This window comes from Cibotium barometz, chromosome 3 (genome assembly GCF_041138505.1).
Source record: "Cibotium barometz isolate CiBa-2024 chromosome 3, ASM4113850v1, whole genome shotgun sequence".
NCBI lineage: Eukaryota > Viridiplantae > Streptophyta > Polypodiopsida > Cyatheales > Cibotiaceae > Cibotium > Cibotium barometz.
The window spans coordinates 3,262,923-3,335,011 of NC_141048.1; the positions used below are offsets into that span (position 1 = coordinate 3,262,923).

General features: G+C 41.2%; 2 protein-coding genes and 1 long non-coding RNA gene across 5 annotated transcripts; 1 reads left to right on the top strand and 2 right to left on the bottom strand.

The window, feature by feature from the left end:
* Window positions 1-7,774: 7,774 nt before the first annotated feature.
* On the bottom strand, window positions 7,775-12,497 carry LOC147639614 (CBL-interacting protein kinase 32-like). 3 transcript variants are annotated; one of them, XM_086772225.1, is made up of 14 exons: window positions 11,850-12,497; window positions 11,579-11,641; window positions 11,399-11,470; window positions 11,109-11,216; window positions 10,654-10,734; window positions 10,513-10,566; window positions 10,268-10,393; window positions 9,997-10,086; window positions 9,762-9,878; window positions 9,474-9,587; window positions 9,268-9,384; window positions 8,809-8,865; window positions 8,526-8,600; window positions 7,775-8,393 (listed from the first exon to the last, which is right to left on the bottom strand). In XM_086772225.1, exons 1-14 carry the CDS (start codon window positions 12,003-12,005, stop codon window positions 8,322-8,324), a joined length of 1,302 nt encoding a protein of 433 aa, XP_086628351.1. In that variant the 5' UTR covers window positions 12,006-12,497; the 3' UTR covers window positions 7,775-8,321. The 3 variants fall into 3 exon arrangements, with proteins under 3 accessions (XP_086628351.1, XP_086628369.1, XP_086628361.1); XM_086772243.1 differs by having other exon boundaries at window positions 11,840-11,978; XM_086772235.1 differs by lacking the exon at window positions 9,474-9,587.
* A 4,555-nt stretch (window positions 12,498-17,052) lies between these two features.
* LOC147639615 (uncharacterized) lies at window positions 17,053-17,578 on the bottom strand. The gene is made up of 3 exons (XR_015269479.1): window positions 17,515-17,578; window positions 17,271-17,316; window positions 17,053-17,101 (listed from the first exon to the last, which is right to left on the bottom strand). It is a non-coding gene; the product is annotated as an uncharacterized LOC147639615 (long non-coding RNA).
* Window positions 17,579-54,424: 36,846 nt separating this feature from the next.
* Window positions 54,425-60,478, top strand: LOC147639616 (uncharacterized). The gene is made up of 3 exons (XM_086772255.1): window positions 54,425-54,634; window positions 54,721-55,210; window positions 59,627-60,478. Exons 1-3 carry the CDS (start codon window positions 54,504-54,506, stop codon window positions 60,209-60,211), a joined length of 1,206 nt encoding a protein of 401 aa, XP_086628381.1. The 5' UTR covers window positions 54,425-54,503; the 3' UTR covers window positions 60,212-60,478.
* The last annotated feature ends 11,611 nt before the right edge of the window (window positions 60,479-72,089 follow it).

Here is a 72,089-nt window from a genome sequence, read left to right on the forward strand (position 1 = left end):
AGGAAAAGAGCCAATCATGTGATACCATGTATACAAAAATGTTGGGTGATTAAAGGTGGTCAAAAGATTCTCTAGAAGATACCTTTTTGTACTTTTCATTTCCAAAAAGTGGGGGGGGGGAATTTTTTGAAATTTCGGACGTCCATAACTTCTACATATGAGCTCAAAATTTGTCGGAGATTACAGATCCATAATCTACTCGTCGAGCTCTTTCCATAGATATGTCACATGATATAGTTTTGCTCACTCGATTTCAAATTCAATTTTGGCGGGAAACTTTGAAATTCAAACTTCTAGCCGTTTGAAGAACAAGAAGGTATCTAAAGTCAAAGAAACTTAACGTTTTAACAAAAAATCATTAAAATCATAATATGGCAGCTTAAAGGGCCCCTATAGACCACAACCTTCCCCTAATGCCTTCTACACGGTGGTCATCTTTTGCAACAGTACATTGTTGATGCATTTAGTAGCATGGAAGAATCTAGATTAGTATGGATACGCAATAACCAGAAAGCATTGCGTGGCAGAAGTATACCAGGGTCTTGCAAATATGGTTAATTTAAGTGATGGAGTTAATCGAGTCTCTGCAGGCGATATATGCATCAATTGCACCAAGATTCAATGGCTATTGTTAGAAAGATGGGTAAACCTAACCTATTTATCACCTTTACTTGCAATCCTAAGTGGGATGAAATAACCAATGCTTTATTGCCGAGTCATGAGAAGCATAAGGGACGACATGATGCACTTATTGGTGAAAAAATCAATGTTTGGAACGGTATTGGGATTTTTTTCTGTTATTGAATTTCAAAAAAGAGGCTTGCCACATGCACATATATTATTGATTTTGGAAAGTGGATGTACACCGATCGAGATCCCTCTCACTATGATATTTTGGTGTGTGCTAAACTTCGTGACAAGGTGATGTTTCCAGAGTCGCACTGCATAATTAGTCATTGCAATGTCCATGAACCATGTGGTGAACTGAATATGCGCTCTCCTTGCATGGTTAATCGGAGTTGCAAAACATCGGTATCCTCGAAATTTTTGCAAGAGTACTAGCGTTGATGACAATGGGTATCCAACTTACATGTGACGAGATGATGGTAGTTTCATCCAGGTACAAGATTATAGGGTGGATAGTCAATGGGTTGTTCCATATAACCCTTTTCTCTCTTTGAGGTACAAACATAAAGGCACAGGAACGGAATGTAATGGAAATGAAATGACAATACAAGTGCAAAGCAATGATAACCAAGAGTACTCACATGTAGGCCAAGAGAGCTTGATTGTTGATTGATTGTTCCAAGACTAGAAAGTACATTGCCTTTATAGAGTAGGCACACACACTCTAGGTGACATGTATATGGGATAAGTCCCATAGTGACACATGGCACACTAGGATATAAAGTAGTCTAGTACTACTCCAGAACTCAATAAAACACACTAGAAACACTCACTTTGGCTTCATGTTCCAACACCCCCCCATGAAGGCAAGGTGAGAGATTACTAGAATGGAGCCAAGAACATGACATGGCATGATGAATCTACTAATCTGTACATCCCAAATAGCTCAGAGGCTCAAAAGAGAAGCATGGCTACCTGACCCAACAAAACGGTCTAGGGAGTGCACCAACATCCTAGAACTCGGCCAGGCCTGATAACGAAATTCATCAATGCCAATAATAGGACCCCCATAGTACATCCCCCCCTGGCTTCATAACATGAAGTGGTAGGAAGCCACACACAAATAAAGTAAAAGAGAATAACATCATTTTAGGAGGACTATCCAAGGCTGAGAACCTTTATTGACTCAACACACATGATTTATTTGCATTCATTTTAGGGGGACTCCCAAGGCAGAGTACCTTCGACACACTCAAAAAACAAAGTCAAGATCATCCGGTGCATAGACCTCTTTATCAAGAGAGAGATCTTGGATGTGAGCAGTGAGAGCATGAATTGGAGTAGAGGTGTCTGCATCGTCTTCGTCTTCGTTGGATATAGTCCCAACCAAGTTGGCATGGTCTTTAGATTGTTGTTTGGCCAGCTTCTGGAAGCAACGATCTTCGGTGTGACCAAGCTTTCCACAGTAAGTGCACTTGAAAGGTTTGCAGTTACCTTTCCCTTTAGGAAACCTCCCTTTAGAAAATAGTGCATTGGCGTCAGGAGTATCAATATGCCTTCTTTCATGATCAAGAAGTATAGCAACCATGTCATGGTAGCTCATGCTTGCCACTCTTAATGCTGGTATAATCTCCCGATACTTAGGAATTTCTTCAATGCTCGTGAGGAGCACCGCGACTTGGTCTTCATCCCCAACTGGGGCCTTCAACGCAGCAAGTTGAGTGATGAGAGACTCCATATGATTCAGATGAGCGAGAAGAGAGTCCTCATGCTTCATCTGGAGTTTGAAGAATTCTTGACGGAGGAAGACCTTAGAATTGATTACCTTATTGCCAAAGAGACCTTCAAACTTCTCCCATAATTCTTGAGCAGTGGAATCAAAGTCAAGATGATGAATAACTTCATCACCCAAACCCAAACCAATGAGAGAAAGGGCTTTGTCGTTTAAATTCTCCCAATGTAGAATTTTCTTCTCATCCGATTGTGGCTTTTTATCCTTGCCACAAACAACATTCCACACCCCGTCTTTCATAAGGATAAGACGCAACTTTGTTTGCCATGTCGGAAAGTTCTTACCAGTGAATTTCTCAATAAAGGTACTCGATCTCAAAGACTCCATGGCAGACAGATCTGAAGTAGAATAATGTGCAGCAGTTGTATGCGCTAAAGAGCTTCTCCACGCTGCAGGGTGCACACAGGTATATCAGGAGCAAGGAAAATTGATATGGTGAGGAGGAGCTGATGCTGGAGCAGCAGAGTGGAAACTGGTGTGCGCAGAACTGAAACGAATAGGAGCAGCAGGAGATGGGGCCGTCAGCAAGATGCAGAGTGACGGGCAGCAGGAGCAATTTGTGGAGCAGAAATCGGGGCAGCAACTGGAGAGCATACTCTGTTGCACTTAGAGATAGAGAGAGAGGGCATGGCTTCTCTTTTTGGCCTCCCTCTCCTCAATCTCTAGGAGCAAAGAAGCAGTGGCTCTGATACCACATGAAGGCACATGAACGGAATGTAATGGAAATGAAATGACAATACAAGTGCAAAGCAATGATAACCAAGAGTACTCACATGTAGGCCAAGAGAGCTTGATTGTTGATTGATTGTTCCAATACTAGAAAGTACATTGCCTTTATAGAGTAGGCACACACACTCTAGGTGACATGTATATGGGATAAGTCCCATAGTGACACGTGGCACACTAGGATATAAAGTAGTCTAGTACTACTCCAGAACTCAATAAAACACACTAGAAACACTCACTTTGGCTTCATGTTCCAACACAAAGCCCATATTAACATAGAAGTATGCTCTACCATTACAGTTGTAAAATATTTGTATAAGTATGTATACAAAGGACATGATAGAGCTACTATAGAGTTGTAAGATAGAAATGGGGTTATTGATGAGGTTAGTCAATATCTGGATGCACGGTACGTTTCTGCTTCAGAGGCATGTTAGCGCATATATCAATATGATTTGCACGATGAAAAGCCCGATATACAAAGGTTACATGTTCATCTCCCAATGCACAATAATGTGCTTTTCAATGACCAGGATGACTTGCATGATGTGATTACTTGTGACAGAAACCAAAGAACATCTCTCATTGAATGGTTCAAAGCCAATCAATGGTATGCAGATGTAAATAGCATACTATATGCTGATTTTCCTTGCAAGTGGGTGTGGAATTCGGCTCTTTGCTCATGGACTAAAAGGAAAAGGAAAAATATGATTGGATGTATGTATAATGTTAATCCGAGTGTGCAGGTGAGCAATATTACTTACGGATGCTACTCACAGTGTGCAAAGGGTGCGAATATTTTGAGGGTTTGTGAACAGTGAATGAACATTTGTATCCATGTTTTAAAGTTGCATGTAAAGCCAGAGGGATGCTGGAGAGTGATGAGGAGTGGTGCATGTGTCTCTATGAAGCTGCAATTCAGAATACAGGATTTCAATTACGTCAATTGTTTGTCATTATAATGGTTTTTTACGAGCCTATATACCACTGGGCAGCTTTGGGACAAATTCTCCGCCGAACTTTCGGAAGATTTTTTACATTCATTGCTGCAAAGAGGGTGTGTCGATGTTGGTCTTTGTCATTCTATAGCAAAGAATCAGGCTTTGTTGCACATGCAAGATCTCTTACACCAATATGGAAAGCGGTTAGCTGATTTTGAAGGGTTGCCTACTCCAGATAGATCAAGTGTTGCCACTATCAACAATGGTTTGCTGATGGAAGAGATGATGTTTGATTCTGTTTAGTAGGTTGATTTGTCTGTTTTCATGGAAAGGAGTCTTAATAGTTGTCAATCAAGAGCATTTGATACTATCCTTAGAGATGTTTCTTTGAACCAGGGTAGTGTTTTTTTTTATGGACCTGGTGGATCAGGCAGAACTTATCTTTACAATGCATTGCTATCTCGATTGCGTGGAGAGAAACACGTTGCCTTGGCATGTGCATCGTCTAGAATAGCCGCATTATTACTCTCGAATGGTTGTACAGCTCACTCACATTTCAAAATTCCATTGGTACTCAATGCTTCTAGCACATGTGGAATTAATAGCCCATTGGCCGAGGTGTTGAAACTTGCAAGGTTAATCATTTGGGACGAGGCTCCAATGATGCATAGGAAGCACTGGACAGGACATTGAGGGACATTATGCAAAGTGATACAGTGTTTAGTAGAAAAGTTATGCAAAGTGATACAGTGTTTAGTAGAAAAGTTATGCTTTTTGGTGGTGACTTTAGACAAATCTTACCAGTTGTGCGCCAAAGGGATCGCGCAAAGACATTGTTGATGCAACATTATTCCCGGTCACATATTTGGAGATATGTGAGTGTTTCAAAGATCACCCAAAACATGCGGGTTAGACAGAGTGCTTACTGTGGTATATAACATGAATTTGTCAAATGGACATTACAAATTGGAGATGGCACTATAGGTCGGCCAAACAATGAAGGCAGAGTAGTAATTCCATCGCAAATGTTGATCCATGTGGCAACTCTGTTTTGAGTTTGGTAGAATGGGTATACAAAGATCTTCATAGAGTTGAGGATTATGCATGCTTCTTCAAAGACCATGCTATTCTTGCACCACGAAATTTAGAGGTTGATGAGATCAATGAACTAGCCTTGAGTTCGTTGCCTGGTCTTGAAAGAGAATACCTTAGTGCAGATTCTATTGTTTCTTGCAAAGAATGACGCAATACTGTATCCAATTGAGTACTTGAACAGTTTGAATTTAGGTGGTGTGGTTACCCTCCTCACCGCTTACTTCTAAAGCTTAATGCACCTATCATTTTGCTCCGCAATTTGGACCCTCGACAAGGACTGTGTAATGGTACTAGATTGATATGCAAGCAATTTAACTCAAAGGTGATAGAAGTAGAAATCATTACAAGTACACACATTAGAGACAGAGTCTTTATTCCCAGGATAACATTTGTGCCTACTATGCTTCAATTACCGTTTGACATGAGGAGGAGGCAATTTCCTGTCACGTTAGCTTTTGATAGGTCAATAAATAAGTCCCAAGGATAAACATTGAGTGTATTGGGACTTTATCTGGCCATGCAAGTTTTCACACATGGACAAATGTACGTCGCTATGTCACGTGTTAGATCATCCAATGCAGTGAAAGTGTGTGTAAAGCATATTGTGGAATATAAAAGTGGCACAACAGGTTCAAATGAACTCTTCACAACCAATGTTGTCTACAAGGAGGTTTTGCAACTGGCATGTCGAAGAATTTAAATGTAAATGGCAGTTTACAAATGTAAGAGAATACATTTAAACCTTTCTTTGTGCAATGAAGGAAGCATTTGATTGAAGAATGTTTCTGAAGGTGTGCAAGTGCAATCTTTGTTTGCTTTTGGATTGCTTTTATATACAGCATTCTTATACTATGTGTGTGTGTGTGTGTGTGTGTGTGTGTATGTATATATATATATAGAGAGAGAGAGAGAGAGAGTGTGTGTGTGTGTGTGTGTGTGTGTTATATTTGATATCAGGGATATATTTCGTAGGATGGATGTGGCAAGGAGATCATTTTCGTTCGTTTATGGTGATGTTGGATAAGATATTGAAGGTAAATGTTTTAGACGTTTGCTATAATTTAGGTATTATTATTTTTCAAGATTTATTTAATATTCATGGCTAAATTGTAGACCCTCCAGTTTGGGAAGGCCAAGCAACAGCTTCTCTAATTATCGAACTGTTAGAGAGCATTGGTGTTTTATGGTATATATACAAACTTTCTTTTTATGTAGCTTTTGTGTTTTGTTTGATAAATTTATATTTTTATTGAAACATTCATTTGCAATAGCGAATATCTTCACTTTTTAGAACCCAAATTATTGTTGGGCTTGTATAGTCGAGACAGTTACGAGGAGAGCTTTAGGCTCCTAGGAATTTACAATCTACGATTGTGGAAGGTTGCAAATCAACTTCATGTACACGTAATGTTTGTGGATTATGAAAAGCCTGATAAGTTGGATTTTCGGTGCATAAGCACTAGACAATACATAATTTTTCGATTTACTGTTTACAAGCCTGTTCAAATGTCGTTCGCCTCAAATATTGATCCACCAAATGAGTTTTGTAAGCTTTCATCCTTATCCAACTTTTTTCTGCGAGAGTTATATTTTCAATGCTAATATTTTTTATGGCATACATTTTGCCAGATGGAGGCGCGGGATATAGGCTACTAAGGAGAGAGAATCCAGTTGTCCGAAGATTGTTTTGAGGTTGTGTTCAGGTGTGTTAAGATACTCATCATTTTATGGGTTTGTAATGCTAAATGGTTCTATATAGATATATATGGCAATCACGATGTTTTTTTTTAGTAGTTTGGCAAGTTGAGGGCGATGTATACATAATATGTATGAGTGTGACCAGTATCTATGGATATTATGGGTGCGTGCCTATACACAGACGCATATTTACATGTGTGTATGTGACATGCACACATGCATTCACAGGCGCGCACACTTACACATATCTTCCAGTTGTGGCATGTATGGTTTCAATGGATTTCACGTACACGTACTCATACGTACATGCACATACATACGTACTTCTTTATGCGTGTTTGTGTGTAGCTCAATGTGCCTAGCTTCTAAAAGTAAAGGAAGAGTGATTTTACACATATTTCTTTTCCATGTACCTAAATGCAAATTGCTTCTTACCCATCGTCGGAGGTCGTGACACTAGTATAACTAATACATGAATGCATAGTTTAAGTACAATATCACTGCCGTTTTTTGAATTCAGTTACATGCATACCACCTCTCTCTTTTCCTTCTAATGGCTTATTTATGGCTTATTTGAGAGTAGAAAAGACATTTTTAAAAAAATTGCTCATTATGTACATACCTTCCATCTAGAAGGTGGCAACATACTTGAAAAAAAACATCAAAACCAAAAAAGTAAAATTGGCACAACAACAAGGCAAGAAAGTATGAGTAGAAAAAAGCATCATTGAACTAAAAATGTAAAATTTGGCACAACGATGAAGCAAGAAAGTTTTTGTGTACCATATTAATCTTGTCTTGTACACTCAATGAACTCCACATAATATAAATGAGGGGAATAATTGGCCAAATCATTCAAGAGAGCGAAGCAAAACAAAAAAAAAAAAGTGCAAACTTCATTCAAAACACAAGTGTATTAAGTGCATTTTTTTGATACAATTGCACTTATAGCACACTAGTAGGCATAAGAGCACTTTTGCTCGTTACATTGATTGACTCACGTAGACTACTTTTGATCCATTACATTGGACATGAAAGAAGACTACTTTTGTTCCATACATGGACACGGGTGTTTTTTTGTTGTTGTTACATTATAAAGTTTAAAAACATACATACATAATATGTGTGTGTGTCTGTAATTTACGCCTCTTGTTCTAATAAAGATTAAAAAATTGAAGTCAAAACCTGGAACTCCGAGTGCCAAGATGCCCTCTTTCCAAAAGCAAGCTCGTTTTTGTTGGGCTGATGTGAAAGCTTCGTAACTTATAGAACTCAGGTGCGTGTGAACGATCTCCTCGGAACTCGTAAGAACTTGGGTGCGTGTGGACGGTCTCCACGTAACATGCCGATGGAAGGCATCTTGGAATATTCGTATAGGGATCTTGGCGGAATCTTTTGAAGGAACCCTCTTGAACGTTGGCGGAAACGCTCTCCCTCGACGCCTAACAGCCCGTCAACTCCTCTTCAGATTTCCATACTATATCCTTCAATCCGATGGATAGCTTTTGTTGGAACTGCAAGCAAACGAGCAGTAATTACTGAATATATTGCTGTATAATGCGGGTTTGACGAGGATTATGATCGTCCATATGACAACGAAGAGAGAATTAAGTTGATAATGTAAGGTTATGGTAATAAGTACTCACATCCCGGTATTCCAAAGTATCACCACTTGCTTTGTGCATATCCACCATGAATAAAGACGGGCCCACTTCCATCACCTGTCTCGCAACAGAAAAAAGCAGCAGCTTCAGAGAGCTTGAAATTTTATTGCACAGATTATAGTCTACCATACACTAAATACGAGAAGAAGAAGAAGAAGACGACGACGACTCTTTGAACAGCATAGCAGCTCACACCCCCCATGAGAGAGTTTGCTCATGTTGATTAAACTTTAGCTACTTATATCTGTAAGTTACATATATGTACCTCAGTAGCAATTGACAGGAATCCTTTCCTGCCTGGCCTAGAGCTCTGCATCTTCATCTGCATCCCATGCGATTAAGATTAATTAAGCATTAAACACGTTCTCTACGTCTCAAGTCAACTCACAGTCTAGTAAGCGCATGCATTCATACACATAACAGGCATATGCATAGACATGTACACATGTACATGAGCACATGAACGTGAAACTAAACGCACACCGATGGCATGCTCATTCACATCGTCAATGCCAGAGGGCAAGAATATACATACACGAGTATGTACTGGTGCATGTCTATGTACATGTATTACATACATGTGCATTCTTATGTAAACTGAAGAAGAAAAAAGTGCAACCTTGTCTTTCTTCACAATGCAAAAGAGGAACACAAATATCACAGTTAAAAGTAATGATCTTGGGATATGAGAAAGGCCAGACAAGAGAGTCTCCCAGGCACACACCTTGTAATTTTTACTCCTTACACGATAACCGAGATGTCTAGCAAAACCCTCTATCATGGCCATAATCTCCTTTGCAGGGTGTGTCGAGGTAAACTTTGTCTCTTTCTTGCATGTATTCTGGATAAATTAAAACCATATAACAACTAGGGTTAGAAATCCTCCTGTGTGCAAAGTAAGGCACCTTAGAGTGCAAGGACAAGAAATACCTCCTTCTCTGTAAAGAGGCCAGACAAATCCAAGCCTTGAGACAGCATAGAAATGATCTCAAAGGCATTCATCAGAACAGGTCTACTATCCTGGATGGGTACATCTTGTACAACCTGACAAAAGAGCCATAATGTCGATGCCAACGCTGACAACCACCCAGTGAAAATTTACGTGCGTGCACACGCACACGCACGCATGCACGCGCGCACACACACACACACACACACACACACACACACACACACACAGAGAGAGAGCATCAGATGATGCATTCAAGTAAAGCTTACCTCTGAGTTGTCATGAATACTGCAAAGGCACATATCAAGATCCTCACACTTGTCAGTTTCAAATGGGTCACCAGCCTGAAACCACTCGTCATCGTAGATCCCCTGAACGGTCAAGCGCTGCCAAGAAAATAGACACAGCACATGCAAGCATACAACTTCAGATTGATGTGTGCCTTTTAATTTTGGCATATGGTATGCAGACAGCTTGTACAAAAACTAAAGAGATTTAACTTACTGTTTTGGCGTTAGGATCCAGCAACCTTCTGAGGAATTGCTGAGGTCCAATGGGGAAAGAAGAAGGGAACTCGAGATCTGCTTTGTGAATCTGCTAGCCAAAAAAGAGGGTCCTCGTAAGCATAGATTGCACTCAAAAAAGCTTTTTTTATAAAAGGATATCACTGCTTAAATGCCCCATGCCCAATGGTGTTTGCATGGCACATGCCAATATCACCACTTTGCTTACCATCTTAACCTTTCTTGTGAATTGGCTCTCCTAAAGAAGTTACCTTCTGGTACAGGTTGCTGAGGTTTGAGTCATTGAAAGGAAGTGAGCCAGCTAGTAGCACATAAAGGATAATTCCACAAGACCACAAATCTGCAGGGGCACCCTCGTACCCTTTTCCATCTATAACCTATAGATCGCAGACACCAGGCTGGAGACAATATGTTATCATTACGGAATGTAGACCACTTTCTCGAAAAGGGTCAGGCATAACAGAAAGAAAATGGGGATGTTTGAGATGACGAATACCTCAGGGGCCACATAGTTGGGTGTTCCGCATGTAGTGTGAAATAGGCCATCATCCTGTACACACGTTGGGAATGTGTGAGAGGTATGTGTATGTTCATTCCACAGCCAAGTGGCTCACTCATGAGCTTCGAACATACATACCCATTGCTGTTGAGATAGAGCACTTAGGCCGAAGTCGGAGATCTTCATGTTGCCATCAGCATCCAAGAGCAAGTTTTCAGGCTGCTTATACAAAAAAAGAGTGAGACACTCATGTCATTAGTTGGCATTGTGAAGACAATCATGCCAGCAGACAGCCGTGAAGTTCTTGGGGTGAGTGTGAATGCCATAGATGAAGGATTCAACTCAGAGATGATGCAAATGAGGATGTGACAATGTCAAGACAATCTGCCATGCATGACTGAGGCAAAGCATAATCACGTCATGAATTAGAGGGTAGTGCATAGAACAATTACCTTTCTTTAAATCTGACAGAGGTGAATGCAATGCCAATTGAAAACACAGAACAATGTGAATTGACAGAGGCTGTGAGAGCAAGCCTTTGAATAACATGCTCCAGCACTGAAGAGAGGTGAGGGTTAGCTGTGGTGACCTACCTTTAGATCCCTGTGATAGACCCCTCTGCTATGGCAATAATCCACTCCGCGAATGAGCTGCTGGAAGTACTTGCGTGCCTCGTCCTCTTGCAACTTCCCATGTTCTACCTGTCAAAGGACGCGAATGAGAAAGATCATCAACCAATGGCATAAAATAGATGAAAAAAGGCAACGAGATAGCATGCTGAAGGACCTGCACAATGCTCCTGTAGTACACACAAAGGGATTACGTTTACATTATTTGGAAATCTATGTGTACATGCGACCAAACATGGTGGCTATAGCCTTACTATTAGGTCGAAAAGCTCTCCACCATCAACATACTCGAGGATAATGTAGACATTCTTCTTGCTGGCCAGCACCTGGACCAGTGAGCAAATCATCATAAGAAGCAAGCAGAGGGCTAGAGAATAGCTGCCTGTACCCAAATTATAATCACTATTACTAGAATTATTGCTGTTGAATCTCACCTCGAGGAGTCTGACCACATGCGGATGCTTAATGAGCTTCATGGTGGATATCTCTCGCTTGACCTGATGAAAGACGAATGGAAAATGGGTGAAGAAAACATTCATGTTGGTGAGGCTGATTAAGGAGGCAGATTACACGCGCACGCACGCACGCACCCAGATTACAAAATAGAATATAATTACGCCTCGCAAGGTTATGTGCAAGCGCAGTGATTAATTGAATTGTTCGGGGCGGTGAGTAATTGAAATGTTGGGCGACACCTGCACCCACCAGTTTGTCGACCTTAAGTACGCGGTCCTTCTCGATGATCTTGATGGCCACTGCGGCGCCGGTCTCCTTGTGCTTCCCAAACTTCACCTTGGCGAACCTGCCTTCACCCAAGGTCCGCCCCACCTCGTACATCCCCACCCGCTGCCGCGCCGCCATCCTCCTCAACTCCTTTCCTTCCTTCTTCTGCTCCACCAGCTGAAACCTATCGAATGAGAGCAATCCTCCGATGCGAATTTGGCAATTGATCTCTGCTTTTCTTCGTCGCTATACGAAATCTCTCTTCAATGTAAACATGCAGAGCTACAAAGCCGATGCCACAGGCTTTTACTTTCTCTGGAAATCCAATCTGTAATGGAGAATATAATCTACACCAAATGTATATTTTCCTTGCTGAGAGCATTTATTTTCAAGCCTGAGTTAAAATCACGGATCCCTGGAGAGAGAGAAAAATGAATGTGAGAGAGAGGTTGGCTGTGTCTCGTGTGTCGTGTGTGCGTGAGAGAGCTCAACGCAAACGGAAGCCACTCGGAGAATCTCATTAAAAGCGCGCTCCGCCTCAACATGTGGAGACGTGAGGAACGCATAGTTAGGGGTATGGCAATTAGCTAATCAACATTGAGATAAACCTTCCAAATGTATTACTAATCCAAAAATATCAGAGCGTATCGTCTTTATCTTTATGTTAAGTTAATTAGACAGAGGGGATCACTATTAATTCATCATTAGCCGTCATGTGGCCGGGGCCCTCTTAAAGGAAACGAGAAATGAGCTAGTTTTCGACATTGAATGGTATCGCAAGCTGGCGTTGAAAATGTTGTAGAGAGAGAGAGAGAGAGAGAGAGAGAGAGGGGTATTAACGTCGGTAGAGAATTAAACAAATTTATTTATTTGAGGTTCTCAAATAAACAAGACAAAATTGAGTGTTTTATGACATATATATGGCGTAGGTCAAAAGTTCTCTACATTTTCTAGAAAAAACTTTTTTGAAGCCAAAATTTACTATGTATAGAAGGCGTGGAAAACGCCTCCTCTTTTTTGACCGGGATTATTCAAGTCTCACCGTCCACGGACGGTCGGACCCAACACAACAAAGACTACGGGACGGGTTTGAAAAGGTCATCGTAGCAGCTTACTACTAGCAAACCCAATGAAACGTGGCAAGTGCGTGGCTTTCTAGTGCCTTTTTCCATGCTTTGGAAATCTCACAATGGGTGGTGGCGTCGTCTCTAAATCCCACGGTGCCTTTAAGCGGCACCTCAAGTGGGATCGACGGCTGAGGTGAGCGCGCAGATCTCGACCGTCGGATCAAAAGCGCACAAAAAGTAAACTAGGGATAAATACTAAACTAAGGATAAAAAGTAAACTACGGATGAGGGTGGCGGCTAGGAAAAGGACGCGGATCATAGACTCGGGAGGTCAAGGTAATCATTTGCATTGGGTTTAGAGATTTTTGAATCTTAATCATTTTTCAACATTTTCTTCTTAAGAAATCTATTGGTTGCATGTAGTGGTCAATTAATAAGGTTTGAACGTCTTCCCAAGGTAAACTAGGAAAAAAAGTAAACTAGGACACGTAAGAAATATGCAAGATTTTCATTGTCATTCAAAAATGTCCGCTTCCACCTTGTCATATGTTGCTTCCACCACCTCTTTTACTCAAAGAAGCTTGCTATTGACTAAACATTGAAGGTAATTTGCTATCTCTCTCCCTTGTCTCTAAATCACACAGTCTATTTGATATGTGGTAGGAAAATCAAAAAACAAGGTCTGCGCAGTAAACTAGAAAAACTAGGGAAAGTAGGATTGTGTAGTAAACTAGGACTGTGAGCAAACTACGACGGTCAAAGGGACAAATGAATAGCATTATATTAAGAATTTTTTTTTCCTTTTTAAAACATAATAACTTTCTAAATATGCCCATGTGTGTGTAGGATGAGCTTGATCCTAGGATTGAAGATGGCCCAAGTGAGCAAACTACGATCGAAGAATACTTGGTGTCTAATACAAGTAGCCAAGAATCTAGTGAGAGTCAAGAAGAGGATGGTTTCTTTGCACAAAGAGTTGAAAGCAAAGAAATTGAAGAAAGTGCCAAAGAGTCACTTAATCCACTGCTTTATCTATCGCCTATATATTTCTCCTTTGATAGGAGAAGTTATGATGTGATGGTCAATGTTATCAAGGGGATTTGTCGATGACCATTGAGAGTCTTAAGACTTTCAATTCTAGAGGAATCCTTGATCTGAAGAAATGGAGGCGAATGAAGGAAAACCTTTGCTTGGATCAAAATCAAGATGGCTCCCTTGTGCTTTGCTTAAAGTCATTTCCAAATTTAAGGATATCATGCATAGACGAATGGGAAAATATTGTCATAACATGTCATAATATATTGGAGTGTGGAGATCATAGAGGGATAAAGGAAACCCTTGAACCATTAAAGAAACATGGTGTGTTGACATTCGTCAACACACCATGTTGACATTCGTCTCAACATGGAATCCCTATTTCTTATGTAAAGGACTTCATTAATTGTTGTTCTTGCAGAAACATGGTAAAAGGAGTTGATAGAGATTCTATTCCACGTTGGCTTCACAAGAACCCAAAAAGAGAACCCACAACCATTTTGAATATTGATAGCTCTAATGTGGAGAGGCATTTGATAGAGATAATGATAGAGCACAAAGTGAGGCTTGTGAAAGTTCGCTCAACAAAAAACCAAGGGCCATCAAAGAGGGTTGTTGATTACTTTTGCCATAGAGGTGGAGAACCTAGTCAAAAGGGGACACTTTGAGGACCTCAAAGAAGTGTCATTGTCAATTTAAGGTACAAGTGGAGTATTTGAATACAAAAGACAAAGCAATTATTTTATTATATGCTTCTCATAAGGGACATGTTCCTGGCACTCGAAATGATCTATATATCATTTGCCAGTCCATCCTATTGTCATTGAGCATTGTATAGAGGATTTGTTTGACATTGGTAGCTCTCACCATGTAGCAAGGATGTCACTCTCAAAAGAGAGATTGCATATGGAGAAATCTTCAGACCTAGATCGCACGATCTTTAGGTTTTTCAAGCTTCCAAAAGAGGTCTCCATGTTGTCATACCAAGTACGCAATCAAGGTAGCATTCTAATACTCATTGACATTCTTGGTTTCTTTTCTATGTGAATAGATATTCTTGACATTCATGTTATTGCAGACAAAGCTACAGAAGATGATTGGGCATTGATGTACATGGAATGCTTGAAACTAAAGACACAAAACAAGGTAAGTTTGGTGGTTTGCTTGACATCACTGGAGTTCCTTTATTTCTTACCATACATTCTTAATTGCATGTTTTGTGGATATAGGTGCTATATTGTCAGCCCTACAATCCTCAAGCAAAGGAAGACAAAGACAAACCATTCATTCTTATTATTCAAGATACGTGGATGTTACAAATGGCACTTCGATTCTCCTTGCATAACTCATGGGCTATTGATAGTACTTTCAAGACAAATAAATTTGTCCTACCATTATATGAAGCTGTACTACCAAACCAACTTGGAGTTGGCATTCCAATGTGGTATATGATGTGCACTAATGACCCAGGCTCTCATCAAGAGAGCATTGCCTTGGAGATTACTATGAAAATGGTTTTTTCAAGAATGGGAGATATTCGTCCTACAGCTCTAGTCATTGACAAGTGTCCACAAGAACTAGAGCCATTGCTTAAGGTGGTTGATGAAGATCCCCATTGTTGGGTTCAACAAGAGCAAGAAACTCGCCAACAAGTTGCATGCCATGTCATCCCCTGTGTTGGTTCCATGCTAAGAAAGCTTGGGTTGAGAATTTGTTACCACAAGTAAGAGATTGCAATATTTTAAGGCTATGGACTGTGGGTATGCAGTAAACTAGGACTGTGCATGAAAACTAGGACTGTGCAGTAACCTAGGACTGTGTAATTGAGAGTAGCTTAGGATATTTGATTTAATATGAGTTTTTTGTTATAATTTAACCTCTAACAAAAATGTGAAAAATGTAGGTTCCCAAAGAAATACAAGATGAGATCTACACATCAATGTCAAAAACTCGCCAACAAGTTGCATGCCATGTCATCCTGTGTTGGTTCCATGCTAAGAAAGCTTGGGTTGAGAATTTGTTACCACAAGTAAGAGATTGCAATATTTCAAGGCTATGGACTGTGGGTATGCAGTAAACTAGGACTGTGCATGAAAACTAGGACTGTGCAGTAACCTAGGACTGCGTAATTGAGAGTAGCTTAGGATATTTGATTTAATATGAGTTTTTTGTTATAATTTAACCTCTAACAAAAATGTGAAAAATGTAGGTTCCCAAAGAAATACAAGATGAGATCTACACATCAATGTCAAAATCTCATGCACTCGGTTTACAGAAATGGAATTTGAACAGAAGTATCAACATTTCTTACAATGTTACAATGCACATGACAATATCATTCGATATGTAACAAAGGGTTGGTGTGGGTCTACTTGTGTATGGCAAAGGCGATGGCCAAAATTTGGCCAATTATTTTCTTATGGGAATGTTGATACTACTAACTTGGTGGAGCGCCTATGGCAGTACATAAAATACACTCAACCGGTCCATGCTTGAACTTATACATGCTCTTGTGGGCGATTCCAAGACTGGCAGGCGCATGGGTGGAACTATGCTTGAGTTCTTCAAGCATGGGTGGAACTATGCTTGAGTTCTTCAAGCAAAAGCAAGAAATAGGTAATATCACTAGTTCTTTTAACATTTTTGTTGTATTCATTTAAAGTATCTTAAAGCCAAGAACTGAACTCATCCTTCAACTTCATGACATATCCATGGTCGAGAGCCACTTCTTTGATAGCTATACAAGAAAAAAAGCAATGTTAGAGTTTAGAACACCAAAATCACATTAAGCACATACATAGCAACAGATTTCGTATGGAAACTTTTTAATAAACATGTGCATACCCAATGCTTTGGAGGTGTATCCATAAGGCTCCCATCAATTAGTTTCTGGATAAATTTACATAAAATCCGCAATCAATTGCGTTTGGTTGTTTTGGCACCTACAATGTTTATCGACATATGTCTCAATTGATCCAATCCAAAAAATGCCATATATCATGCTATATAAAGGACACAATATTGAAAGCCAAAATTAATTTTCACATACCTCTATACACTCCAGTGGATGGGCATGCAAGAGACTCTTGTAATGGTCCATGTGTGCAACTTGAAGAAATTGACTCAAGAACTCTAATAATATATAGATGTAAAATGTTAGTTAGCATTTACCCAAGCATTATGGATTCACGAACCTCAAAGTAAACCTCTTGTCTTACCGTTGCACATACTTGCCAAAATTCCCTACATGCAGTGAGTCTAGGTGCAGGAGAATATTTTTTCTCAATGACAAGCCTCTCACCTTCATGATGTGGTAATTATAGACCACAAAAAGAGTCCAATGGTGCCTGAAAAACATGAAGTTGTAACTGCTTTGTCTACTAATGACAAGAACAAGAACACATGCATCAATATGAGTAAACTATTGACTTTACCTATGTACTAGAGGTAGAAACAAGAACACATGCTTGCTCATATCAATATGTCCAAAGAAATTTTGCAATGAATTATTTCTCTTTGGATGCCGTGAAGCCACATATTCATACCACAAACTATCCCCACGAATGAAACCTTCTCTAGAGCATCTACAGGTAGGGTTTTTTCCATCCAACTACAAAATCAACATCTTTAAGCATCTTTGAGCTGCAAATCCAAAAGCTATATTTCAGAATTAAAAAAATTACCGACATGGCAAATAGGTTAAGCATGCGAGTAGACGCTTCCACATGCATGATTGACTCGGCTAGTTGCACATCCACCTCGGCAATGAATCCCCAACGTGTAGAGTGTAAGTGAATAGTTTCTCCGTGTTGAAGTCTACATAACCAAAAATCAAACATGTTAAGATTGAAACCATGCATATGTTAAGATAATTCAATATTCAAGCCATAGAGTTAAATAAAGTACACCTTTCATAGACCGCACTTAGATCTTTTACCATGCCCAAGATATTGTGCGTCTTAATCTCACTAGTGGATATTGTTATTATTACATTTGAAGGCTTACTCTCACTCAGAGAGCTAATATCAACATGAGATGCATTTACATTGCAAGCCATCCCCTTCTTCAAGTTCAAACAAACAAGACTTGACATAAGGAGCCAAGGTATGTAAAATAAAGCCTACTCTTAAATTGTGTACAAAGAGACATCTTCCACCCCTTACCTTCTTTCGTTTCTTACTTTTTTTAGAATTTTTAGAGAGCACTACATGAGCCTCCTTGTTGACAATTTTCTCCTAAAGTGAGGAAACAAGAAACAATACATATTTATGTATATTAGTGTAAGGAAAACAAGAAATAAAGTAGTACAAAGGTTGAAGAGTAGTATTTTCATACCATTGTAAGGGAGGCTTTTCCCTCGAATTCCACATTTCTCATCGACACTTCCTCATCGATATTTTTGTTTCCATGTGAGGAGCCTTCACTATCATGGATTAAGTGACTCTTTGGAACTTTCTTCAATTTCTTTGCTTTCAAAGAAACCATCCTCTTCTTGACTCTCACTAGATTCTTGGCTACTTGTATCAGGCACCAAGTATTCTTCGATCGTAGTTTGCACACTTGGGCCATCTTCAATCCACAAGCTCATCCTACACACACATGGACATATTTAGAAAATTATTATGTTTTAAAAAGGAAAAAAAAATTCTTTATATAATGCTATTCATTTATCCCTTTGACCGTCATAGTTTGCTCACAGTCCTAGTTTACTACACAATCCTACTTTCCCTAGTTTTTCTAGTTTACTGCGCAGACCTTGTTTTTTGATTTTCCTACCACATATCAAATAGACTGTGTGATTTAGAGACAAGGGAGAGAGATAGCAAATTACCTTCAATGTTTAGTCAATAGCAAGCTTCTTTGAGTAAAAGAGGTGGTGGAAGCAACATATGATAAGGTGGAAGCGGGCATTTTTGAATGACAATGAAAATCTTGCATATTTCTTGCGTGTCCTAGTTTACTTTTTTTCCTAGTTTACCTTGGAAAGACGTTCAAACCTTATTAATTGACCACTACATGCAACCAATAGATTTCTTAAGAAGAAAATGTTGAAAAACGATTAAGATTCAAAAATCTCTAAACCCAATGCAAATGATTACGACGACCTCCCGAATCTATGATCCACGTCCTTTTCCCAGCCACCACCCTCATCCCTAGTTTACCTTTTATCCCTAGTTTACTTTTTATCCCTAGTTTACTTTTTGTGCGCTTTTGATCCGACGGTAGAGATCTTCGCGCTCACCTCAGCCGTCGATCCCACTTGAGGTGCCTCTTAAAGGCACCGTGGGATTTAGAGACGAGGGGTGGGGGGGCGGAACAATAACCATGCAGGCACAAAAATTCAAAAAAAAACTCCCATGAAGTTTACACCATGCATGAAAAACCTCAAAACTCGCTGCCAGATTGATAGTATGTCTGCTTACAACCATTTCCCTTGGTCGTGGGGTCACCCTTTCCATAATAGATACAAATTGCACTCAAAACTTGGCCTCCACTTCACTTTGATGTCTACAAGTGAGTGTGAACGACAAACATGCACATCTATCTAATGCAAAAAGTGGATATTTTGCCAAGTTTACTTGCCCATGGGTATCGTGAAATTAACACAAGCGCAAAACATTACAGTGGCAACTTGTAGATCAAGTTCAATCTGCCTCCCTTTTCTTAGTCTCCAAAAGAGACCCATAATCCTAGATCTATGCAAGATGGACTAGGGTGTCAAGGTTGGCTTGCATGACCAGGCACCATGGAAGTCAATAAAGACGTACAAGCCAACTGCTCAAAAATGCACAAATTGTGTGTGTTTCAAGACACTCTCTAGTTTCTCAGACTTAAACATGGTTGCAACACAAAAAACAAAGAAGAACAAGGCACCCAAAAGCACAAAAGGTAGTGATGGCAAAGAGGGGAGATTGAGTTATTCACACGATGAGAATAACTTTGGTTTGTCACATCCAACTTTTTTACTTATCCCTCAAGCTCAAGGTTACCCTTCTAAATCAGCATTGTTCCCTTAAGCTTGTTGCCATATATATAGGCAGTGATGTGTGTGAACACACTTAGGACCGCTGGGGCACTTTTTCCCTCTTTAGGAGGTTTTTTTCCCCCGGCTTGTATATACACCCATCTTTCTAGGGCTAACTTATCTTTTGTACATTGACACAATCTAATACACTGTGTGTTGTGTGCATTCTTGCTACTTCTTCTCCAAGCTTTGTGTGCTTTCCTGCAACCCTAATTCCAACAATTGGCATCAGAGCAGGCATCGGCTCCCAAGGCTACGCCGCCAGCACCCTCTGACTCACGTTCCTGCAACCCTAATTCCAACAATTGGCATCAGAGCAGGCATCGGCTCCCAGGGCTACGCCGCCAGCACCCTCCGACTCACGTTCTCCGATTGAGTTCTACACAGGTATTTTCGTCATTTTCTGTAAAAATTTCGACAGTGTAGTTTTCTGCAAAATAGGCATACGTATTCTATTGTGGACCGTGCTACATAGCACGAGTTGTTCTCTGTTCAGTCTTTGCTTCATTACAGGTAGCTTTTGCATCAGTTTCAGTCAGTGGCCACCATGGCTGATAACAGCAATGATGTATTTCGCATGTTGTCTGCTGAAGACAAATTGGGTGAAGACAAATTGGATGGAGACAGCAACTACCCACTTTGGGCATACATGATGCAGCATGTTTTGGTTGCAAAAGGAGTGTGGAACATTGTGCAGGGTATGGATGTACGTCCAGGTTCTGTGGATGTAGGATCTGTGTTGAGGATGTTTCAGGTTCTAGCAGCTCTACTGTTGCAGCTGTTTTACCCACTGCTAAACAAGCTCATTGGGAAGGAAAAGATGCGCAGGCTCATGCCTTGATTGCACTTTCTGTCAAACGTAACATCACCCCACATATTCGTTTAGCTAAAACAGCAAAACAGGCTTGGGATATTCTAGTTGGTTTGTATGCAGGTCGTGGCAAAAATCTCTTACCTGCGTAAAGAGCTAGAATTGAAGATTATACAGGAAGATGATGACATGAATGTTTTTCTTGCTGAGATTAAAGATCTCAAAGAACAGTTGATTTCTGCAGGTGAGATTATTCCTGATCATTCTCTTGTGCAGACTGTTCTTGATGCTTTACCTGAGACATATCAGACTTTTGCTTCCACGTGGAGACTTCTTGCTGAGGATAGACCTGATGCTGTCAAGTATGATACTTTAGTCAACAAGCTCTTGCAAGAAGCGTAGTCCAGGCAAAACAGGGCCAGGCAGCGTGCAGTTGATCAAGCATTTATTACTGCCCAGCCAGCAGAGAAGAAGTGGCAAGGCAGCCCCTTCCACTGTTTCTTCTCCTATTAGTAGGTCTGCAACTTCTTCTCCTTCCACAGGTAGCAACAATAATTCTGAGAAGGCTATTGATAAAGGCAAGAAAAAGACCAGGTGCAACTATTGTAAGGCAAATGATCATGTCATTAAGAATTGCCTAAGCTAAAGGCTAAAGAGGCAAAGAAGAAAGAGTCAAATGCAGCCACAATAGCGAATGCTTCTACAAATGCAGATTCTGCAAATATTGTGTAGGATACAGAATGGGCGTTTAGCGTGTATTGCCAGTATGACCCATCTGTACATGATGCATGTTTGGCAGTTTCTGTTGACTCTCATGTATGGTATTTTGACAGTGGTGCTACAAAGCACATTACCTCGTATCGTGATATGTTCACTTCTCTTGAGGCTGTCCCTAATGGGAATACTGTCACATGTGCCAATAATGCTTCTTACCCAGTGAAGGGCATTGGTAAAATTATGCTTACTGCTGCAAATAGCAGCGCTTTCACACTTTCAGATGCTTTGTATGTGCCAGGGATAAAGAAGAATCTATTGTCTGTCTCTGCGCTTGCTAGACTTGGACTTGGACTTGTAGTCAAATTTGTGGATGACAGATGTACTGTTCATGATTTGACTTCTGGTGATACGATTATTGTATCTGGCACCTTGTTTCGTGGGCTGTATAGGCTCAATTCTTATGAGGACAAGTGTGTGGAAGATTCAGCAAATGCAGTTTCTGATGAAAAGGCAGTTTCAGATGCAAAACTATGGCATGCTCATTTTGGTCATCTAAACTTTGCTAGTTTGCTGCGTTTGCAGAAATTTGATATGGTTGCTTCATTGCCCCCTCTTGAGGCACCATTGAAACATGTTTGTGAAGGCTGTATTTTGGGCAAAATGCAGCGTTCTGCGTTTCCAAAGGATGGTTCTGTGCGGGCCACTCGCAAATTGCAACTTGTACATAGTGATGTATGTGGGCCTATGCAAACTCCGTCATTTGGTAAACACTTGTACTTCGTGACTTTCATTGATGATTACTCAAGGCATGCATGGGTATATCCACTGAAGGCAAAGTTCGAAGTGTTTTTGTGCTTCAAACAGTTTTTGCTTATGGTTGAAAATGTATCCAATTGTAATGTGGGCACCCTCCGTTCTAATCGAAGGGGGGGAGTACATGTCTAAAGAATTTGATGCATTTCTAGCTAGTCGTGGGATAAAACACCAATGTACAGTGCCGTATACCCCTCAACAAAATGGTGTTGCTGAGAGGAAAAACAGGTCACTTATGGAGATGGCACGATGTATGGTCAAGAGCCAAGCTTTGCTACATGCGTTTTGGCTTGAGGCTGTCATGTGTGCTACATATGTACTCAACAGGTGTCCCACTAAGGCCTTGCAGTCTATTACTCCATACGAAGCTTGGCATGGCAGGAAGCCTTCTATTGGTCACTTGCGTGTCTTTGGTTGCTTGGCCTATGCTTTAGTGCTTGTGCAACAACGCAGAAAATTGGATGATAAGGCTGTCAAATGCATTTTTGTTGGTTATAGTGCTGAGAGCAAGGGTTACAGATTGTATCATCCGCAGTCAAAGCGTATCTTGATTAGTCGAGATGTTGTTTTTGTGGAAGATGCTATGCAGCCTTTGTTATCATGTACCAAAGAGACAGGTGTGAGCTCACGGATGTATTTGATACATTGTTGCCTCTGTTTACAGGTGGGAATTCAAATGTAAGTCCTAATGAGGCAAATATTCAGCCTATGCAGATTTCAAACGACATCATAGATCAGCCTATTTCTGATGCAGATTTACAGGATGTAATTTCTGAGGATAGGGCTGAAAATGAGCAGGCTAGAGGTATGCCTAAATGGCTGGTGCAAACCTTGCATGATAGTAAAATTGATGCACCTATATCTAGTCGTACTCATTCAGGTTTTCAGCATGCCTCTTATGCATCAGATTGTTATGCTTTGGCTGTGTCTAGTATGTGTGAAGAGGAAGAACCTCTTTCATTTGATGAGGCACAAAAATCAAAAAATTGGTTGGCTGCAATGCAAAGTGAATATGACGCTATAATGAAGAATGGTACATGGTCTTTGTGTGATTTGCCTATTGGTAAAAAGGCCATTGGATGTAAGTGGGTTTTTAAGTTGAAACGAAAGCCAGATGGCAGTGTTGATTGCTATAAGGCTAGACTTGTTGCAAAGGGTTATGCTCAAGAAAAGGGCATTGATTTTGATGAGACCTTTGCTCCCACTTGTCGTATGACTACCATTCGTAGCATTTGTGCATTGGCAGCACATAATGGTTGGAATGTACATCAATTGGACATAAAGACTGCGTTCTTGAATGGAGATTTGCATGAGGAGGTGTATGTATCGCAGCCTCGTGGTTTTGTTCAAAGAGGGCAGGAAAACAAAGTGTGCAGGTTGAAAAAGGCTTTATATGGTTTAAAGCAAGCTCCACGAGCTTGGTATGAAAAGATACATGCATATTTGACTGCACATGGTTTTCAGAATAGTCCAACAGAAAGCACTTTATATGTTAAATGTGTGGATGATGTACATCTAATCATTGCTCTCTATGTCGATGACATGCTGCTCACAGGACCAAATGAAAGTCATATTGCTGATTTTAAGGCTGATTTGAATGCCTCTTTTGAGATGTCAGATTTGGGACATTTGCATCATTATTTGGGGATACAATTTAAGCAGTGTGATGGAGGTATTGCTTTGTGTCAGACAAAGTATATTGAGACATTGTTGCAGAGATTTGGCCTTGAAGACTGCAGCCTATTGCTACTCCAATGGAGACAGGTTTGAAGTTGAGTCTTCATGATGCTGGAGATCACTTTGATGTCACACTCTATCAAACAGCTGTTGGTTGCCTCATTTATGTATGCATTACGAGGCCGGACATTCAGTTTGCAGTCTCACATGTGAGCAGGTTTATGCATAGCCCAGGGTCTCAGCATTGGAAGGCAGTTAGACGCAACTTTCGCTACTTGAGTGGCACCATACATCTTGGGTTGTTTTATCCCAAGGGGGGATCATTGCCGCCAAATTTACATGCTTTTTCGGACTCAAATTGGGCTGGTTGCTATGACACAAGAGTGTCCACAAGTGGTTTTTGTTTCATGCTCGATAGCTCATGCATATCTTGGTTGAGCAAGAAGCAACCTACTGTGGCCACTTCTAGTTGTGAAGCTGAGTACAAGGCAGCTTTCACAGTTACGGTTGAGTGTGTGTGGCTCAGACGGCTTATGGTGTGGCTGACTTGGGTGTTGGACAGGAGTCTGCCACCTCTATCTTCACTGACAGTCAGAGCGCATTGGCAGTTGCAAGAAACCCAGTTTTTCATGCTCGCACAAAGCACATTGAGGTGCATTATCACTATGTCAGGGAGAGACTCTCAGCAGGAGAGATCAGCTTGGCCTATGTGCCAACATAGGACAACCTCGCCGATCTTTTCACAAAGGCGCTTCCTCATGAGAAGTTCAAAGCTTTTTGCAAAGCTTTGGGCTTGCTCCCCTTTGTGGATTGATCTACTTTGGGCATGGCACTCCCCTGTACATGAGTGCCAGCTCTCGTTCACACCATCACTCCCAAGGGGGATTTGTTGCCATATATATAGGTAGTGATGTGTGTGAACACACTTAGGACCGCCGGGGCACTTTTTCCCTCTTTAGGAGGTTTTTTTTCCCCGGCTTATATATACGCCCATCTTTCTAGGGCTAACTTATCTTTTGTACATTGACACAATTTGATACATTGTATGTTGTGTGCATTCTTGCTACTTCTTCTCCAAGATTTGTGTGCTTTCCTGCAACCCTAATTCCAACAAAGCTCAAGGTTACCCTTCTAATCAGCATTATTCCCTTACTTGGCTGGTCTAAGCACCATTACAAAAACGAGTCATCTCAAAAGATAATCATGGTATGAATATCTAAAATAATCGCATATGAATACCTTGATTATCTTTTGAGTTATCTCAAAAGATACTCGTAGTGTGAATATCTTTAAAAAATCACTTGTGAATAACTTGAGATAGAGAAAAAGTCTGGTTTTTCACACAAAACTTTCTTTTTTTAAAAATTGGATAAAAACTTATCACCAATGAAGCTTCACAGGCTATATACAATAATTGTCACCTTAGAAGTCCAAATAAATGAGATAATTTTGGCATAAATTTCTCAACAAATTCATAGTCGTAAAAAACCTTGGTTTTCACGCCAATTTTTTTTATCCTTTTGTATTAAAATCATATGTGGTGAATTTAGATGATCAATTTAGTTCATGTGGACATCTCAATATCCTCGATGAAAATATTTCGACATGATCTTCTCAAGAAATTCACGCATGAATATCCAGGAGATAGTCTCACGGTCATAAAAAAAACTATGGTTTTTCATGTCAAAAATTTTAAAAGATGAGAGGATAAGATTGTCTATTTTTACCAATGTAATCCCACAAATCACGACGTGATTTTGGGGACTTCTATCGGCATGAAATCTTTTTTTTTCATGACTGTGAAAAACTCCAAAGATGAAAACCAGAAGTTGATTATGAACTTTATTTTAAGGGTTCAAATCTTGTTATTACCTGCTCATATGGTACAGTTTGAGACTAATGACTATGGCTAAGGCAATGCAACATTCAACAAAGCTCAAACAAGATTATTTCTTATGTTTTTATAAAAGTTTTAAAAAGCAGAAAAGACCAACACACTGGTTTTTCACGTGAAAAAGCACAATGTTGAAAAAACTTTGAAAATGATCAAACAAAAACAGATTAGAATGCTTCCCTCCAGGTTACCCAAGTACTCACACACCAATCCTTCCACACCAAAATAGTAAAAAATCACGCATTCACCACACTTTTCTTTACTTTGTAGGCAACCTTATCCACTTACAACTTTACTCAAAACTTCTAGAAATTTAAAAATATTGATTATTAAACATGCAAGGAAGGAGCAGAGCAGTGAAAGGAGATTGAAGATAGATGTACTCCTTGGCAACGATGCCAAAAATGTTATGGAATTCTACTACTCTCTCTAGCAGATTAGGAAACAGACTACAATCGTCATCATGAGAATATTATCTTGCTTCTCCGGCTTAGGATATTTGTGACCATTAAGTAACTAGTGGTTGCTAGCTCCAAGCTCCTGAATCTCCTCCTTGCTATCATTATCAAGAAGTTGATTCCCCTCCCTACTCTTTCTCACTTTCTCACAATAAACAAGAGGCACATGCACCAAGATTCATGCACTCTACTATCTCTCTTACTCTTGCTTACTCTCTCACGATAAACAAGAGGCACATGCACCAAGATTCATGCACTCTTGTTACATCGCGGTAGCCACCACTATAGCAAAAGATGAAAAGATACAAGGGAGAAGAGAGCTTGAGCTCTTGCAAGCACACACACACTCACAAAACCCTAAAAGAGAACACACAAGGTGAGAGGCTGAAAATCTTCTTCTTCTTCACACAACACTCAACACACCATATACAAAGATAAGAGTACACACAATATGAAAAGGTACTCAACCAAATACATACTAGGGTTCTCTATAGTGTGAACCCAACTAAATGAGTTGGCGCTATAACTATGCCAGTCTCTAGAATGAGTTGGCGCTATAACTATGCCAGTCTCTAGAATGGCTGTCACACAGCTTGTCATCCCACTGGCCGCATATCACCCATGATCTCACCAACCATGCTAGTGGTCTAAGTGTGGGGCCTATCCCCCAGGCGGCAGGTCATCAGTGTCCACCGCCTCACTAGATGAGCTCGATATCTCAACACTCCCCCTCGAGCTCAACTCCATCTCATGTACACCAAGCGAAGCCCTGAATCTGCGGAGCTTCTCTGTACCCAATGCTTTGGTGAAGATGTCAACGACCTGATCTTGTGTGGTGCTGACATAAACAAGGTTAACATCTCCTGCCAAAACCCTCTCTCTGACAAAATGGTAGTGGAACTCTATATGCTTTGTGCGAGCATGAAAAACTGGGTTCCTGGCCAACTGTATACTGCTAATGTTGTCACAGAAAATGACAACTTGTCTATCCCACTGATAGACCCAAATCTGCAAGTAGCTTTCTCAACCAAGCTACCTCACATGCTGCCATAGCAGCACCTCTGTACTCGGCCTCTGTACTCGATAGAGCAACCGTAGGCTGCTTCTTGCTGCTCCAAGTCACAGCAGCACTCCCCAAAGGAAACATGAAACCACTAGTAGATCTTCTATCTGAGATACTACCAGCCCAATCAACATCTGTGTACCCATGTACATATCTCTGTCCCACTGTCCCAGTTTCATAAAATAGTCCACAATGCAAAGTAGACCTCACATATCTCAGTATGCATCTCAATGCATCCAAATGTGGCTTCCGCAACGAGGAACCTGCATAAGCTGACTCACCAACCCAACAGTATGTGTCTCAATGCATCCAAATGTGGCTTGCACGAGGAACCTGCATAATAAGATGACTCACCAACCCAACAGCATAGCTCAAATCTAGCCTGGTGATCGTCATGTAGATCAAGCTTCCTACTATGCACCTATACATAGTAGGATCCTCCAAAATCTCTCCTGAATATGCACTCAACTTGCCATTCTGATCCAATGGCACTGAGATAGACTTACAGCCTGTCATACCATACTTGGACAACATGTCCAAGCCATACTATCTCTGCAGTAATCTAATACCATGTGGTGACCTAATCACCTCAATGCCCAAGAAATATCTGAGCTCCCCCAAATCCTTCATCTCAAACTTCTGTCTAAGCAAGATCTTTACATCAAATATCTCTGCATCATGGACCCCCGTAATGATTAGGTCATCTACATAGATGACAACAAGCACAACCCCTCTATCACTGTGTCTCACATATAGCGAGAAGTCTACATTGGCTACATGAAAGCCAATAGTGACAAGATAATCAAAAATCTTGTCAGACCATGCTCTTGGTGCTTGTTTTAAGCCATACAAGGCTTTCTTCAACCTGCAAACATGCTCGGGGGGGTGACTCACATCCTCATAACCAAGTGGCTGCAACATATACACCTCTTCCTGCAAGAATGCATTCTTTACATCCATCTAATGTAAAGACCATTGCTTTGACGCAGCCACTGCTATCACAACTCTTATTGTTGCCATCTTGGCGGCCTAAAAGTTTCCTCATAATCAATGCCATATGTCTACGCATATCCTTTGGCTACCAATCTAGCCTTGTACCTGCTTATGCTTCCATCACTGTTATGTTTTACTTTGTACACCCACTTGCATCCAATGGCTTTCTTGGCTTCAGGCAATTGCACTAAATCCCAAGTCTCATTTCCATATAGTTCATCCATCTCCTCATCCATAGCTTTCTCCCAACACACATTTCCAACAACCTCATCAATGCATGTGGGCTCTATAACCCTGCACAACTTTTGCCATGTATGCATAGTGATGTGCCACATAACCATAATAGGTAAACCTCTGCACAGGATTCTTCACTCTTCCAGATCTTCGCAGCTTTGCATTCATAGCTTCCATAGCCTTCTTTACACCAGCTTTGCATTCATAGCTTCCATAGTCTTTTTACACCAGGTGTTCTCATAGCTGGTATCCCAAGATCCTCACATCAAGGCTCATCTCTGAGCCACTAGACTCTCCATCAACATGAGAATGCCCTGCAGAAATGTTAGACATACTAAGGGGCTCAACCACTTTCTCTTTGCCTTTATGTGATGTACTAATCACATTTGCAGGACTGGTATTATGATGCAGCCTGCCAATCCATGATCTATCAATTGAACCACTAGATGAGGACTCTCCTGGTCCACTCAAAGACTGTGATTGCTGACTTGTATTCTGTGCAACCACATTTCCACTCACATCAGCCCTAACAGCTTCTTTTTCAGCAACATACCAACTGCTCATCTCATCAAAAACAACATCCATGCTTACCCTCAACTCACGTGTAGTAGGGTTATAACATATGTATCCCTTTTGCTCAAGGGAATACCCAATAAACACACATTTTTCAGCTTTTGGATCCAGCTTAATTCTCAGCTCATCTGGCACATGCACATATGCGATGCATCCAAAGACTTTCAGATGAGACAAATCAGGTTTTCTGCCACCAGTAAACCTCTCCTCTGGAGTTACATCATGTATGGCTGCAGTTGGAGTCCTGTTCATGATGTAAACTTCTATAGAAATAGCCTTAGCCCAATAGCTATGTGGCATATTCTTCTCTCCCATCAATGCTCGTGCAATCTCACCAATGTGCCTATTTTTTTGCTCAATCAGCAACTCCATTTTGCTACGGAGTGTATCTGCATGTAAACTATCTTTGAATACCATTCTTCTGTAAAAATTCAGAGAACTCATTGGAGAAGTACTCTCCCCCTCCATTTGACCTTAGGCACTTTACATGTTTCCTTGTTTGCTTTTTAACCATAACTCTGAAATTCTGAAAATGAGTGAACACCTCACCCTTCTCCTTCATGAAGTATACCCACACTTTCCTTGTGTGGTCATCAATAAATGTCACATAATACCTGCAGCCTCCCATAGACATGGTCTTCGTAGGACCCCATACATCTGAATGCACAACATCTAGTGCATTTCTACTCACATTTCTGTCACGTGGAAATACATGCTTTGTTTGCTTTCCAAATTGGCATGCTTCACGTATTTTCTACATACCTTCAACTTTAAACTTTGGCAGCCCTGTCACAATTCCTTTAGTCTGCATAGACTTCATTCCCCGCACATTCACATGTCCAATTCTTTTATGCCAAATGTCTGTGTCTACAACGATTCCTGAACCATTTGCAAACATCGCAGCACTCACTTCAGGCATGTTTACATTCAATGTAAACATTCTGCCCACTCTGTTGCCTTTTGCAACCAACCTGCACATGTCTTTAAAGTCTTCAACATAACAACCATCAGAGGGTTAAACCAAACTTGCAAACCCTGCTCAATCATCTGGCCAATTGAAACCAGATTCTTTGTTATGTTCGGAACATGAAGTACATCTTCAAGGTACTTCACTTTGCCATCGTGCATAGACAATGGCACATCTCCAACATGGGCAATTGGATGAGCAGTGTCATCCCCTGTTTACTTAAAACTTGGTCTTTCAAGGTTTTTCATCTCCTTGAACCACTCCCCATGACTTGTCATGTGGTTCGAAGCACCTGAATCAGCGTACCATACATCATCTTTATGTGCTGCTTCAACATTTTCAGATATGGCATTAATGACATGCTGCATAACAAACAACATTTCACTATCCTCATTGTTTTTCCGAGGATGCATAGTTGTTTTGCTGCAATTTTTCATTTTGCATGTCAGCCTGCTTCTTATAACAATCTCCCTGCACATGTCCAAGCTTACCACACAATAAAAGCATCCACGTGTATCATTATACTACCTTTACCAATTTCCATGACCTCTTTGACTCCCCCTGCCTCTGAATTGGTCTCTTCCACCTGTGTTTTGTTGTTGTTATGAATTCTGGGACTGTTGTTGTTGCTGTTGCTAGCCATACTTCTGATTACCTGTTCGGCCACCTCCTTGGCCGCGTCCACGGCCTCCTCTACCTTGTCCTCTTCTTGAACTTGTGTAGAAGGCTTGTTGCTCTGAACAGTTTTTGTTTTGTGAAGACTGTTGGTCTTCACCCAAGCTCTTCTCTTCTATAATCAACATAGACACCAAATCTGTGAAATTGGGAATGTTTTCCCGAGTCTGAATAGACATCTTGAATGCCTTGTATTGTGGCCCGAGACCACGTAGACTTCTACCTTATCATCATCATCTACTGAAACGCCAATAGATACAAGGGATTCCACAATACCCTTGATCTTCAATGCATAGTCATTCACAGACATACTCTTTTTCTCCACAGTATGAAGTTCATTCTTCAACTGTATCTTTCGTGCCTTGGTATTTGTTTCATAGAGTTTTACCAAGGTGTCCCACGCCTCCTTGGGGGACTTGGCATCCTCTATGTGCCCAATCATGGTGTCGTGTATACTGATAGAGAGCCAATACATAACTTTTCTGGCTCCTTGGTTCCAATCATTGAAGTCTTTCACATCTGCAGCAGTTGGATTGATCTCCGGTATCTCCGGTGCCTCTTCATGCTCACCTTCTATGTAGTCCCACTAACCCTTTCCCATCAGGAAATTTGTCAATCTGAACCTCCAAGCGTAAAAGTTGTTCTTATCAAGCTTCTCAGCAACAATCTGGTTTATGCCATCATTTGACATCTTGCCAGACACACAAATTTACCAGAAACAGCACTCTGGTTTGTCCTGCACAAATTGTTGTATTTTCTACAGCGGTACTTTACTACACTCAAATGTCACAACCAGTGACCTCAATGTGCATACATACACCCAATGGCAACTGTTAACCTCCTTGCAGCACACACAATGTCTGCACAACCAATCTGTCTTCTTGCAGTTCTTAAAACAGAGTTCTGCACAGAATCGCTTACCCGTAGTGCTAGAAATCACCTGCTTTTTGAAAAACAGAGGTCCTAACGTGCTCGAAACGCGTTTTCGGCCCGAAAAATGTAGTCCGATAGAGGAGTATAGTTGCCCTATAGCTTTACTCCCACAAAGAAAACTCCTCAATCAGAGATCGTTTGCCGGTGCCTCCCGTACAACTCCCGCGGCGGCGACAAGGGTGTAGTCGCCAACACAAATAGGGAAGAGTAGATAGAGCTCTTACCCTCGTACTGCTTCCTGTGCTTCTCTTGCTTACAGCTCAGCCCTTAGCATAAACCAGGCTCTCTGATACCATGAAAAGATGTAGGGGAGAAGAGAGCTTAAGCTGCAAGCACACACACTCACAAAACCCTAAAAGAGAACACACAAGGTGAGAGACTGAAAATCTTCTTCTTCTTCTCACAACACTCAACACACCATATACAAAGATAAGAGTACACTACATATGAAAAGGTACTCAACCAAATACATACTAGGGTTCTCTATAGTGTGAACCCAACTAAATGAGCTGGTGCTATAACTATGCCAGTCTCTAGAATGGTTGTCACACAGCCTGTCATCCCATTAGCCGCATATCACCCATGATCTCACCAACCATGCTAGTGGTGTAAGTGTGGGGCCTATCTCCCAGGCGGGTCATCAGTGTCCACCACCTCACTAGATGAGCTCGATATCTCAACAAAAGAGGGCAAGGAGCTCTAGTCACCACCCAATTATATAGGAATGTGGCTAAGTGTCCACATTGCTGGCTTATATAGCCCACACTAACCTGGCCGCCCGCAGTCCTCCGCCGACCGGGCACCTCACCCCTAAACCCCAGACACACTCGCTACATGCGCTCCAGCATGTGGACTCCATGACCGATCAAGCTCCACTGTCGCTATATGGGCGACTCACACATGCCATTATAGGCTATATCATGACATTATCCCCCCCCTTCGAAAGAGTTTTCGTCCATGAAAACAAACTGGGGAAAGTTGTGGTAAGCATATATAGTTGTTCTCACTTGAGACCTTTTCTGACCTATCCTTCCACTTAACAAATGCATATTGATACATAATAGTACACCTTATGTTCCGGTTTTGGAACCTAAGAATTTTCCTTTGTTCATGTGGAAGTGCGGTAACTCCAAGGACTCAACAACTTTAAGACAAACTACGTTGTCTTGGTGATACATTGTTTTCACATGCCACTAACATGAAAAAATAGGTGTACTCGAGAGCTCTCTGGCAACTCAAGTTTGTAGACTACACTACCAACCATTTGTAGACTACACTACCAACCATTTGTAGACTACGCTACCATGCTATGCAAACAACTTGTTGACTTTTCTCCTTGCATAGCTCTATGGCCATAGGAGATCAAGACTAGAGTCCATAAAACAACGTAAATGAAGCAAATCTAGTCATGAACAACAAAAATAGATTCCAAAGATAAGAGGTACTCCTCTCCACTAGATTGTTCATCTATGCACAAGCATATGCTCTAGAACCTCATTGGGTTTTCAGTTTGAGCACCATCAATCTACGGATGGTTAACCCCACTCTTACTTAGAGTGATATTCAACCTTAGATTATTTTTCCTTCAAAGATGCCTATCAACCTTTCTATATCTACCCAACACTATATCTACGGGCGGCAGGCCATAAAGTTTGTAGAGATGTTTAATAAAGAGCCTAGCGAGCTCATATGTTTTACATCTTTTTAGTTGGAAGAAACTTTGTCAACCTATTTACTCTTCCCTTCAAGAAGAGTTTTTGTCCACGAAAATGGTTCAGAAAGTTGTAAACAAGCGTTTATGTGTGGACCATATGGTCAACTATGCATGTAACTTCCCTAAGTACTACCACAAGGAAATCAAGACACAACACAAATTTTCCTTAAGTATTACAACCAAGGAAACATGCAACACTCGTGTTTCATCCGGTACATCAAACCATAGTTGCCACTTGCAACTATGAAAGATGTCAAAAAAACACAAATTGCTACTAAGGCATTAAATAACATCATGCCTTTAGTATATGCTAGAAGTTCTCAAATCCTCAAGAATCTCATAATGAATGTGCTCCGACATTCAAGGAATTCCTTTGCATGTTCTACGACATCAAAGATGTTTTCCTCTTGTAGTTAGAAACCACAGGGACTTTAATTCAACAAATTTGTGCAACTGTTACAAGTCTTTAGCAAATTGTTTTATAATGTGGTAAAGTTCAATTGACCTTACACATAGTTTAAGGAAAGCTACACTTTCCCCTCTCCAAAATTTATTGCGTTCTTCCAAGAATAGTTTACACATCTTGTAATGAAGATGACTTCCACATAGACAACATCTATGTGATGTATAGTGTCTACGCATTACTAGAAAATCAAGAGTAACGTGCACCAATAAGAGTACCACTCCCAGCCCATGAGTAGATACATGCCTATCCACATGTTTACTCCTGCAACCACTTTATTTACTTGGAAATACATATCTATGTCTCTACGGCCAACCACAAACATGTTTATAGGCTATCTATGGTCACATCCAAAAGCTAATAGCACCATCCATACACACCTCTATAAGTGTGCTCTCACTGGACACATCTACTATGTGAAACAATATCATCAACCATTTCAATTATGGGAAATGATTTACTATAAAGTAATAAACGAGAAATTCTTTATCGCTTATTCAGTTTATACATACATATGCTATGATATGTTGTTTAGGTATGCCTCCAACACACCTTACACCAATAGACAAACAAAAATCAATCTCTGTACTTTGAGACTGCTTTGACATGAATAACACAACATTCAATTTGTGTTCAATACTAAGATAAAGTCTAGTGTATAACAAATCTTTGTTGCCTCCCCATGATAGTGGCAATGCAGTACCTACCTATATAGGTGGCAATATACTACCCAACTATAACTGATGACAACAAGAATTAACGAGTCCTTGTATGCACTTTATAAACATATTACAAAACACAAATATGTATGATTATTCTTTTTCCTAGCGAAGTAAAGAGGAACAACATCCACTTTACCTTGTCTATCAAAACACCAAATCTTTCCCTCGATTTGGTTGAGTAAATCCGTACTCCTCTAACAGTAACTCTGTACCCATGAAAATACCCTTCTCAAGTTGGGATATTTACACAATCGTCTTTAACAAGACGCTCAAGCTACTTACTATATGAAGTGCTCATCTAGATTGACTCAAAACCTTGGCACTATGGCATAACTATGAAAATCTCTGAACTCTATAGTTTAGTATCTAACTATGACTCCCACTAGGCAGTGGGACAGAGGCCTTAGATTCAGCTTCGATGTGAATACAAATAGAAAAGTTCTTAAGAACTTGCCCCAAATATCTTGTGGATCCACCTCATGGGCCAACTGCCATGCGTGAGCATGAAAACACTTTCACACATACTCAACTACACACTGAACATAAGGTTAGGGCTTTATCTAGATAACAAGCACCTAAGATATGTGACTTTCCATAAAATTTGATTATAAGTCAACACCTCTATCAGTTAAATGAATATATCCCTTTTTTCTAATAAATTTATCACCCCCCATTTGACACAAGGTCAAGCGGGCATGAAGGGTCCATCCTTAAGCACTCCGTCTCAATACATAACACAAGAGATTCGTTTGATCGCTCCGGATCAGTGCTCACTCTTCGTCTCATAGAAACCTTAACTAATCACTCCAGATTAGCACACCTTTCTAACGCGGAAGCCGATGATTGTTAGAAAGTGCACGCGCATATAACAATACCATGCCAAAGTTTTTAAAACGATCAAGATAACTGCTAAGCATTCCGTACTAGCATCAAGATCAAGATTTGTGTAATTCTGAATTAATATGTCAAATCTATTGTGGTTTGCCTCTAATCTCTCCAGATTAGCTTCAAACCTCAAGTTTACTTTTGAACCACCATGTTCAGTCCTAAACTCGCTAGACATATTAGAATACTTCGCTAAGCTCTCTGACTTAGAATTCGTTCGCGATCATGGTTTATAAAACTATGTTAGATCCACTAACAATAAATAACCATGCTCGTCTCTGGAGTGAAGTACTTCTCACTTTAACCACGTAGTAGTAACCCTATCACATACTGGTAATGATCCACTCATTTCCTAGTGCCTTAAAATTTGTAAGTTCTATAAGGACATGAACTTTGCAACACTAAATAGCCCAAGCAAACTAAGAATTTACTTTTTTTAAATTTATGAAAGTCATTCCATACTTCCATAATTTGTATAGTAATAGCCAAACATGTGCTCAAAAATGAACACCAGTGTTGGATATAAGCGAGATTACACTCCCTAAATGTTGTAGGGTGTCCCCCACATATCACAAACATCTAACTATACAAGTCTTCCTGCTCACCAATGGTTCTATAGCATTCTCTAACTAGAAACCACTATGTCACAGCACTAGTATTTAATCATGGCTATGCTACACAGAGCTTCTCCGAACTCTATCGTTGGATTTCTACCCAATAAAAGGCTATAAGTGAGTCTCAAACTCAATTTTGTCCAAACACTTGATCACTACGGAACAAGCATACAAGAAATCAAAGTTTCAACCTATGTGTATAAGCCTTGGTGTCCCATACACCAAGACCACCATGACCTTCATGAACATTTGATGTCTCATACCATCAAATGAGCATAAAGCTCATCTCATGAAAACCAAAATAGCTCATCGATGACACAACTAGAATCTTTTCCTCTCCTTGAGAAACAAAATCTCAAGCATATGGATGACTACTCCCCCATGAGTGTTTACTAGACGAACCATGCATAGTCTGTTTCAAAGTTCAACATAGTTATAATTTTAAGAACTATATCAAGTTCCATAGCATGAGATACTCAATCTAGAGTATTTATGAGAACAATTTGACAATGTCCCAATGGCCTACTATATAAACTATTGATCAAGCCAGTATATGAAGTAACAAGGAAAGTCTAAAGACTAGCCACACAAGGTAGCTTTTAGAGCAAGACCTCTCAGGGACACTCCCATCCCATCAAATGAAAGGAGCAATGACACACTCCAAAGGTGGGTAGAGTAGCTCCATACTCTATTACTACAAGCTGCATTGAACAATTAGACCGTTAACATCATGAACATCCAGGTTTCGATAAACTCCGAATTGAAAGATCACTACGGACCTCACTCTAAGATTACTATAAATCTTAGAATAATTGATCTCTAAGACCATGCACAAGTGCTTGCATCTCTACGGACCAAGCATAATACACTTCAATTGTTTAGCAACAAACACTGTAGTTTTCATACTCTCACGATACTTATTTGTGGTTAAAATATGGTACAATTCACAAGACCACATGAGTAAAATAACATCATTACTATGAGCACCACAACTTTGCTTATTTGTGGTTTAAAATATGGTACAATTCACAAGACCACATGAGTAAAATAACATCATTACTATGAGCACCACAACTTTGCTTATTTCTACAACACCCACCTGGATTGTACAAGCAAGAAAATGACTTATGTGCATTCTCGCAGTCATTTCATAAATGTACATTCTTGCACAGTCATTTCATAAATGTACACATTTTTTTTGTCATAGCTTTGTACGACAAGGGCACAAATTTTATGGCAACTACGGCCATGAATCAAAATTCTTTTTTCGGCTACGCGAGAACCCTTGTCATAGATAATGCCATGTGTGACTATGCAAACTTGGAGCCAAAAATGTTAAATTAGGCTCCCTCGTATCATGCCAAATACTCATGGTCAACACACGGGACCATGTCATTAGTTTTTCAATAGTTGTGGTGCCCATAAACTATTTCTAGACTATGCCATATTAAGACCTCAGTTATGCATATCCTCTTGGATGCCCGTAGGCATTCACAAGAGGTAAAAGCACGTAGATTCCATGATAATGTCCTGTGTGATGAACAATCGATGAGACAATCAAAGTGCGTACACTTGCAAATCTATGCTACGATGATGGCACAAAATTGCCTACACATGCCAACATGTGCTATGACTTATATCATCATGTGTGTGTTTCACACACACCCCCACACACAGACATATAAAGTGTGTGTGAAGTTTTTTACCGTGGGAACCTCCCCCAAAACATTTAAAAAAAAGTTAAAATTTTATTAAGGTTCTTACATCTTATCATCATCCTATGGCGTCTCATGAGGCAGCTAGGGGAATTGTTAATCAGGCTCCAGGTGTGGTGTGGGAGGGAACACACACAATTAAAGTGACTTAACGTGGGAACCTCCCTAAGCATTTTTTAAAAAAAATATTAAGGCTTGGGGCCTTATCATACTCATTACTGGTGGTCACCGCCTGCTCTACAAACGAACGCCCAAGTGCCTACTTTGCACTGTATGATCACCAGGACAAGTCGTCGCCTACTTGTCAAAGCTTTTCGATGAGCGCTTGGGCTACTCCTTCTGCTATGCCCGACTGTTATCACCTCTGCAGAATGTGCACTTCTCTTTGCTGGTCGGATCTCTGCGTGCTGTGTTGAGCCCTGTCTCGTGTCGGCATGTCTAGTGGCATGTGTGCCTCACTGCCACATCCACACCTTGCAGCTTGTCCACAACTAGCTTGTCGTGGCCAGCGCTACAACCAATACTTCTTGATGCCACCTCTTACTACCTTTCCCATGCCCCACCAAGGCATGTGGTGCTGTGCACCAACCTTAGTCATGTGCTGTGCGCGCTCTGTTGGGCGTTAATGCCCTCGGTCTCACGGTATGAATAATCTTGTGCTAGGTGTCTTGGATGATCTCTGCCACACACGTGCATATGGCTACGTCATATTATTGTGATACTCCCAATGATCTCCCATCTCTAGCAAATGAGCTTCTCGTAACAACTGGGATGCTGGAAGTGGGGGTTGTGTAGGCTACATCACAACTCTTGATAAAGTCGAGCTGGCCATGAGTAGTAACTAGAGACCGGACCAGTTTCTCAACCAACCTCCCCACTTGCCCATGGCTTCTACTCTTACTACTCTCACATAGAACCTCTATTTTCTCAACCTTATCCTCTCCATACACAGGTAGAGAGACACGCAGAGAAAAAGCTAGAGAGAAAAATAAAACAATTGAAAAAAATAAGAATAAGATAAGGCTTATCTCTTTTGGAGCTCGATCACGCACGGAGAATCGAGAGAGGCTACTCGATGAATCAAAATGTGGCTCTGATACCAATGTTACATCATGGTAGCCACTACCATAGCCAAAGAGGACAAGGAGCTCTAGTCACCACCCAACCATAGAGAGGAATGTGGATAGGTATCCAGATTGTCGACTTTTATAGTGGCATGCTTGCCCACACTAGCCCAACCGCCCACACGGTCCTCTGACCAGGGGCGCCTCACCCCTGAAGCCCGGACACACTGGCCACATGCGCTCCAGCGTGTGGACACCATGTCTGGTCAAGCTCCGCCATGTACGGGTGACTCATGTATGCCGTTACACGCTACGTGACAACTCTGTCTCACACACACATAAGATAAGAGCAAGTAAATAAGCAAGACTCAATTGGCACAAAGGGGGAATGTGTTTTTTCATTATGATAAAGTCACATACATCTCTGGCATGTATTCACACTTAGGTGCCCAAACTTAACCCTTATCTATTAAGCTTGGTCATTTTCCAGCTTTTCACATAATATATACAATGCTTATAGTTTCATTTACATAACACTTACCATGTTGCTCATGTGTATTAGGGAGAGCCTTTGTTAAGCCCAAAATGGGGTTAATATAAGGCGCTTTGCCATCTTACCCACATGTAACAGAAGCCTATGCTTTACATAACACTTATTGTGTTGCTTGCGTCGTGTACACTAAAGAGTGCCTTTATTAAGCCCAAAATAAGGTTAACATAAGGTGCTTTGCCATCTTACCCACATGTAACGGAAGCCTATGCTTTGTAAAACGAAGCTGAACTTTTTGAAGCAGCCTTATCCTGTGCTTAATGCCAAAAAGGGAAGTCACATACTCTATATATATATTTGCTTCAGGCTAAAAATAGTGGCCTTGATTCATTTTTTAGTTGTGATTGATCAACCAAGTGTAAACACTGTTGCATGAGCTGCTTCTCTCTATCCACCTCTTGTGTGATTGATCCATAGTGTAGACAATCATCTTCTCTCCTCCCATCAAGGTGATTAAAGCTCTACCTTCACACCCAAGCCATAGAAACATTCCGGTGAACAATAGAGCAAGGACATAAAGGACAAACAAGTGCACCTAGAAGGGAAATTGCATTTGTTGTGTCTCTAAGGTAAAGGGATCTACAATAAAGCACCAAAATACACTTGTTTCAATAAAGCTTAAGGTAATCTCTTGACTTAAACATGGTGGCATTGATGTTTCTATGTAGAAATATACATGATTTATCGTAAACGGCATTAAATGTAAACTTAAGCATACGGTTCAAAATTCGATGGTTGAGTCTTTCTCATTGTTGCTTTGTGAGATGCGAGATGTTTAAAAAAATGATGCCCATAGTGAAATATAAAGGTGACGTACATGAGCAATGGATGAAAGCTGTGCCCTTATGCTTGTACTCCTCTAACTCGAAGATTGATCCACTCAATTTCTTTCTTCATCTGCTCTTTACTGCTTTCTTTGACATATACCCGACATCCTTTTTCTTGGGGAGTCAAGATCATTAGATTGTTGATGTTACATGGCAATAGGCTTTTTTCCCATAGCCACAATGGAGCTAGGTGGCCTTTCTGGGGCCTTAAGGGTTTGGTGTTAGCGAGCACTAGGGATAGCCACAATGGAGCTAGGTGGCCTTTCTGGGGCCTTAAGGGTTTGGTGTTAGCGAGCACTAGGGATAGAGGCAAGGTGGATCAAGAGTTGGTGTGGTTGAAGATGAGGCTAAGGGAGGCTCTTTTTTATTTGAACAGGATCCAGGTGATGGGTCATACCATGGACCAGGCTTGCACCTGGCATGAGCCCCCAAACGAGAGGCTTAATGCAAATAATGACCTATTGTTAATGGACAAGCAAGGGCATCCCTAGGTCCTTCCCACCATCTTCACTAGCTCTTCATTGGCTTCCCTAAGTAGTTGGCAGTGGTTCCTGGCCCCTCATCAAATGATGCAATGGGCAGTGGATGCAATTGATAAGATGATTTAGCTAGGGGAGAAGCTCTAAGCTCAAGGGATGAACTGTGGGTCATTCTAGCTAGCATGGTTGTATGAAATAAATCTTCATGCATTGGGAAGTTGAGGCCAGGCGGTGCCATGAGGTCAAGGAAGTCGGTAAAGAGTAGAACTGACAAACATGTGGCACCATGTGGCAAGGTTGGACACAACCGGATGGGATTCAATAGAGTACAATAGTGTGGTGTCCAAGAAGGAGATGGCTTGGCCAAAGAAGAAAAGGGTGGTGAGGGTTGGTTGCCACGTTGTGTTGATGTGGGCTAAGATGGTGTGGAATGTGGGAGGTTGAGATAGTATATAATAAAAAGATATTGAATTGAAGCAAGCAAAGGGCTACCGTACAATTGATGAGGGGGCTGAGGGTATCAGGGGAACCAACTCATGGTTGGAAAGGTGACAAGGTTAGTGTGGCCCATGAGAGAATCATGTCTAACTTATTTTGGTCCCGGTTCCTTACAATGGGGTGTTATGGGCTACCACACCTCCAAGAGGGAACTCTACACATTCACCTAAAGAATGAGCAATAGATCACAACTATCATAGGGTACTTACCAATGCTTCGAACTTGAGTCCCTTGAGGCCTCCAAGCTCACTTGTTAAGCTCCACCTCCACGCTATCACCATAGAGTCGCTCACACCGTCGCATAAGGCAATCACTCTCTCTCTCTCTCACTCTCACACAAGCATGAAAGAGGCACAATGCTAGAATGCTCTCACTCCTTCAATCTCTCTCAGCACACAAGGGATATCTCTCTATAGCACAAAGGGGATTGTGCCTTTTCATTATGATATATACATTTGGCCCTTATTCACACTTGGGCACCCAAAAACTTACTTATTAGGCCTTGGGTGGCCAATATCTCATAATGTACAACTTTTATAGTGCCGTTTCATGACACTTATTAATGTCCTCAATTGAGGATCATGTTTGTTAATCCAAAATGGGATTAACATGGGGTATCATCTGAAGTAATGATTTTCAACTAATTGATTTCAACGTGTGCTTCTTTGTGGTGGTGTTCTTAATAAGATGCTACTCAAGCAGCCACTTTAGTCATGGCTTGGTTGTGCTCCTCATTGAATTCAGTGCAATGGACTTTGTTTGCCTCATTAGTTGCCGTCGTTGAGGGTATTGTCACACTCCTTTGCATATTGGTTGGATGCACAATCATCTTTGGCTTCTCACTCTACACACACACGGGATCTTGTGCTCATGTGGGCTCTTGCCCTCGAGCTACTTCATAACTCTTGCACTTGTACTCGCGCGGGTTATCGCTCATGGCTCTCACTTCTTCTTCAAGATTTTTTCTTCCTTGCTTCTTGGATCTCACGCTTGCTCTTACTCTTGCTCTTGCTCTTGTCTCTCACTTCTTTTACAAGCTTTTTACTTCATTGCTTCCTTCATTGTTATGCTCGCACTCATTCTCACACTTTGGTGCTCCACCATTCTTGCTCTCGCTCTCACCACTTTTGAAGCTTTTTTCTTCCTCTCTTTCTCGACTCACACTCACTTTCAGCTATCGTGCTTGCTCTTGCTCTTTGGTGCCCCATGATTTTCAATCTTGCTTCACTGGAATGTGATCAGCTATGTCAGCAAGGGTGCCAACGGGGAGAGGGGGTTGGGTGTATGGTTGGGGTATAAGTATGTGCTTAGGTTGCAAGTGTGTGGTTGGGGTATATGTGTGTGTGTGTGTGTGTGTGTGTGTATGGGTATAGTTGGGGTGTAAGTGTGTAGGAGTGCATTGGGGGTGTGTGTGTGTGTATTTTAAGTTTGCGAGTGTTTTTTTTTGTTTTAATCATTCCTAACAACAAACTAAACACGTCCAAGACTCTAAGTGTAACCTCTTGATCAACACCGGGAAATATTGGGTGATCCCAATCGCTTGGAATGGATAGAATGAATGGAGCTAAGCCCTAGGTTAGTCCTCATTAGTGGTGTCAATAATTATGTTCAAGTTAAGTTCTTACCTTAGCCTTGCTGAATCATGTGTCATTGGGCCTTGCTTTAGAGTCACAATTACAACTTCGTGATATGGGTGCACCAATTCGACTGTCGTGTCCTCACTCTGTTGTCACACCAAAATGTTCCTTGTTTTTGCTATGGGGTGAAGGAAGAGCTCTCTGGCTAGATGGATGTAAAGAGTGTCCTTTGCAATGGTTGTGTCTCACAATCACAAAAGGCGAGGGAAGCTAATGGAAGAGGGAAACCTACAAGAAAACTATTCAAGCAAACATCCATTTGGCATGCATCAAGCCAATAGCATACAAGCAAGCAAGAGTAGAGAAGAGAAGAAAGCTCACAAGTGTTCTTTGCAGTAGTTCTCTCACACAAAAAGTAACGAAAGCTAATGGAAGAGGGAAACCTGAAAGAAAACGTATTCAAGCAAACATCCATCTAGCATGCATCAAGCCAATATCAAGCAAGAGTAGAGTAGAGAAGAAAGCTCACAAGTATTCTATTTTACAAGGGAATGTTTGTGTATTGCTTAAAGAGAATGTGGGGGAGAGGCAGAGCTTCAAACCCTAGCAAGCAAACACACACACACACAAAAGAGAGAGCAAGACACAAGAGAGATATGGATAGGTGAATTTTCTTCTATCTTCTTCTTCTCTACTCAACCAACATAACATAAAGATAAGAGTACACACTCTATGGGTTAGTACTCAACTACTTCAACATACAAGGGTCGGTCCATAATGTGAACCTGAATAAATGAGCTGGCACTATAACTATGCCTGTCTCTAGTAATCCAAAATGGCTGTCACACGCACACAGCCTGTCATCCCACTGATCGCATATCACCGATAATCTCACCAACCATGCCAGTGGTGTAGATGCGGAAGCTGTCACCCAGGTGGGTCATCAATGTCTGCCGCCGTAGCACTAGTTGAGCTCAATATGTCAACACTCCTCGTCGAGCTCAACTCCACACACTGCACTCCAAGTAAGCTCCTAAACCTACGGAGCTTCTCTATGCCCGATGCCTTCGTGAAGATGTCAACCACTTGATCCTCTGTGCTGATATATACCAGATCTACATCTCCTGCTAGAACCTTCTCCATGTGACAAAGTGATAATGCACCTCAATATGCTTTGTTCTAGCATGATATACTAGGTTACTGGCCAACTGTATGCTGCTCATGTTGTCACAATATATGACAACTGCCCTATCCACGGGCTCTCCCATGTCACCAAGTAGCTTTTGAAACCAAGTTACCTCACAAGCTACCATAGCAGCTCTGTCTCTGTACTCGATAAGGCAATTGTTGGCTGCTTCTTACTGCTCCAACTCACAAAAACACTCCCAAATGAGAACATAAACCACTGGTAGATCTCCTATTTACAATACTACCAGCCCAATCAGCATCTGTGTATCCGTACAATTGTATCTCTGTACCAGCCTCATAGAAAAGTTTATAATCAACTGTGGACTTTATGTACCTGAGGATCCATCTAGCCGCATCCAAGTGTGGCTTCCTAAGGGCCTGCATAAACTGACTCACAAGTCCAACAGCATAGCTCAAGTCTGGCCTTGTAATGGTCATGTAGATCAAACTACCCACTATGTGCCTACATGTAGTGGGGTCCTCCAAAAGCTCACCTGTATCTACGGAAAGCTTTGTGTTCTGCTCCAATGGCACTGAAATAGGCTTATATCCTGTCATACCATACTTGGACAACATGTCCACGCTATACTGCCTCTACAATAGCAAAATGCCATGAGGTGATCTCACCACCTCTATGCCCAAGAAATATCGTAGCTCACCCAAATCCTTCATCTCAAACTTCTGCTTCAAAAGCATCCTGACATCATGTATGTCTGCATCACTATCACCAGTGTTAATCAAGTCATCCACATAAATGACTAATAGCATGATCCCTCTATTTGTCTTTTTCACATATAGTGAAAATATATTGGATGTCTGAAATCCAATGGTAACAAGATACTCCCCGATCTTGTTTGACCATGCTCTGGGTGCCTGCTTCAAGCCATACAAGGCTTTGTGTAACCTGCACACAAAATCTGGATGTGCATCACTCTCATAACCTAGTGGCTACATCATGTACACTTCTTCTTGCAAATCACCATGCAAGAAAGCATTCTTTACATCCACTTGATGTAAAGACCAACCCTCTACAGTCATAGCAATGACAGCTCTCACGGTTGCCATTCTTGCAACAACTGGGCCGAATGTCTCCTCATAGTCTATACCATAAGTCTACGCATCAACTAATCTTGCCTTATACCTGCTCACTGAACCATCAGCATTGTGCTTGACTTTATACACCCACTTACAACCAATTTCCTTCTTTTCCTTAGGCAAAGGCACTAGCTCCCATGTTGCATTTACATCCAATGCTGCCATCTCCTCATCTATGGCATCTTTCCATTTCTTATTTCCAATTGCCTGCTCAAAGCAAGTGGACTCAACCTCTTGTATTACCATGTAAGCATAATGATGGGTTGTATATCCATTGTATCTTAGCCTCTCAACATGGTATCTAACCCTCGTAGACTTGTGTGCACTTGGATCACTGCCAGGTGTCCTCAAACCAACCCTGGTTCTCCTTACACCAGGAGTAACCACAGACGGAATGCCAAGCTCCTCATCAAGGCTCTGCTTAGAGCCATTAGAGTCACCATCTACATATGAGTGACCTGCTGATAGATCAGGCACAAAAGGTTGATCTACCTTTTCCTTCCCTTTCCGTGATACATGTGTACCTGCATCATTCCTCAACCTGCCTAACCATGGTGGGCTAACATTGGATCCACTGCTCGAGGACTCCCTAGGTCCACTTAGCACCTATGATTGCTACTCTACATGTGGTGCAACATCAGCACTTCTTACATCTACATCGTATGTTGCCTTCACTACTGGTGCATACCAGCTACTCATCTCATCGAAGATAACGTCTCTGCTTACTCGCATCTCACAAGTGGTAGGGTTATAGCATCTATAACCTTTTTGCTCCATAGTATAACCAATGAAGATGCATTTCTCTGCCTTTGGATCCAACTTTATTCTCACTTCATCAAGAACATGTACATATGCAATACACCCAAACACTTTCAAGTGAGACACATCCGGTCTTATGCCTGTAAACTTATGTTCAGGAGTCATACCATGAACAGCTGTAATGAGTGTCATGTTCATATTGTACATAGCAGTTGCTACTGCTTCTGCCCAAAAGTAATGTGGCATATTCTTTTCAGCCCATCAAGGCACGTGCCACTTCTGCAATGTGCTTGTTTTTCCTTTCTGCAACACCGTTCTGTTGTTTGCAGAGTGTACCTGCACGTAAACTGCCTCTTGATTCCTTGCTTTCTCACAGGAAATCGCTGAACTCATTGGAGAAATATTATCCCCCACCATTTGATCTTAGGCATTTTATTTGCATGTCTTTTTCCTTCTCGACCAAGGCTTTAAATCTCTGAAAGTGAGCAAACACCTCACTTTTCTCATTCATGAAATAAACCCACACTTTCCTAGTGTGGTCATCAATGAATGTAACATAGTACCTGCAACCTGCAATTGTTGCAGTCTTGGTTAGTCCCCATACATCTGAATGACATCCAATGGCCTTGCACTGACATGCTTTTCATGTGGGAAAGCATGTTTGGCATGCTTCACATACCTTATGCATACCGTCAACCTTAAACTTTGGCAAACCTGCAACAATATTTTAGGCCTGCATAGACTTCAGTTGCTGTACATTCACATGACCAATGCGCTTGTGCCATTTGTCAATATCTACAATGACACTTGTTCCATGCGCAAACATGGCTGCCTTTATCTCATGCATGTTCACATCCAAAGTAAACATCCTGTCATTTTTGTTACCCTTTGCAACCAGGCGACACTTATTTTTAAAGTCTTCCATAAAACATCGTTGAGGATTAAACCTCACTTGTAAACCCTGCTCAATCATCTATCCAACAGAAACCAGGTTCTTTGTAATATTCGGCGAACATGAAGTACATCAGCCAAGTACTTCATTTTGCCATCCTGCATAGACAATGGCACTTTACCAACATGCGCAATGGGATGCGCAGTATCATCACCTGTTTCTACATAACCTAGTTTTTCCATTTTCTACATATCTCTAAACCACTCATCATGACTGGTCATGTGGTTAGAGGCGCCAGAATCCACATACCATATATCTTGAGATCCTGACACATCCCCAGTTATGGAACTAATCATGTGCTACATCACAAACAGCTGCTCACTTCTATCATCACCTCCATGTTTGCTAGATGATGCATAGTTGCCTTGCTGCAACTTCCCACTTTTAATGTCATTCTACTTTTTGTAGCAGTCCTTTGCCATGTGTCCTAGTTTGCCATAGTAATAGCAGTCTATGCTATTTGCATTTTGATTTCTTTGCCAACCACCTCGGCCTCTTTATCTCCCCCTGCCTCTAGACTGGCCTCTTCCACCTATGTATGATTGCTGCTATAAATCATTGGACTATTGTTGTCCAGAATTCTGATTTCCTTGTCGGCCACCACCTTGGCCTCGACCATGGCCTCTACCTGAATTAGAGTAGAAGGCATATGCCGATGTGTTCTTGCTTTGTGAAGAAGAATCCTCACCTAAAGCCTTTTCTTCTATGAGATCAGCATAGATATCAAGTCTCGAAAGTTGGAAATATTCTCCCTAACTGCAATGGAAGTCTTAAATGGCTTGTACTATTTGCTAAACCCATTCACATATTTATTGATGGACATGCTTTTCTTTTCCACATTATGCAACTCGTGCTTTAACTGCAACTTCCTTATCTTTGTGTTAGTCTAGAACATCTGAACCAGATTCTGCCATGCAACTGCTGGAGTGTTTGCATCCTGTATATGTCCTATCATAGTGTCTGTGACACTAATTGAAAGCCACTACATGACTTTTCTTGCACCCCGATTCCAATCCTTGAATGCCTTTATATATGCAGGAGTGACATTCTCCTCATAACTCTGAAGGCTCCTCATTATCTCCTTCTCCATAATCCCAAAATCCTTTACCCATTAGGAAATTGGTCATTCTGAACTTCCAGGCATGGAAGTTATTCTTATCCAGCTTGTCACTAACAATCAGATTAATTCCATCATACATGTTTTCCTGCAGCAATTAAATAACCTGCAAAAAGACAACTTCTGTATGTAACCTGTAATACAGCAGTATCTCCTGTAAAAAACTGCAGAGCAAGTACTTCAACACAACCTGTGTGTCACCAAATGTGACCAGAGTACATGTTACATGTACTCTGGTCACCAAATGTGACCAGAGTACATGTACAAACACCCAGTATCAACAATAAATATGCAAACCCTGTCTGCACTTCCAAAATGCACTGCTACACTGCAATACGAGCAGACACAATTCTTTACCAAAAATTGATAAAACGGGGCCCATAACACGCCCGAAACGCGAATCCATTTGAGCAGGTAAGATAGCAAATCACCTTATGGTGGGTCAATGGCAAATCATGTCTATGTAGGCTATGGGATTTCACCCTCACATGTCTTCTTTGATTTATACTAATAGCCAACATGCAATGGCTAGGCTTATGATTAATGGTGGGGTGAGTGAGCCCATTTATTTGACGAGATTGGTCAAGCAAGGATGCCCACTTATTGTTTGCAATTGTTACACGTCCAATCTTATCTCGATTGGATAAGCTAGTGGAGGACAGTGAATTTATAGGGCTTACTCTTCCAAGCGGAGAGCAGATGGTCAACCAGGCATTGGCAGATGATTCTTTCATGCTCCTTAAGGCTCAAAGAGATAATGTTCAGAAGGCTATGGCTGTTTGGGATACTTTTGGTCTTGCTTCAAGCTTATACATTAATATGCAGAAATCTACTGTGATGAGTTGTATCGAGAGAGATTTACTTGGTTTAGGATGGAATGGACAAGTCATACAAAGGGGATACATCACACGCCACACTTGGGTTATCTGGTTGGAGTTAACGTTGATTCACAAGCTTTGTTGGCATGGATTTCTGCAAGGATAAATGATAAGTTTGTGTATTGGAAATCTTAGGGTTGGCCTATTCATGTTTGGCTAAAAGGGGCACAATCCTATTATGACCCATGTTATTTGAATGATAATCATGGTCATTTAATATTTGATTTATATATTTTTTATGATGCCTATTTCTCATGAACACGTTAGGATTGATTGATGTGATGTCAATTGATTGTTACTACTGACGTGGTTTATGTTTATGAGTTTAGGTGATGAGGTGTGCAAGGGTACCGATTTAGGTGTTGCACAGTGCGAGGGTACCGATTTAGGTGTCGCACGGATGGTGGATTGAGTCATGGCGTGTGGACAGATCTCACAATATTTTGTGGCTGTATTATGGCGTTTGATATTATTTTGACATAAGTGTGATGTGTGTGTGTGCACGCGTCAATTTATTGTACAGTGTGCGTATGAGCACTAGTTGATTTATTTTGTAATGTGCATATGTGCACAAGTTAGATTATTGTATTAGAAAAATAGTGCAAACCTTAGAAGGTTTGAGGACAAAGGTTAATTGAGGACAAAGGCTAATTAAATGGCAAAGTCCAAATATGGATGTATACTTTATTTTTGGCTGAAAGCCTACTTTTGGAATATATCACAAATACCCACGCGAGAAGTAGCCACTCACGTTGGGGGGGGGAAGATTGCACCCAGTCTTGTGTTGCCTTGTGTTGATGGTGATGTTTTTCTTTCTCTTGCCTTATGTTTTGTTATGTGCTTTAACTTTCAATTTAATTCAAGTAGTTGTTTTGATATTTGATATAATTTATGAGTTTTTGATTATTCTCTTCAAGAAAATTAAGGGTCCGGTTGCAATGGTATCAGAGCTTTGGTGTAATTTAATTTTCTTGAAGGCGGTGAAAAGAAGTGAAAGAGACAAAAACAGAGGTGATTTTGGTAATTTTCTTGAATTTAAATTGAAGAAGAACACGTGTAGGGATTTTTGTTTATGTATGGATGAAATAAAGCTTGTTTTTCACCATTGGGTAATCAATCTCCATCAATCTATTGCCCAAAGGGTAAAACTAGGTGGAAAACCATTAGTGGGTTTCCCAAAACCATAAAACCACCTTTCTCTTCACTAATCCTCTTTCTAATCTGTCTGTACGGATTGAAAGAGCAAGCAGAGGAGCATGGAGAGCCATAATTAGAATTGCTAAACCCTTCCTTTGTTCAGTTTCTATAATAGAGGGCTGAGAATTGTTCAAGTTGTTTTCAAAAAAAATTACTTTTAATTTTTATTTACCTTCTCCTCCTCAGTTGATGCGCTGGGCGCAAATCTTAAAGTTATATATATATATATATATATATATATATATATATATATATATAATCCTTCTCCTTCTCCCTCCATCCGATGGCCTGCGCATTCTGAAGGGCAGGAGGACAGGCCGGCTGCGCAAAATCCAGGAGGCATGAATTTTTTTCTCCTCTTTCCATCCGACTTCTCTCTCCATCCGTCCGGCGACGAGCGCTGCGAATTCAGGGGAGTCTCCAATTTTTCTATTTGCGCTTGTTTAAGCAGAAGCTTAAAAGCTTTGTGAGCTTTTACTTACAACCCACATTAAAAATAATTTTTTTTTAAATCTCCCTTTTTACTCTTACGCGCTGCGCTGTGTGAATAGCCGTGGGAGAAAAAGAAATTGTAAAGCCTATAAAAGCTTTAATAAGCTTAATTAAAAGTTTATTAACCAGCATAAAAGCTTTATATATATATAAGCTTTTGACTAAGCTTTAAAAGCTTTCAAATAAGCTTAAAGCTTTACAAATGAGACCAATCAAAAGTTTTACAAAAGAAAATATTTTTTTTTAACTATTCCCATCATATTTTATGGAAAAGAATCTCATGTACATATAGTTAGTTTGGATTTCTTCTACAGATTTTTAGAATTTACCTCGAGAAATTTTGAGACTTTAGTCAAATTCTTATGAATAATGTTGTTTTCTAAATCCTCATGAAGTCCAAATAATATAAACAGCTTGTTAGTGAAGACATCATTAAAATGTTGCTTTAACTTACGACTAGTTTTCTAATTTTAAAGAGTACATGGATTATTTCTTGAAAAATTATGCATTTGTGTATTGAGCTAACTTGGCAGGACTCACATCTAGTTCGACGTTCCATATGAGATAAGAAACCCTATCTTTTCTCTTGTTTTAAATTTTTTCTATTCTTTTAATTGTCAAGAAATGGGTGAATATCCGCACCATCGTACTATTCAGGAACAGCTTGACACCGAAGAGGTTAACACACTCGACACATTAACCAAAGCTGGAGGTATGTGTAAAAAAAATTTATTTATTGTATACAATTTCTTGTTTGCTTTTGTGTCTATTTTCTGAATATTCTTTTCTTCTAGACCTAATTAGAAAACTTTAGCTCCTAAAAAGAATTTTAGATACAGTGACCTAACTAGAAAGATCGAGACAAGATTAGTAAAAGTTATCTTCAAGATCTAGTTGCCCAAATTCAAGTAAAAATGATTGCTAGACATTCCATAGAAGTTTAAGACCAATTTGAAGATTCAAGAACCAAGCAAGTTTCTCCAGTCTTTGATTCAAGTTATCAATTGCTTCACCATCGAATTTAGTGATGATGAGAAAAGTAAAGAAATAGCTCTCAAGTGACTAGAAACCAAGATTAAGTTGTATACCAATCACAATTACGAAGTTTATACCAATTCAAGTAAAGTTTTATCTAAATTTTCAAGTGTTCTAGTTTAAGATCTATCTGAGTACAAGATTCTTTCAAGTAAAGTTTTGAGTACAAGATTCTTTCAAGTAAAGTTTTGTCTAAATTTTCAAGTGTTCTAGTTTAAGATCTATCCAAGTACAAGATTCTTTCTAGACCAAGAATTGCTCTAAGTCAAAGATATATTCACAACCACAAGATTTAAACCCCTTAAGAACAAGATTTATTCAAGAATTGCAATTATGATTAATCTCTCAATTTTCGTCCATCCAAGTATTTTTAATCTAAGTCATGATTCATTATTTTACTAGTATATCAAGTTCTTGCTATCAACTAGGGCGCAAGATGTCTATATTTCTTCAAGTTTTGATTACAAGATTAAGATTAAGATCAAAAACAAATCTCAAGAATTCATCAACATTAAGATCAAAAACAAATCCCGAGAATTTAGTTAGATAATTACAAGATTAAGATTAAGATCAAAAACAAATCTCGAGAATTCATCAAGATTAAGATCAAAAACAAATCCCGAGAATTTAGTTAGACAATTACAAGAATAAGATCAAGAAAAAATCCCCAGAATTCATCAAGTTATTGACAGAACATTAAGATCAAAAACAAATCCCGAGAATTTAGTTAGATAATTACAAGATTAAGATTAAGATCAAAAACAAATCTCGAGAATTCATCAAGATTAAGATCAAAAACAAATCCCGAGAATTTAGTTAGACAATTACAAGAATAAGATCAAGAAAAAATCCCTAGAATTCATCAAGTTATTGACAGTAATGTAAGTGATTATTTTTCAATCTTAAGTTGATAAGAATTTCCATTTCGACCTAATTCATTTTTTTGGAATAAGACTTGTAGTCTAATTTTGAGGATAGAGAAAAGTTATGTCAGAATGAAAGTTTCAGAGGGAATTAGCTACTCCGTCTCAAACTTCTGTTCTTACGGTAGTGTCGTGTGGAATTGGGACATTAGATTGGTTTTACATGCCTACCCCAGACGTATCTATGTCTTCTATCTTTCACCCAGCGAGTGTTTGTATGTGGAAGGTACCTCTGTGGTATGGGACACTTAGATTCCTTTTACATGCGTTCACTTGTTTGGTTTTATTTTCAGAAATTATTTGATGTGATGATCTTGTCCTCCACTTGTGCCATGAAGCCATCCACTCATTGATTGCGCAACTGAGGACAGTTGATTCCCAACAGGGAGGACTGTTATGACCCATGTTATTTGAATGATAATCATGGTCATTTAATATTTGATTTATATATTTTTTATAATGCCTATTTCTCATGAACACGTTAGGATTGATTGATGTGATGTCAATTGATTGTTACTACTGACATGGTTTATGTTTATGAGTTTAGGTGATGAGGTGTGCAAGGGTACCGATTTAGGTGTTGCACAGTGCGAGGGTACCGATTTAGGTGTCGCACGGATGGTGGATTGAGTCATGGCGTGTGGACAGATCTCACAATATTTTGTGGTTGTATTATGGCGTTTGATATTATTTTGACATCAGTGTGATGTGTGTGTGCACGCGTCAATTTATTGTACAGTGTGCGTACGAGCACTAGTTGATTTATTTTGTAATGTGCATATGTGCACAAGTTAGATTATTGTATTAGAAAAATAGTACAAACCTTAGAAGGTTTGAGGACAAAGGTTAATTGAGGACAAAGGCTAATTAAATGGCAAAGTCCAAATATGGATGTATACTTTATTTTTGGCTGAAAGCCTACTTTTGGAATATATCACAAATACCCATGCGAGAAGTAGCCACTCACGTTGGGGGGGGGAAGATTGCACCCAGTCTTGTGTTGCCTTGTGTTGATGGTGATGTTTTTCTTTCTCTTGCCTTATGTTTTGTTATGTGCTTTAATTTTCAATTTAATTCAAGTAGTTGTTTTGATATTTGATATAATTTATGAGTTTTTGATTATTCTGAAGCAGTTTGCAGTTGCTTCTCTCTTTCTTGCGTTCATCTCTGTCTCCCTCTCTACCATGTCTCTGTCTCCATCTCCATCTCTCCTCTCAAGCCATCGCCTTCCTCTCTACGAGTCCATCTCTTGCTCTCTCTTAGCCTCTCTCTCTCTCTCTCTCTCTCTCTCTCTCTCTCTCTCTCGTCTCACTGTTAGTATCAAAATCAACTTATCCATCTCCATCTCTCCTCTCTCTCTCTCTCTCTCTCTCTCTCTCTCAGTGTTAGTATCAAAATCAACTTATCCATCTCCATCTCTCCTCTCAGGCCATTGTCTTACTCTCTTCGAGTCCATCTCTTGCGCTCTCTCTCTCTCTCTCTCTCTCTCTCTCTCTCTCTCTCTCTCTCGTCTCACTATTAGTATCAAAATCAACTTAGAGGTTTTGTTTGCATCAGATAGTTTTCTTTAGAGTTATGATTTTATGTGGGAAAAGGAGCCACTATCAGATGAATTAAAATCAACTTAGTGGCTTTGTTTGCATCAGATAGTCTTCTTGAGAGTTACGATTTTATGTAGGAAAAGGGGCCACTATCTATGAGTTAAAACCACGTGGATGTGGAGCCGGTTAAGCCACCATTAGGCTTAACCGGCTCCACGTGGATGTGGAGCCGGTTAAGCGTGGAGCCGGTTAAGCCACCATTAGGATTAAAACCACGTGGATGGTGAACTCCATACAAAAGGGAAGGTGTCGTGTCCGGGGAATGTGTACAAGTGTATACGCAGCTCATTATCGATCATGAACGAGTGATATCAGTTGACGACAATTCACCACCATGGTCTTGTGCGGCTTCCCCCATGGGGTTGTCTGGGACGCTCGACGCTGCGAGCCCCTATCTAGAAGCGGTCCTGTCCACGGATTTAGAGCCCTCACCTTCCACACTCGCCACAAGGGCCCTTCTCACAACTCAGCAGAAAGAAGCCATGGGGTTCTTCTTCTCTTCGCTCCAGCTGAGTTCTCAATGTCTCATTTTCTTTGCAGGGTATCTTATGTTGCTATCCCCGGTTGTTTTAGGGTTCCGTTGGCTGTGGCAGAGGCGAATCTTGGCAGTGTTCTGGTTCCGTCAGCCAGGGCAGAAAGGAACCTTAGTAGTTTCAGGGTCCCGTTAGCCAGACAAACAAGACCTGGTAGGCCGAGGGTTCTTTCGGTAAGAGCAGAAACTGATTATGGCAGGTCCAGGGTTTCGTCAGCTATGGCGGAAACAAACCCTAGCAACAGGAAAACAGAGTATGGAAGTTCTGCTGGAGATGCTGATGAGTCTGCCTATGTGAGTGTATGGGATTCGAATGCAGAGGGCATCCGCAGACGCTGGAGGACGAGCAGGACTTCTTCTGTGGATTTTGGGCCTGCTGAAGGACGCCCTGATTATGTTGCTGATGCAGAAAATAATTGGCAGTGGTGGCGAACTGGTCCCGACGATGATGCTTACGAGGGTGACACCGATGAGGAGGAGGATGATTCAATTTTCTCGTGGTTCAACTTGGACAACTTTGATGTGCTATCGGTAAGCCTGCCCATCGTTATGTTTGAGGGATGGTAGTTTCTTGGTGGAATAAACCATGCAGGTATAGATTTTAGGGATGCCTTGTGCATAGCTTTGTAAAGATGATAAGCTTTTGCATTCAGAGCAAGTAAGCTCAGAATTTTAGACAAGAGGTGCTATACTTATTGTTGTGATGGGTTTAATAATGGGAGTGATGGATAGTTAAGAGCGTTAAGCTTTAGGCATGGCTGTGAACATTTGGAAATTGTAGACTTGTGGGAGTAATGGAGAGGAACAAATGGAAGGACACATGGGCAGCTAACTTTGGCCTTTTTGGCATTCCATTAAAGAGAAGCATTTCATGGGTGTCCCAAGTGAAGCCTTGCGTGAGTAAGTGTGGCATCATCCCTGTCTGCTGATGTGCGAACAATTCTGTCCAGAACTTGGCGAGCCATGGGTGCACACATCAAGCTGATTTGAATGTTGGTTTGCTAACATTCTTAGCGCACACTCGCTATATCATATGCACCCATGCACTCCAGTAGTGTAGTGTGTGACACATTGACTCATCATCAGTGCTATACTTGTACAGAAAGTAATACCTTTTTTAGGAATATTTGTCATACACCATGACCCCATTGTGAGCCCTAGTCTTGAGACATGGCAAGCACGAGCTATCTAGGTCAGTCTCCTAGCCGAAGGTGTCAAGGTTAGTCCCTTAACCCACTTGTAGAACAAGCATTCATTAGGTCATCCTTGCGTTAGCCAGCATTTAAAGCATTGGGAATGCTATGTACCTAGAGCTAATCCTTAGATTAGCAAGCCTAATCGAGCCGGGTTAGGGGGCCGTGGGATTAAGAGATAGCAGGCAGATACAGTGGGCTAAGGTTTATAATTAATAAAACTGCTTATCTATAGTAGGTTATATAGTGGCAATTATCACTATGTAAGTGATGCCTTGGGTTATTATTTGTGAAGTTGTGTGGTACACTTCTGATGGGTCTGTGCCTAGGCTAGAGTTTCTCATGGACATGGTAGATTCCAGATAGTCTTGCCCAGAACCCATGTGGGCAGGAACTGGTGGTATGGGACGCTAGTGTTGACTAGCATGCATCTGTGGAGTGGAACCTTAGCCCGTGGCTTGGGGCTGGATTGAAGTATTGATCCTACGGTTGGGTGGGAGCTTGCTTGCACACCTTCTATTTGGTTTTCTCTAATCTTGTGTTGGAATGTGTTTAGGAGATCTTGGTTGGACAGGCCCTGGAGGCCTTTTATAGAGGGAAGAGATATTAAGGTTCTATGTCAGCCTTGGAGGGGCCAACCTATGAACCTTGGGCTTGTGGGCACCATAGGCCACACCTTATAGGCATACAAGGCCTTACTGAGTTGGCAGCTTTATGGGCAATAGAACAGCAGTTGGCTAGCGCAACTGCATTTTATGGCATTTAGTGCTATTTTTCAGCAGGTTGTGAGCATTTGCACCTGGCTGACAGCAGCCTAAAATAGCCGATCAGCAGCCTGAAGGCACTATATAAGCAGCCCCTCAGTTCATTGCTAAATCATCTCATTATTCATTCATTCAGCAGTAGAATCAGTGCAAAACATGTGTGCCTAAAGACCTTGGTCTTTGGCATGCATAAATCTGAACCAAGCACTTAGTGCTTCAGTCCATAGGCAGCCCCGAAGTTTCCTTCAGCATTCAGCCGTTTAGTGCTGAGCTTAGCTATGGAGGCTTGAAGCAATGAGCAACCATGGCTAAGAAGTAGGTAGGGAAAGAGAAAGAGAGCTAGAGAGAAACACTATGCTCAAGAGAGAGAGTGATAAACATGACTGAATGATATAACACTTGCTTGATTCATTCCATGAAAGTACATGTATCTTTATAGGTTTATAAAGATTCTTTTGTGACATCATTGCTTGTGCTAGACGCACCCAAATATCTAGATATTATTTAATACCCCTCTAAGAGGTGGTTTACATGCAAACACACACATACTTCCTCACTCATAGGAGTTCTCTCACACGGGTAAGACCTTGATTCCCAACAATTCCTCCTTCAAGAGATTAGCTCATACTATGTCAAGGATAAATGTAGGCTCATGGCTGTAGTTTCTCATGCCAGTTATGGGGTCCCAAGGTTAGAGTACACATAGGATCAAGTTAGTCACTCACAACACACAACAACACAACACAACACAACACAACTTTGGACTTAAAAAATCCCAATCATCATAATAGTAGTTTGCTTCCTCTGTGGAAAGCTCTTTCTCCTCAATGATATTGGCATCTATTACAGCAATACTTTTAATCTGTGTAACATTGTAATGTGAGTCATTTTGACATTTGTATACTTATTACTAACAAATAGTAGACCTATATCTCTTGATTTTATACATATAGGCATTTCGGTCCGTACTTGTCCCAGGGTGAAACGTTCTAAGTTGGAACTCCGCGTTTTAAGGTGAAACATTTCGGGGCTGAAATGTTTCGTGGTGATGTTGCATATGGATAATGCTCCAAGAAACTAGGATTTCTGAAAATTAGGGTTTCAAAAATCAAGGTTTTTGAACAATGGTGGTTTAGCAACATCTTAATGTTAGATATGCACCCTCTATTTGGAGTTGATTGCTATGATTGAGCAGGATTTTGGGAAAAATATTAAAAGACCCAAATTCATGTTTGTACTTTCCTAAGCATGTTCCCCCCCCCCCCCCCCCCCCCCCCCCCCCCCTCTTTCCCCTCTAATTGAGTCTTTTGAAGCTGCAGCTGCTGTGGTGTTGCCAGGTGGCTGAGGCGAAGGCGGCGCTATGCACATGCAGTTAGGGCACTGCTGAGAAGATGGCGCCGGTGGAGATGCAGCTACAATAGGCGGCAATGGTAGATGCTGTTGGGCGGCATCCTCAGACAGTTGAGGCAGCTACAGTAAAGGGAGGCCAGCATGGGCTGTGCAGCTAGTACATGGAGACGTTGACAACCAACATCCGCATGTCGACGTCAAAGAATAGTAGCAGTATTAGCAATAACATCAGTAGGTCGTCATTGAACAACAGCACAGCATCAGGGATGTTACAACCCCATGGATCTCCTAAACGCAAAATACGAGTGATTAGTACAAATCCCCTACGAGGGGTGCAAACTAGCTCACCACCAAACCGTAGGTTCATGTCTGCAAATCTCTCTCGAGCCAGAGGCTAAGGCTCCAATCCCATGAACCATGCCAGTTAGCAGTCACAAGAAGCATTTCGAGGTTTTTTTCGTTCGAGGTTTTTCGGGCAAAAGTTTTGTCCCACGGCTAAGAAACTGCGAGGTTTCGCAAAATCAATATTTTCATAAAGTATAAATACTTAAAGAACTTTTAGTAGCCATCTGAAAACATAGTGTAATGATGAAAAAGTGGAGTCTTCTTACACATCTTAGGGAACCATCCTTATTTTGGTGAGGCATTATGGCAATTTTGCTTGATTAGATGCCACAAGTGGTTCAATCAAGGACTCTTAAGAAATTGAAGAAGAGAAGGTAGAAATTGGAAAAGATTTAAGACATTGAAGGATGTTGTATGGAAAGAAGAGAGAAGAAGAAGAGAAAAGAAAAAGAAGAGCAAGGGAGAAGACGAGAAACAAAGAAGAAGAGAATGAAGGAAGGAGTTGTAGAGGTGAAAGAAATAGTAGAAGATGGAAAAGGCAAGGAGGAAGACAGGAGAAGAAGAGGGAAGGAAGGTGACGAGGAGGATATGGAAGAAAAAAAGAAACAAAAAAATATTGGAAAAATCTTTGGGGGGGGGGGGGGTGTGGAAAACAAAACTTGAAATTTGGGTGAAACTGCCATACTGGAGAGGTTTTGTTTTAAAAACCGTTTTGGAGTTTCGAGGTTTCAAAGTTTCAAGGTTTCGAAAGCTAGAAACAGGTTTTTTTGTTACTATGGCTAGCAATGATCCAACACTTCAACAAAAACGATGAATGAATTATATAGCGAAAAGCGTGTATATAGATTATGAAGGGGTTGGTTGGCCAGCATAAAAACCCATGACTAGGAACAAAGTCCACAACTAGAAAAAATGCCTAGGAGAGTGAAAATGACGTGTGAGAATGAGGGAAAAAAAAATTCCGGTTTTATAACCTCGATCGAGGTTCGGTGGCATGCATTTTAGGGTTTGCAAGATCTATACCACTGTCAAGGAAATGCTTTTACATGTGTTGATCATTTGGAAAATGTATCACTGTATGCTTAGTGTTGGGCAATCTTTCTGAGCTTAGACATTATGGTTGTTATGGATTATTTGAAGCTTATTCTACGAAAATACATCACTGCATTAAACCACCAAAGTGATCTTGTTTGAAGCTTGTCACTGCAGTAAATCACTAAAGTGCTCTTGTTGGAAGCTTGTTTTATGTCGAGGCTTTATCAGGCCTCAAATAAGATTTCTTGTACTGTTAGCAGGCAATCTCAATGCTTCGATGGATGCTACCAGCAGTAGCTATATTCTTGCCATGGCTGTTTGGGGGTCCTATGTTTCTCATGATGGCCTTTGCTTTCTTCCCGTTGGCACAGAAACTCTTGGGGCTACTTGTGCCTGGTGCTTGGAAGGCTGTATTGCAAGGTTGGAACTCTTCATCATCAAAATCTAAGCAGAAACAGCGTAAGAGATCCCGAGTGTCAAGTAGGGGCAAAAGTACCTCATCTTCTGACATGAATGAAGAAAGATACCCTGATTTTTGGTCGCGATTTTGGGCACGGACAAAGTATAATCAATCTGGCATCAGTGATGACTTCAAGGAAGAATCAGACTTCTATCAATCTGAAAATGAAGAATGGACAAGGACTCTGATACGCAACTTAGATAACCAAGGTCAGACCTCAAAGCTAGGTGGGTGGGATGATTTTGACGAGGACCTTTTGTTGCTTAGGAGGGGTACCAAAAATACAGGATTGGAGACGAGACGGAAGAAAAAAGAGGTGCCTTTAATTTTCAGGCTAGTAATAGCTTTGTTTCCTTTCCTTCGCTCTTGGGGAGGTTTTCTTTAAGCTATTCATGTTTTTGAAGCTTATATATAAAATAATAATGATCCATCTCACTCCTTTCTCTCTCTCTCTCTCTCTCTCTCTCTCTCGTGCATGCCTGTATTTTTCACCATCCTTTGGAGACCAAAATGTGCTCCATAGGACCTGGTGTGGAATGCGGACGAGTCATGTGTGTGAAGTGCATGTTCGTGTACCAGAGCAAAATGGCTAGTCCAATGTCATGGTTGTTAGGGATCGTATAAGTGCTTGTTTGTGTACCAAAACAAAACGGCTAGCCTCTGATATCGTTATTATCGTTTGGGATTGTGGTCAAGCACTTCGTATCTGCCCGTGTTTGCAAAGTGGTGTCAGTTGCTGAACTTTATTGCGAGGTGAGCTGCAAATTAGCTCCTCGTTCAGCCTTCAACCCTTGTTTCTTCTATGTAAAAAATTGGGCTTTTGGAAGGACGAGAAAGGAAAAGTGCAGTTGCACTATGTGTGTGAGTCTAGCCAAGTTTACAGGGATAGGATAGCACACGCCAAAACAAGGAGAAAATGTAGTCTCAGGAATCGCCTAGAGTGAGGCTGGCCTATGTGTCTTTCAAGCAGAAACTTGGAAACGCAATGCAGTTTTAATTTCAGGTGTTGAAGGCGACAATGTGTAATTTATTTGGCAACTTTAAAAGGGCAGTACAAGTGAAGACAGGGAAAACATTGCAAAACGTCATACAGTGCCCACAAAGGGTACATTCCAAATGGTACATTTAACACCATGTTTTTATACCTTCCGACCAAGGCTTTTTTGCATTTCATTTTGTGACAGTTATGGCTATGAGGGATATCTTAATGCCCGTGTCAGTACGTTGATAGGGAAGTTTTAGTTAAACTCCTTTTAGATGGATAGATGTGATGTGATGGGATAAGAAATCATTAATATTGCAAGGCTATGCTCTTATCACGTGTGGTTCATTGATGCTTTATTATAAATGGTTCCAGCCATGGTGTAGGCACACGGGAGAACCACATGCATGACTAATGTAGGGGGGAATTTGATTGATTATGCTCTTATGTCTATGTGGTTTGTCATGATTCACTCTGATGTTTTTGACACTCGATCTACTAACATCTACAAAAAAGGACCCAAAGGGCTTGTGTGGCCATGAATAGGACAGTGATACCATGAGAGAGATGATTAGATTTATTTTTACGTTATAAGAGGCCAAGGTATAGTTTATGAGACTCGTACAGGTAGATGCATTCGTATGCATTAGTTAAGGATTGAGATTCCATTGGGCTAAAGAGTAAACAAACCAAAAAAAACCTACTAATTAACTTTGATTTGAAGTGCAATACTCCTAATGCTAGCTAGCCCTTCCTTCCCAATAGACCACCCGTTTTCCTACTTTCTGTGCCATCCTCATCTTCTTTATATCTATTCTCTTTCACTTAAGTTGTGCTCGTGTGAGTTTTTATGCTATCCATAGCTTTGTACAAATCTTTTAAGGTTCTAGGTTGTCAAAGGATTCTTTATTCTTGAATGTGATTTGCATGATCATTATGTTCATATCGTATCTCAAATTAGGCTTTTATCTCCCGTTTGATTGTCAGTGTGGCATGGACCACTTTGTTCACTATCTCCATGGAGCCAACCTCTTGTAGGGCATTGAACAAGGAGTAGGGTGGCAAACAAGGTGGGGAAGAAAAGCAAGGGGGATCAACTGGTGTGGGCACCAACTTCACTAACTCAAGCAGGAAGCTTGCCCTTTGAAACGGTATGTGCTAAGACACAAGGGTCCATACTACCACTTTGTGTGTGTGTGTGTGTGTGTGTGTGTGTGTGTGAGAGAGAGAGAGAGAGAGAGAGAGAGAGAGGATATGTAATGAGGTGTCATCTTAGTTAGTGTAAATGGTGGTTGTGCAACTAGCAGACATTAAGATGGATGAAATATTTATTTTCCTTGTAAATGATGGTTGGATGGGGAATGCAAGAATGCTAGTAAGAACATGCTTGAATGTATATTTGGAGTGTTCCACTTCCTAACCCATAGAATGCACTTACAATCACTCCTATGAGAGTATGGTGAAGCGCACAAACACAAAGTCATCTAAGATTGTTTAGCATTTGAGATGACCTATTTTAAGTTGTATAGAAGTAGAGCGCATGAACGGACATGGTGGCGGCCTCAAGCATAGTGAAATTTTATCTCATTGCGGTCTAAAGGGATTTGAAGAAACGTTCGACTGTAAAGATAGCATAATGCTAATACATCAAAATGGAGGAAAAAGCAATAGAAAAGCATGCATGCAACAAGAAGGAGAAGAAGAGAAAAGCATACAAGCTACTTCAATCACAAGAGTAAGAAGATTCAACTCAATTGTGAGAATGGGGTTATGTGCTTTCTCATTATTCAAAATGTCTTATATATAAGATTCATGTATACAATGCTCGACCGCCCAACTAATGCCTGGGTCCAATAAGCTCTAGTCTAGGCTGATTTCCTAGTCTAAATGTACATCATCGACATTACACAAGTTGTAAGCTTTGTGTTTGACTATCTTCCTGCATTACATAAGTCGTAAGTTTGTAGATTTCCCATAATCGTTTTACACTAAGTGCATTGCACGGTATAAAAATGTCTCATATATAAGATTCATTTATACAATGCTCGGCCGCCCAACTAATGCTTGGGTCCAATAAGCTATAGTCTAGGCTGATTTCCTAGTCTAAATGTACATCATCGACATTACACAAGTCGTAAGCTTTGTGTTTGACTATCTTCCTGCATTACATAAGTCGTAAGTTTGTAGATTTCCCATAATCGTTTAACACTAAGTGCATTGCACGGTATAAAAATATAGCTTGAAGAAGTTTCCACGCATGAAGTGATGTTAGCCAATGTGGTTAACATCGCCCCCTCAGAATTGGCAATGAAGCTCCATGGGAGGCTAGTGGTAGAAGCGGCTAAAGTTCTAGTAGAAGTCAAAGCGGAACTTCGTATACTGGGTGGTTCGATATAAGGCTTTGTAGGATGTCTAGAAGGTAGTTTCAAACGCGTCTTCAAAAGTGAGCATACTCCAGCCTTGCATCCAATGTACTCACTTATAGTAGCCGAGTATTTGGCAAAGTGTGGGACCCTTTTTGATGTCGAAGACCATGCCCTATTGACCTTCATCGAATGCATGCGAGTCTAGAAATTTCACCAAAAAGACAACGATGAGCTTGAAAAAGAAAATGGTGGCGACCATATCTGGGTCCGGCACAACATAATCCTGGATGAGCTTGTGCATGGTGTAAAGCATCCATTCTTCATGGAGCAAGGGGTGGTCGAGGCAGATGAACTCTAGGAAAGTTCAACTGTAACTTGGGGTTCTTATCTAGCTCATACTCAGAAATTTCCAGGTCCATCTGCATTCAATTGGGAAATAAAGGGGCCCAATCTTGAGGTACCTTGGGGCATAACAATACTCTTTCCAACACTTGGCCTTCAAAAGATACGGATGTTGTCACATGTTGCTCCCCCATAAGATCGTGCATGATTGGGGCTATGCTCGCCTGCGATGAGATAGTGACCATTGATGGAACTTCTACTACAGATAACACTTGATGAGGTTTATGTAGTGTCGAGGGTAGGGTCCAAGCATTGTTGCTGGTCTAATATTATGAGTTCTCAGCCGATATCTTTCCCGTCTAGAGGATCATGCCAAATGAATGGGTAGTTAGGGGGTGCATCTACTGCTTTTCTTGGAGACGGGCTTGAGGGATTTCACCTTCTTTAAGACATGTGGGGTGATCGGCATCATGCAAGGTTGAGGCATTGGTGAGGCCATTGAGGACATCAGAGAGGTTGGGCTTGGGAGATGAGGGGGGTGATGGTAAGTTGGGAGAGACATGTGGGGATATCCAGGGAGGAGTGGCAAGTGGTGAAGTGATGGCAAAGAGAGGGGTAGCTGCCGATGTAGAGGGTTGGTCCAAGCATCGAGGTTTGTTCCTTTTCTTTGCCTTTGGTGGAAGTGCTTGAAGTAGCTTCAACTAAAGAGGAGCCTCCTAAGGTGAAGGGCCCTAGTAGAAAGTAAGGTGGGACCACCTGCTGTTCTTATTGGGGAGCCTTCTTTGGATAGGTCTTTGCTGCCAAATGTATCATCATCATCGTGGTCCTTGTGGCAGTGTCCGTGTTATCCTCGTCCTCATCTTTGACTTCAAGTGTTGGCTTCATGGACTGATAAAACTCAAGGGCCTCTCTAAATTCTTCGTCAAAGATGGCCCGGGGGTATTCCACATGGACCGTGTTGAAGAGGTGGCATTTACTGGTGCGCATCGTTGCAACTGGTTCGAGATGCAATGGTATATAATACTAGATGCCCATGGGGACATATGGAGCCTCTACAATGAGATGGCAAGATGCTTCAATGCACACCAAATTGCATGGGACATTAGGTTATGGCTCGTACCCGTGTACGAGGGTGTGCTTGTGTTCATGGCCAATCTTTGTGTTCATGCCTAGCCAGAGTCTCGCAAGCTTCACCTCCCTGTACAAGGGTCTTGCTATGTCCGCATATAGGAATATAAATCCTCTATAGTATTCGACATGTCCCATGAAGAAATGCTGGACACCCTTGAAGTTGGTGTGGGAAGTGGGAGGTCAAGGATTAGCTTCACCTTACTATGCTATATGTTATGTTGGCATATAGGAATATAAATCTTCTATAGTATCTAACATGTCCCATGAAACACTAGACACCCTTGAAGTTGGTGGAAAGTGGGAACTCAAGAATATGCACATAAGTCTTTGGAAAGTACTTGTGGCGTTGGATAGGACAAAAGGCATAACTTTGTCTACGTAAGTGTCCCACTCTATGGCAAATAAAGTCTTATGTTGATCATTCGGGTATATTTCCACCTATTTATAACCCGAGAACCCATCAAGGGTGGTGAATTGTAACGGGTAATGGTCCTTAATGAAACTGTGGCTACATTAACCTTTTTAAGGTCAACACAAAACCGGATCTTCCCATTTTTCTTAAGCACTATGACTATTTATTGGGGATTGCCGTTTCGTATGCTCTATCTCATAAATGAATCCAGCTTCGACAAGTTTGTAAATTTCATCCTTTACCATTTTGGAATACTTGGAATTCATTTGGTAGGCACAATGCCTTGATGGCCGTGCTCCTTCCACAATGGGAATTGTGACCACCTCTGGGGGTAGGCCCCTCATGTCCAATTAAAGCAATCTTGGAATTCTGTGAGTATTCAAGGAGGTCTTTTTCTTCTTCTTTGGAGCTAGGTCCTTTCCAATGTATATATGTTTGGGATCCTTTTCATAGGTCCTACCAGGTTGATGTCTTCAACCTTAGTCGGTCCGTTGTTGTAAGATAATCCACGCTTCCGTTCAAGGGTTCTTTTTGCCTTCTCAAAGTGTACAAAGCAGTCCCCACATTGTATGTTTTAAAATGTCCAGGCACCTGTCTAAGGTCATTAGCACATGTGCTCTCTTGTAGCGCATGCTTAGCTTCTTTTTCAGCTTCTAAGACTTTGTGTTTTGCTCTTTTTGTGGAGCAAGAGAGTTTTATAGACTCATTTAATCTTGTACGTTCATCTCTCTCTATGGTCATTAACCTTACCAAAATCTCAAAAAGATTGAGCTCCTTCTACCCATGTTCCTCTTTTCCTCCCTAGAAAAGATCTAGGTCACCCCTTTTTTATCTTTTTAGGGCCCAATCTACCACCTCTTAGTCACAGATATAAGCTTCAAATTCTAGTGGACGTTGCATTCTTGCTGCGCTTAGCATATATATGGCAATGATTTCCTTGCCATCTGTCATGGCATATCTTGTGCATGTTCTCGTTAAGAGGATGTCCATAGTTGCAAGAATGTGCATCCAGTTTTCAGATTCTTCCAACTCTAGAAGCGAGACAAACTTTGAGCTCTCACATAATTTCTTTACCCTATCTTTTGTGACAGGTTTAGCTTAGTGGTGTTATTAGTGGTTATGGAGTCTTCATCAAAAGTTCCACCACTTATAGGATGAGTTTTCCATGTTTATAGATTCACTATGAGGGTTTCATTCCTTTTCTGAACATAGATGTGATCTGTGTCCCAATGATGGACCATCCAGATCTCTCTCATGAAGGGTATGCCTAGGATAAAGTCATAGGAATTAGGCTCTTGAGAGTTGTTAGGCTCTTGAGAGTTGTTCATCACCAAAATTGAGTGAGAAACGTAGGCCAAAAGTTTTAATTCTCAGTTTTAGACCTAGGAATCAGGTTGTTGAGATAATTTCATCACCACAATTAAGAGAAATGTAGGCGAAAAGTTTTAATTCTCAAATTTTTGTAATAGCCCCATGGGTTGCGGTGGCTCCGTCAGTGAGCTTGACTATTAGGGTGGTAGTGTTAAGTGATGGTTGCCCTCACTTTTCCTAGCATTGCTTGGTAATGATCCTGACCCACAGCTCCTCCATCTACGATGGGCGGTGATTTAGTTGTCTTGTATTTTACGAGGAGGGGATGACGTTCCTGTCATCATTTTCAAAGTACATTTGGAAAGGCTTGGTGAATTGCCTAGGTTCGTCATCCTCTAACTCATCCGAGGAGTCTTGAATTGATTGTTCTTCCATTCCCTCTTTTAACTTACCATCCACCCAATCCTTTAAGTCCTTCCATAGGCTTGGACTCATCCGAGGGGTCTTGAATTGATTGTTCTTCCATTCCCGCTTTTAACTTGCCATCCATCCAATCCTTTAAGTCCTTCCATAGGCTTGGACGTCTTGAATTGATTTTTCTTCCATTCCCTCTTTTAACTTACCATCCACCCAATCCTTTAAGTCCTTCCATAGGCTTGGACTCATCCGAGGGGTCTTGAATTGATTGTTCTTCCATTGCCGCTTTTAACTTACCATCCATCCAATCCTTTAAGTCCTCCCATAGGCTTGGACTGATTGAATTGATTTTTCTTCCATTCCCTCTTTCCATCCAATCCTTTAAGTCCTTCCAAAGGCTTGTACTTCTTTGGAGTAAGGACCCAACATAAATTTTCACTTGGGAGGAAAGGAAGGCAGTGAGTCCAACTATCTCTAGGTGTTTTTCCATTATCTCTCACATAGCTTTTGGGGCCAATAATGGGGTAAGGAATGTGTATAGGCCCCTTTGAGTGTGGTATTCATTAGTCATCACCCAAGAGTTTGGAGGCCATGGCCTCAAAGCTTTTCTCTTCATCCCCTAATCCTTGTTTTGAGTTTTCTTAAGTCATGGGATGAATTGGTTCTTTTCATGGTCTTCTTTTGAACAAGGTGAAACTAGTCTCTGTGCATTGGAATCCTCTACAATAGTGGGGATTACCAGAGGTTCAGCCTCCATTTGTGCTTGGCATGCTCTTACTAGCTCCTGGGCTACTTCAAGCCTGCCTTTTTCCTCAATAGGATTGGGATACTCTACTAGCTTCTTAGGCAAGTTGTTGGGATCTAACTAGTTCCTCTAGGTCTTTATCGAGTTGGGGATTCTATTTTTCCTTTGAAGAGGATGAAGAGATATTGGAAATTGTGTCCTCACTTACCTCTTGAACTGTCACATGGTCTTCTCCTTGTCCTATCTTCTTGGTTCTTCGTCTTCTATAGTTTTAGGGGCAACTCTAGGATGTTTCAAAACTTTGTTGGCTGGTAGGACTTGGGCCAGCTTACATACCCTTTGAGTACGAGAATCTCAAGCTTGTTTAGCTTCGTGAATAGCATCTTGCCTCCTATTGAGAGGAACCGTTTATGACTGCCCATCCCCCTGATGCTTAGCAAATTAAGGCTTCTATTGGGTTTGTGCTCTTGGGTTGGACTCTTGGATGTACATATGGTCAATACCACATCCTATGTAGAGTGGTTTTAAAGGCTATGGGTTAGTCAGTGCGACTGCCTTAGACTTCTTGATGGGACACTCTGCCACCCGATGAGGTTCCTTACAATGTGATAGCATTGTAGTGCATACGGGATCCTAAGGGATTGACGTTCCTCCCCCTATTCAGTTGCATTGCGACTATATTTACAGGGTAGACACTATCACCATCTTGAATGTAGTGGCTTATGATTTAACTTGGGAGATTCGAAGCCTGTGGTTGTTCTAGGTAGTTAGTGTCCCCTCCTATTTCTTCGTCCTTCCCCTGAGGGACTTCTATTAGGGTTAATTAGTTCATGTGGGGACACTCTAGGAATGGGTGGTTGTTATGGCAATAATGGAGGTGGCATGGGTAGTTCAGAACTCTTAGAGCTCCTCTTTGGGGCACATACTACCCTAGGTGAGGTGCGTTGGCAACCTGGTAAAGCCAGGTGTTGGGTGGGTGTGGGTGGGTGTGGAGTAGTGTGTGACGGCTGTTGTCTCTAAGTTTGATTCCTATAGCAATGGACAGTGTCATGGTTTCCCATCCTCATGTAGTATACACACTAGACTTATCTTGGTCTTAGGTGGGGGAATTCTTTGCTAGTGTGGTTTGCGTGACATATTGAACACTAGACCAACTCACACCTATGATACAGATGTGGTTGGCCTATGTTATCTTTTCTTACCCTGACCTTCCACAGCTCAATCATTTACTGCTTAAGTGCATGGGTTGCTAGGTCTTTTATGGTTGGTGCGACCTATGGCTCTTTCCCTTTGACGTCGAAGTACTCTGCCAAAGGTGCTTCATAAGGGGTTCCCTTAGGGAGATTCCTTAAAGAAGTTCCCATGAAGTTATCATCAACAATAGATTGGCACTTCTACATCACAGCTCAAAGTTTTTATACTTTTCTGAGTACAAGGCATTATGCAAGGTTGTATCGAGGATTCCTTCCAAGGCTCTCCTAGTTAATTTTTTGTTAGAGACTTTATTATTGTTTGAGCATGGAGAGTGAAGGTATCTCACTCTGTCTCTGATTGATTTTTTATCTTACTATTTGGCATGGTAAATTTGATCAACTGGGTTCCTAATTGTGAAAGGAGTCTTCAAGGAGTCAAAATCAGCCTTATCTTTTGGTTTTAGTGATCGGAACCACTATCTTGCCTTTCGTTCTAGGCCGAAGTCACTTACCCGAACAAGGTCATTAAGCTGACTGCATGTGGCACACATATGATCAAACACTTCCAGGTGTGCAATGGGGTCTCTAGTGTCTTTAATCTTGGATATCAATTTTGCGATTTGCATGGGTTTAATATTATTTTGGTGGCTAGGGTTTGGTCCCACTCAATAGCTCCACAGAGCGGTGGTGTTACTATTAGCCCCGTTGCTAACCCCTCCCTATTTGGGCTACTATCCTGTTGAGACGTACTATGTTTTACGTCATGTAATTAATTTAAATATTCTGAGTCATAGGCCGGGCTTGTCGGCACCACATGTAAAGGATAAAGGGATTGGGTGATCGCCGATGAGAGGTGCACCTTGAATATCAGTAGGGTAAGGGTTAGGATTGGCCGGCCATGTATGGGCACCCATGTGTGAACAGCTAAGTCCTATAAGAGTCAAATGTAACCCTAAAACTCTTATTCTCATGTGTTGAATACAAGAGTTCTCTTGCCTTATCTTCTTGGTTTCCTTCTCCTGCGTGTGTGTGTGTGTGTGTGTGTGTGTGTGTGAGAGAGAGAGAGAGAGAGAGAGAGAGAGCGATCGAGCACTATGTAGCGCCACGGCGGGGTGGAGAGGCGGTAGAGTGCCTTCTTCACTGCGACGCGAGAATCCTTCACGGTGGCGGTTTGAGCGGTGAGTGACACACCTTTGCATTCTATTTGAGCTTGCTTTCCTGGTTGTATGCTTGCAGCCATTCGTGGCTTGCATACGGTGTTCGGCAAGTCCCCAGCTATTACGACTCGTGCGGCAAAAGCGCACATTTTTGGCACCGCTTCTGCCGCCGCCGGCGGCGAGACGGATAGGCGGTAAAGCAGCGACGGCTGCTCCTTCTTCACTGCGACGCAGGAATCCTTCATGGCGGCGGTTTGAGCGGTGAGTGTGACACACCTTTGCATTCTGTTTGAGCTTGCTTTCTTAGTTGTATGCTTGCAGCCATTCGTGGCTCGCATACGGTGTTCGGTAAGTCCCCAGTTACGACATGTGGAAAAAGCGCACATTTTTTGTGCCGCTGTGCCGGGGAAATGCCCAGCAACCAAGCTCCAGTTTGTAGCTCGGTCTGCTGCGTGAAGTGAAATTTACACTGTAGGAAAGGCGACTGTGTGTATGGTGTTGATGTTTTTTCGTGTTCTGTAATTTGTTCCTGCAATTCTGGTTTTCCTGGTTAATTTCTAGCGCCCTGCTCTGTTTTCCTGGTTAATTTCTAGCGCCCTGCTCTGTTTTCTGGTTTGCTGCATTGTGAGAACGCGGACGCGCTGTGTGCTAGCAGCGCCGCGGCCAAGTCTGAACCCAAGAAAGAAACCCTAGAAAACTTATCCCAAAAAAAAAGATGAAATTAAATTTGAAAAAAAAATAGATTTTTTCTTTTCTAGAAAAAAACAAACGTGTTGAGAGGAAAGATTTTTTATTTGAAGAAAAAAAATTTGAAAAGAAAAAACCCCCAATCGACCCCGACCTCGATCTCGGTCTTTTGATATATATATATAGGAGAGTGAGCCTCCATAGCTTTCTTTCAAGTGAGAGCTTAAGGAAAGTGGTGCTCTATATGTAGCCCACCCCCCAAGGAGTGAAGTGAGCATGTGGGATAAAGCCTTCACCCTTCCCTCCACAAGCAAATAGGCCTTCACCCTTCTCCCACAAGGAAACAGACTATTTTGAGGACCACAGGAGCTCTTGATAGGCGAACATTGTGCTGTAAAGCACGCTAGGACCCTTTAAACGATACACTCGTTTTGAGCTATCACATGCCCTAGTCTAGGTTCGACCATAAGTAAGGGGGTTAAAAAACAGGTTAAAAACAATATAAAAGCAAGTAAAAACGAGGTGCGAAATACCCAAGAAACCACTTGTGTGGGCTTCAAGGGTAGTTACCAACGCACGTAGGGTACCCACGTCACATGCATCTACGCTCTGGTCGGGTGCTAGAGTCTGAGCCACTAGAAAGCGTTTCAGTTTACGCAGGCTCACACCATCCCTCCACGTTAGCATCTTGGCCTTCCGCTGGAACCCAAGGAAGTATAACCCAAGATCCACGAATAGCGGCTAGTGACTCGTCCTCTGACTCAGACGCCATGGAAGGGCACCCTACCAAGAACCCTGAGGAGACAAGCCAAAACATGCCAGTTTGGGCCGCCCCACAACCCGAATCTAGCATGTTTAGTCGTCTAATAGAGATCTTTAGTAGAGCTACACGCTCTGAACATACGCTCTGAACATGCGACAAGCGAAGTAAATGAAGAAGGAGGGGTAGTGGATTCGTCATTCACATCTCATGTAGACCCTACCCTCCCAAAGAGTGTCTATGTGGATATTCTACCCACTTCGTTTAATGAGGGCCCTACTGAGCTACCACCTTCCGACGCGCTTCCTAAAGTAGAGGTCCCTGGAAGTCAATCCATAAGAAGTGACATTGCATCCACTTCAAAAAGAGAACCGTTTGGCACACCAAGTCTGGATGGGATATTTTCTCAATAAAAATTGGGAATATGATCTACACACAGAGACTCTAACTGACCTATACACGGGTTACACATACCATGTAGGTTGGTTAGAAGTCATACGATCTACATCTAGCGCCACTAATCTAGAGGAGCAACAACAAATGATATGTGAGGTTATTCATAGAATTATCCAATTCGAGAGGCAAAATAGGGGAGTGAGCCTAGTTTCCACTGGCCCTATGAGGTTTTTGGATACGGGTAAGGCCAAACAACCAACCCTATCACAATTGGAGACTCCCTCGGTCAGTCCCATAGACCCTTCGTATGTTGTTTTGCCTCGAGTCTCAATGCAAGTTGAGCCCACGAGCAGTAACTTTAGCT

Coding starts and splice junctions, on each gene's coding strand:
- LOC147639614 (XM_086772225.1), bottom strand. CDS start 12,005: ATGGCGGCGCGGCAGCGGGTGGGGATGTACGAGGTGGGGCGGACCTTG. Junction 11,217..11,398: donor GAGAGCTTTTCGACCTAATA/GTAAGGCTATAG, acceptor GTCCTTTGACAG/GTAGAACATGGGAAGTTGCA. Junction 8,601..8,808: donor TCCTGTCAATTGCTACTGAG/GTACATATATGT, acceptor GTTGCGAGACAG/GTGATGGAAGTGGGCCCGTC.
- LOC147639616 (XM_086772255.1), top strand. CDS start 54,504: ATGGGGTTGTCTGGGACGCTCGACGCTGCGAGCCCCTATCTAGAAGCG. Junction 54,635..54,720: donor CAGCAGAAAGAAGCCATGGG/GTTCTTCTTCTC, acceptor CGGTTGTTTTAG/GGTTCCGTTGGCTGTGGCAG. Junction 55,211..59,626: donor ACAACTTTGATGTGCTATCG/GTAAGCCTGCCC, acceptor TACTGTTAGCAG/GCAATCTCAATGCTTCGATG.